Consider the following 71,565-nt stretch of genomic DNA (forward strand, 5'->3'; position numbering starts at 1 on the left):
AACCAACATATGCATCCTTACCAAGCCAGAGAAACCTTAAATTTGGTAGCTTATTCTTGTTGAAGTGTGGCAATTTTGCCACTTGATGGTGCATGTCACCGAGTAGCATGCACACCTTGGTATCAAATCATTTCCTTTTATGAGTTTATATTTTTTTGTATGTTTTAATTTATGCAAGGTATATTTTGATAATGTTTTGTGCCTAAGTTATGTATGCAAAAGTATAGGCAAAATTATGCACAAAAGAGTAGGAATGTTATGCTTGAAATGCCTATGGTGCTGGATTCATAATTTCCAGCAACATAGTTCTACTATTTATCTTATATCTCAGGTTGCAAATGGAGTTTTGGGCTGAAATTTTGAGGGATATCTACAGACATATATAGAAGACTATGGTTCAAATTTCAGATCCAAATGACATGGGAAAGTCCATTTTCTATTCCAAACAGATTGCTGTATCTGATGGGCCCAGTATGCAGAGTATGGGTCAGTTTTGGAGCTGTTTGGCCCATGATCCGGTTCCAGAACTTTCCTAGCTCTTGGAACAATATTTATTGATGACCAAGGATGCTTCAAACCAAGTTTCATAAGCAGATACAAAGGGGAACTAAGTAGGTGAAGCTAGTTTGGTTGTTTACCCAAACTAGTTAAACAATAGGAACTTAGTTCAAAACCATGTGCCACTTTTTACTATATTTGGAATAGACATGTTGCAGCTGGTTTTTGACTCTTTTGTGTATGAAAAGTTAGGTGTTGACCATTTTATTTTTTAAATTTCAAATACTTTACTCATTTTGTAAGCTCACATGCTTGGCATGTGTGAACTAGTTGTAATTTCAAGCTTATATAGTAAAATGAATGAAATGGCTACACATCTAAGCCTCATTTTTCAAAAGCAACGTGGTCCCCTTCTTTTTATCTCTTCTTCAACACCTTAGAACACTCTAGGAACCCTAAAAACCAAAAAACACCATAACCAAAACCTAAAAACACAACTCACATACAACCATTCCCAAGAGCATCACCAAAAGCTTGCTTGTTGCTAACACTTCAAGCTAGCTTGCTCTTGGTCATAACCTTCTCACCCCAACAAAGTGGTATCAGAGCAAGGCACATTTTTGTGAGATTTGTGAGGTTTTTGGGCTGGTTCGTTCCTTGAGAGTGAAGAGATACTTGAAAGCACAAATATATTTTCATATTCCTTCATACTAGAAAGCACCATTCACATGGCTTCTTCAAGTTTTTCAACTCCTTCTCCTCCTATCTTCAATGGGGAGAACTACAACATTTGGAGTATCAAGATGCAAGCCTACTTGAAGGCTTATGGTCTTTGGGAGGTCACCATAAATCCCCAAGAACCCGAGCCTTTGAGACAAGGGGCAACGGTCAACCAAATCAAGCACCATGAGGGGAATTGGCTAAAGGTTTCAAGGCTCTCACCGCCATTCATTCTTGTATTAGTGATACCATTTTCACAAGGATAATGGCATGTGAGAGTGCCAAAGAAGCTTGGGACAAACTTCAAGATGAGTTCCAAGGGAGTGCAAGGACAAGGCAAATGCAAATCCTTAACCTAAGGAGGGAGTTTGAGACTATCAAGATGAAAGACAAAGAAACGGTTAAGGAGTTCACCACAAGGCTTCTTAATGTGGTGAATCAAATTAGGGTGCTAGGTGAAAGATTAAGTGACCAAAGGATTGTGGAGAAGGTGTTGGTCTCCTTGCCCGAGAGGTTTGAAGCTAAGATATCTTCATTGGAGGAGTCAAGGAACCTAAATGAAATTTCCTTGACCGAGTTGGTGAATGCCTTGCAAGCTACGGAGCAAAGGAGGAGGATTAGACATGAAGAATCAATAGAGGCTGCATTTGTGTCTAAACAACATCAAAAGACACAAAATCAAAAGAAGAACAAGCTTAAGGTCATAAAGGAGAAAGGTGAAACTAGCAAACCCGAGAGGAAGTCCTATGAACCTTGTCACCATTGCAAGAAGAAAGGTCATCATCCAAGAAGGTGTTGGTGGAGGCCGGATGCATTTTGCCATAAATGCCAACAAAAAGGTCATGTGGAGAGAGTATGCAAGACAAACAAGAAAGATAAGCAACAAGCAAATGTTGCTAAAGATAATGCAAGTGATAGTGAATCCGAAGAGTTGTTTGTTGCTACTTGTTTTAGTAGCATCAAGAATGATGAAGGATGGATCATTGATAGTGGAGCAACACACCATATGTCTCACAAGCATGAGTGGTTCACAAACTTGGATAGGAGCAGCCACAACAAAGTCAAAATTGGAAATGGAGCCTTGATGGAAGTGAAAGGCAAAGGAGATGTGGTGATACACACCACCAAAGGTATCAAAATTATCCATGATGTTCTCTATGTACCTTTTTTATGTGAGAACTTACTTAGTGTAGGTCAAATGCTTGAGAACAAATATGCATTACACTTCTCAAACATGACATGCACTATAGTTGATCCACATGGAAATGAATTAATGTGTGTTGGAATGAAGAACAAGAATTTTAGGTTGAATATGGATGAAAATGGTGCATCGGTTGCATTGAACACCAAAGTTGAGAACACCTCTCAACTTTGGCATAAAAGACTAGGCCATGCTAGCTTTAAGTCATTGGTAGGCACACATGAACTTGTTAGAGACATGCCATTGGTGGAGAAGCAAGAACATGTGTGTGAAGTGTGTCAAAAAGGAAAGCATACTAGGCTAGCATTTCAATCTTGTTCTTGGAGATCAAAGGAGAAGTTAGGACTTATACATTCGGATATTTGTGGTCCTATGAGTGTTCCATCCTTAAATGGCAGCAAGTATTTCATAACTTTCATTGATGATTACTCAAGAATGTGTTGGATGTATTTCCTTGAAAGAAAATCACAAGCTTTGGAGAAGTTTGTAGAATTTATGAAGTTAGTGCAAAATCAATCCGGTTGCACTATAAAGGTGTTAAGGACGGACAATGGTGGGGAATACACAAGTGAGGCTTTCAAACAACTTTGTAAGGATCATGGTATAGTTCATCAATTCACTACACCATACACACCACAACAAAATGGTGTATGTGAAAGGAAGAACCGTACCATCATGGAGATGGCTAGATGTTTGTTGTTTGAAAGTGGCTTGCCAAAGAAGTTTTGGGCCGAAGGAGTTAATACATCCATCTACATCCAAAATAGGCTTTACTCCAAGTCTTTGAGGAGTAAAACCCCATTTGAGCTTTGGTTTGGATATAAGCCTTCTCTTGATCATCTAAGGGTATTTGGAAGCATTTGTTACATCCTAGTACCACAAGAGAAGAGAGGAAAGCTTGATGAAAGGTCACAAGTTGGTGTTTTGGTTGGCTATAGTGATGTGACCAAGGGATATAGAGTGTATAACTTGGAAACCAAGAAACTTGTGATAAGTAGAGATGTGAAAGTTGATGAGGAAGCTAAATGGGTTTGTAGTAAGGAGGAGTTGGCTAGTATGGATGAAGACAATCGGCTTGAAGCTCATGATAATGATGAGGAACAAGGAAATGATGAAGGTGCTGCCCATGATGATGAATATGATGAGAATGAGCTAGAAATCTCCATAGGGGCGGATTTGGAGATTGGTGATGGTGTGAGAGGCACAAGACCTCTTAATGAGATTTATGAAAGGTGTAATGTGGCATTGAGTGATCCAATCAATGTCCATGAGGCTATGGCAAGAAAAGAGTGGAGACAAGCCATGCAAGATGAAATCGATGTGATAAACAAGAATGACACTTGGAGCTTGGTAACAAAACCGAAGGGAAAGAATGCTATTGGGGTGAAGTGGATCTTTAGGACCAAGTACAATCCGGATGGGTCCATAAATAAGCACAAGGCAAGGCTTGTTGTCAAAGGATATGCACAACAAGCCGGTGTGGATTATGGAGAGACTTTTGCACCGGTTGCAAGGATGGAAACCATAAGACTTCTTCTTGCAATTTCGGCACAAACGTCTTGGAAAGTATATCACCTTGATGTGAAGTCAGCCTTCTTGAATGGAATATTGAAGGAGGAGGTCTATGTTGTGCAACCCGAAGGTTTTGTGAAGAAAGGAAGTGAAGAGAAGGTATACAAGCTACACAAGGCCTTGTATGGTCTTAAACAAGCTCCTAGGGCATGGTATGCCAAGATAGATGGTTTTTTGACAAAGCATGGATTTAGGAGGAGTCCTAATGAGCCTACATTGTATATTAGGACTCATGGTTGCATGGTGTTGGTGTCTCTTTATGTTGATGACCTCCTAGTGACCGGTGGTAATGAGAAAGAAGTGAGCAACTTCAAAGGTGAGCTAGAATTGAACTTTGAGATGTCTAGCCTTGGAGAGATGAAATACTTTCTTGGAATTGAAGTTGTCCAATCATCCAAGGGCATCTTCATATCTCAAGAAAGCTATGTGAAGGAGTTGCTCAAGAAGTTTGACATGGAGGATTGTAATAGCGTTGCCACACCTATGAATGAAGGCACCAAGTTGGTGAAGGATGATAATTCTCCAAAGGTAAATCCTTCCATCTATAGAAGTTTAATTGGTAGCCTTTTATATGTATGCTCTACTAGACCGGATATCATGTTTAGTGTGGCTGTTTTGTCAAGATTTATGCATAGTCCATCACAAAATCATCTTAGTTGTGCAAAAAGAATCCTAAGGTATTTGAAAGGTACTAGTGATTTTGGTATATGGTACAAGGATGGCATGAATGAAGCTTTGCTTGGTTATAGTGATAGTGATTGGGCTGGTTCTTTGGATGATAGCAAGAGCACATCGGGCTACATTTACACTCTTGGAAATGGTCCTTTCTCATGGAATTCCAAGAAGCAACAAACCGTTGCACAAAGCACCGCGGAAGCCGAGTATATTGCTTGCTCAAGTTGTGCTAATCAAGGTGTTTGGCTTAGGAAATTATTGGAGGACTTGAGCTTGAAGCAAGAGGAAGCCACGGTAATATTGTGTGACAATACTTCAGCAATATCAATTGCACAAAATCCAGTCCAACATGGGAGGACCAAGCATATACCAGTCAAGTATCATTCCTTAAGGGAATTTGAAGCACGTGGTGAAGTGAAGTTGGAGTATGTGACTTCCGAGGAGAACTTGGCGGATATCTTCACCAAGCCATTGGGAAAGAAGAGATTTGAGATATTGAGAGGACTTCTCAATGTCTCATACAAAATTGCCAAGGAGGAGTGTTGAAGTGTGGCAATTTTGCCACTTGATGGTGCATGTCACCGAGTAGCATGCACACCTTGGTATCAAATCATTTCCTTTTATGAGTTTATATTTTTTTGTATGTTTTAATTTATGCAAGGTATATTTTGATAATGTTTTGTGCCTAAGTTATGTATGCAAAAGTATAGGCAAAATTATGCACAAAAGAGTAGGAATGTTATGCTTGAAATGCCTATGGTGCTGGATTCATAATTTCCAGCAACATAGTTCTACTATTTATCTTATATCTCAGGTTGCAAATGGAGTTTTGGGCTGCAATTTTGAGGGATATCTACAGACATATATAGAAGACTATGGTTCAAATTTCAGATCCAAATGACATGGGAAAGTCCATTTTCTATTCCAAACAGATTGTTGTATCTGATGGGCCCAGTATGCAGAGTATGGGTCAGTTTTGGAGCTGTTTGGCCCATGATCCGGTTCCAGAACTTTCCTAGCTCTTGGAACAATATTTATTGATGACCAAGGATGCTTCAAACCAAGTTTCATAAGCAGATACAAAGGGGAACTAAGTAGGTGAAGCTAGTTTGGTTGTTTACCCAAACTAGTTAAACAATAGGAACTTAGTTCAAAACCATGTGCCACTTTTTACTATATTTGGAATAGACATGTTGCAGCTGGTTTTTGACTCTTTTGTGTATGAAAAGTTAGGTGTTGACCATTTTATTTTTTAAATTTCAAATACTTTACTCATTTTGTAAGCTCACATGCTTGGCATGTGTGAACTAGTTGTAATTTCAAGCTTATATAGTAAAATGAATGAAATGGCTACACATCTAAGCCTCATTTTTCAAAAGCAACGTGGTCCCCTTCTTCTTATCTCTTCTTCAACACCTTAGAATACTCTAGGAACCCTAAAAACCAGAAAACACCATAACCAAAATCTAAAAACACAACCATTCCCAAGAGCATCACCAAAAGCTTGCTTGTTGCTAACACTTCAAGCTAGCTTGCTCTTGGTCATAACCTTCTCACCCCAACAATTCTCCAACACTAGCATTGGGTCCTACTCCATCTTAGACCAAGATAGAATCAATTTGGTAAGGCTTTGTGGAAGATGTATTAATCCTTGTTGTGGTAATTTCATCTGCCCTTGCAAACCTAATTTAGAGAGACTATGACATGAGGAAAGTGATTCCAGACTTGGAAATTCAGCTTCGATGCCGTATGATATAGGCATTTGCCACGTCCAAGCAAATACAACCTAATATTCAAGTTAATTACATCAAACCGTCTAAGCAATTATGTACTAACTAATCAAATTAATTTGATTTTTCAAGATAAGCCTGAGTATGTATTGTTAAAATATATATATATATATATATATATATATATATATGTATATATTATATAACTCATTATTGGTCCTCGGCTTCATATAAGTTCGAACTTTGCTGAAACTAAAATCATGTTAATTTTAGCAAGTATCAAAGCAGCAGGTCCTAGTTTCAATCCTTGCAATTTTTAAATCCTAATAAATTTTCACTTTCACATTTTGGATCCGCAAAACGGAATTTGTGATAGGAACAACGTAGATTATTAACCTATTATTAGGCCATCTCATATAAACTTGACCTTAGATCAGAGAGAGAGAGAGAGAGAGAGAGAGAGAGAGAGAGAGAGAGAGAAGGAAGGAAAAAAAAGGTCATTACTATCAACAATATTAACATGCACTGTGTTAATCTAATTGGAAATTAAAGTACAAATGTTGAAAAAATGAAGGGCAATGATAGAGCTTTTCAATACGCGTGAAATGATGATTAACATTAATAATTTAGTTATAAATTCTGTAACATACATATAACCATCTTTTTAGAATTGTCATATCTTCAATTAGATTTTTAATTTTAATTGGTTAATTAATTAAAATATCACTCATATAAATTGCCACTATCATATCATCTATTATATATTTTTCGATATAAAATTTTAAAAAATAATTTTATATATGTACGCGCAAATATATATAAAATGACATGTGAAACATCAATAAATTAATTTTATTAGTAATTAGGTGGCTTCAATAAAGATATAAATTGGAAAGAAGCTGAACCAAAATCTACATCAAATTGCCAAAAAATTAAACACGATGGAATCTTCTGTGGATTCGTGGATAAATGATTGGATTTATAGACTATTCAAACGATCACGTGAATACCAACAAAGTTTTAATTTGCTTATTCCAAAGTCCTCAAAATATCAATTAATTATAAGAATTATTGACAATTAATCCAATTGCTTTACCCACCCACTAAAAATAATAATAATACTAATCATAATATCCAAATAGATTAATTAAGAAAGTAAAAAGGTGCATTCCAACTTAGGTTGATCCACTAAAAATAAAAATTATAATAATATTATATGGAACAGGAACCTAGTGAATATATATTTGCTACTAATTAAGAGGCTGAAAAGGCGTGAGAGAGAATTGCACCTCTCGCATCATGTTGGAGATACAAGTTGATTTATACACACTTTTTCACGACCTCAAAAGACAAATAGGGGTCAACTCCCGTGAGTCTCCGGCAGTGTTTTTTCTAAATTTAGCTTTTGGAAAATTGAACATAAAGAAAAAGTTATTCAAGAATTTTCTTTTTAATGCTATTTTTCTTTTCCTTCCTTTTCACCTTTGCATAAATAAACAGAAAGCAATCCAAGCACTCATAATATATCTTCTACTTGTCCTGAATCCCGATCTCATGAGGGTAAGAATTGAGATCTCAGTCGATGCGTTTACACCTTGAAACGAGGACAAATTTAGAAAATAAATAACATTTTATAACCACACATGCCTCTTCTAATTGATTTAATGAATCAAGCTGTCAAAAATTTCAAAACCAGGAATATTTATAAAAAGTACAAAGTTGAAGTTCAAGTTGGGGAACTGTAAATGTTAAAACAGTTCAGATTTGTAGGGTATTTAAATTCTTGGCTTTGGAATTAGTCACTTGAGTTTTATTTGTTTTTACAATTCTCATAGAAAATCGTTCAGATCAAGAATTTATTTTTTTATTATTTAATGATCATCCAAGATAAGAGGATTTAACCGAAAAACGAACCATTTCCTAGAATAGGATTATGATACAATTTTCCCTCATATACTATTAAAAAAAAAAGATATGTGTGGGATACGCCGTAAGTTCAATTAAATTTATATTACAAGGGAAAAAACAAATAAAAGAGAGATGAGGGCTTCATGATCATTTTTTGCTTTTTAAACTCAAATTGGGGCAACGATGCTCCTATGTGAATACTGAATATACACCATTTATAACAATTAAAATAATGTTAATATGGTATTCAAGACATTGAAGCCCGAAAGGAGCACTCAACTGAAGCCATTCATCAAATTCATCCATGATCAACCACAATCCCTCTGAAGGTCATCATCACCCATGATCCACCACAATCACAAACCCTCTGAAACTGAAGTTTTCCTACTTCTCTGTAAACTTAGTTGAGCAAAAACATCAACAGTTTCCGTACCACTGACTAAGCACTACTTGCTATAACATTCCGGTAGCCTGAGAATTCAACGGAGTCAAAATGTCAATCCTAGTTCCCTCCTGTTGCTGCATTTGCTAGTCAACCAGGCAGACAAAGGCGGTGTTGGCATTACGAAGCATTAATATGATTAACCTCTCAAGCATGAACAAGGACCAGAGAATAGAACAGGCAAATTCTAGATTCCAAATGCCTCAAGTCAATCCTGCGACTACATTGCCATTTCAGCGTCCTACAAATAAACAAAACCATAGACCTAACATAACGTTTGCAGCTTCAATATCCATGCAAACAAGCATTTAACAATATTTTAGTAGCGATCAAAGGAAGACGGTCGCCCTGCCCGATTTGGACGATCATAAGGACCTGCCCTGTTCCTGTAGCTTTTTCCCTCATTCCTTCCTGGCCCTCGACTTCCATATCTGTCACTGCCACCTCGTCCACCAGCATCTCTATCATAGCCTCTATCTTTGTCATAACCATGTTGAGCGTACCGATCAGCACCACCATACCTATCACTTGCAAAACTCTCAGCTGGTGGGTACCTGTACAGTAACAGTCCAAATCAGATCATTGAAATAATTTTTGAGTCTGCAAATGCCCAATAGTCTAACAACCGATTCAAAACCAAAACAAATAATTAAAAATATTAAAACTACTTCCACTATGTACACAATGGCAGGAAATGGAACAAGCATTGCACTAAATAATGTGCCAATGTCATATTCAAATCCTTAAAATACCTGTCACCTATATATCTTTCACGACTCCCATATTTGTTCTCTGCTATCAAACCTATCTCTCTCTCCATAGAGCCCTCCATCATAAAGATCATCAATGTACCGATCACGATCTCCTCCAAAACGATCACCACGCCCACCAGCACCTCCATACCTAGAATGTGATGAGAATGAACCACCACCACCACCACCTTGGCCACCACCTGACGAAGGGCAATCTCGAGCCCAATGTCCTGGGCGTCCACACTTGAAGCAGTCATCTTGTCCTACAGACCTATCTCCTCCCCCATTGCTTCTTCTGCTACCAGACAAGTAGCCTTCCCTGTACCCATGGTCCACATCCTCACCGCCCATTTTTGGTGGGGCCTTGTTTACTGAGATTGTCCGATCACCAAACTCCCGTCCATGCATTTCCCTAATCGCATTTTCCATTCCCCGACGATCTGAAAACGTAATTTCAACCCTAATCCACGTGGACGGCCAGTATCTCTTTCCATCATGATCTACATATATATCACATTAAGGTAACTCAAGCAGGCAATAGCAGGTTGGATAGTAAGCAAGCACTAAATTTGTTGCAACATTATGCCAATACCAAGCATTAGCATAAATAGTAAGCAAGCACTTGCCGCAATGGTGATCAAACCAGCAAGTACATTTAATAAATGAATGACGGACACAAAAGGAAACAAGCAAAATTTCGCATGGAAAAATTAGATTTTTCATCACATGCATCAAGGGAAAATAGAAACCTTAGAACACCTAAATCCTGAGCTAGTTCTTCCCAAATTAAGTAAGTGAACATGTCAAAAAGATAATGTGCTCAGTCAGCACCATGAAAAAAAAAAAAAACAAACAAACAAACAAATTGACTAAGCAAATTTTGCATTAAGAGATGGCACTTCCTAAAATCTTCAAAAATAGAAGAAATTCCTATGATGGCATATTCATATAATGACTGTGAACGATGCAACAATGCAACAGTGCAGCTACCATTTTATAATTAAAGTTCAAAATAAAGGCAATGACCCTGAAAAAGTTGAATAATAACTTTCATCTATGGATGAAAAAGCTACATTACATATATACTAGTCACAGTCACAGAAACTAGCAAACAATAAGGTCTTGAACTGGAGCAACAAGAGCATAAACGAAGCAAAAATAATAATATTAATAATAAAATAAAATAATTAAATCCAAAATCCATTTTCAACAGAATGATGTATTGGCAGCTTGAGTCCACAGTTGATATTCATATAAAATTTTAGAGGTAATCTAAATCAAATAAACAGATAACTTACTTTCCGTGTCGGAATTTCAAGATGGAAAGATTCTAAGAAAAATCAGACAGTTCAGCAACACAGGTTAACTATCACCAGACAATATATAAGGCCTTTGATCTTATTTTTTAACAGAATCCATGATAAAAATCCAGCATAAACTGAAAACTAAACCACCAATTCGTTAAAAAGCTCCTAATCCTCAATCAATGATGTTCAACTTGAATTTGCCATTAGCAGTACATTCCACTGGGGTATAGTTATCTATCACAAAAGAACTTAAAACAAACGTCAATCATGGGTCCTTTTCCTAGTTGCATAATCAATCATCTTCAACAGAATCAGCAGAGTAAAGACATTTATTGCAATTATTGAGTCTTCTAATAATCAATTTAAATCGTATAGGAGGAAAAACATAATCAGGCATCGTTACAAATTGATTTTACTATAGTGGTTTATCATTATGCTCCAACTTTGTTCATAATTCTGCTGCCTTCATCAAATTTTTATCAACCAAAGGTAACCAAAGTGACTGCAATTATCAATCCATGTGGTCAAGAGAGTCTAGTATCCGCTCACAACCCCATAACTAATTAATTATGTTGGAAGATTCTATACATATGTGTTTGATTATGTGTTATTTTAGGTAGTTATGAGCTGTACAGATATTTAGGAATCAGTTTTATTTTATTTTATTTTTATTTTTAATTAAGGAGATTTATTACTTATTATGTATCCTAAAAAAGGCCATAAAACCTAATGTACAGAAATATAATAATATATCCCATTATTCACATTCTTCTATTTCTATTTTATATGGTATCAGAGCAGGCTAAACCTCTCTGTGAAAAAGTGCGGCGGTGTAAACAGTACCCATGTAAACAATAGTCTTACATGAACAGTAACCCATGTGAATAGTATCTTCGCATAAACAGTACTTTCCGCGTTTCTGCATTAAAAATGTCCGAAATCACATCCAATTTTCAGCCCCAGTCTTCTCAATCCGATTGCCCAGAATTTAGCTAAAATCCACCCTTTTCAGATCACTACAATCCGACTAAATGGTGACAATTTTCTCCAGTGGTCACAATCTGTTCGCATGTATCTCAGAGGAAGAGGGGAAATTGGCTATATCACAGGAGACACAAAGAAGCCCGATGTGAATGATCCAGCCTATGCTATTTGGGATGCTGAAAACTCCATGGTAATGACATGGTTGGTTAATTCTATGGCTGAAGAGACAAGGGCAAATTATCTTTGCTATTCTACAGCCAAGGAATTGTGGGATAATGTCTCACAGATGTACTCAAATTTAGAGAATCAATCCCAAGTTTATGAGTTAACTGTACAACTTGGAGATATTCGCCAAGGTGAGGACTTTGTGACTAAATATTTTAATTCTCTTAAGAGAATTTGGCAGGACCTGGATTTATTCAACAATTATGAGTGGAAGTCACCCGATGACTGCAATTACTACAAGAAAATGGTGAATGTTGGCCGAGTATTGAAGTTTCTTGTAGGTTTAAATGTTGAATTTGATGAGGTTCATGTCCGGATTATTAGGAGGAACCCGTTGCCCCCAATTGGTGAGGTATTTGCAGAAGTATGTAGAGAAGAGAGCAGGAGACAAGTGATGCTCGTGAAGAAGACTCTAAGTACAATCAGACCTGTGGAAGGATCAGCCCTAATTACATCCGAAGCCCAAATCAGTCAAAAGTCATTCCTAAATCAACGGGTTGGAGACAAGAATAACCTATGCTATGATTACTGTGGGAAACCTCGCCATACTCAAGAGAATTGCTACAAGTTGCACGGTAGACCACCCACTGGAAGGATGAGGAAATCTTGTGAATAGCGTTTACCCTTAGCAAACGAGGCAGAATCATCTCCGTTCAATAAAGAACAACTAGATCATCTTCTTAAACTTCTAAAATCCTATTCATCACCTAATACTCCTGTCAGATCTATGGCACAAACAGGTAGCAATTCTTTGGCACTCTCAGTTCTAGGAAAATCATATCCTTGGATCATAGATTCAGGGGCCTCTAATCATATGACAAGTTACTCTAACCTGTTCAGTTCCTATTATCCTTGTTCTGGTATTGAAAAAGTGAGAATAGCCGATGGTAGTTTGTCATCTATTGCAGGAAAGGGAAACATTAAAATTTATGAAAAAATTACTCTAAAATCTGTTTTACATGTTCCAAAACTTGCCTGCAATCTTCTTTCTATCAACAAACTATCTAAAGATACTAATTGCTCCATTCTCTTCCTTCCTTCCATTTGTATTTTTCAGGATCAAAACTCGGGGAAGATGATTGGAACTGCTAGAGAGATAAATGGGCTCTACTACTTTGATGAAACCGCTACTGGTAATAAAAAAGTTCATAGCCTAAGTAGTACTAGTTCAAACCTTGTCTATGATCAAGTTATATTATGGCATAAAAGATTAGGACATCCTAGTTTTCCATACCTTAAACATTTGTTTCCAAAATTATTTAAAGGAATTGATTGTTCGAAACTTCATTGTGAATCTTGTCATTTGGCTAAAGATCATCGAGTTTCATTTCCAATAAAATCTTATCTTGCTTCAAAACCATTTTATTTGTTTTATAGTGATGTTTGGGGTCCTTCTAAGGTTACTACACTTTCTAGCAAAAAATGGTTTGTAAATTTTATTGATGACCATACAAGGGTGTGTTGGGTTTACTTGTTGGAAAGGAAATCAGAGGTTGAACAAAGATTTAAAGAATTTTTTCTAATGATTGAAAACCAATTTCAAAACCAAGATTGGTATTTTAAGATTAGATAATGGGACTGAATACTTTAATAAATATTTAGGAGCATTTCTGACTGAAAAAGGTATTATTCATCAATCAACTTGTCATGACACACCACAACAGAATGGAATTGTTGAAAAAAAAAATAGACATCTTCTTGAGGTAGCTAGAGCCATCATGTTTTCTATGAATGTACCTAAATATCTATGGGGAAATGCACTCCTAACTGCTTGTTATCTAATAAATAGAATGCCATCTAAAGTTTTAAAATATGGAACGCCTTTACAGATTCTGAAAACCTTTTTTCCCATTTCTCAGATAACTATAGATCTTCCTTTAAAAGTGTTTGGTTGTATTTGTTATGTGTATATACCAAATGTTTTTCGATCCAAACTAGATCCTAAAGCTAAAAAATGTGTTTTCCTTCGTTATGCATCTAATAAAAAAGGATACAAATGCTTTAATCCAGTTACACAAAAGTTTTTCAGAGTATGGATGTACACTTTGTTGAGGACCAACCTTTCTTTCAAAAAAAAATTCTTTTCAGGGGGAGAACATAACAAAGGAAGATAATTTTTGGGAAACTTTACCTATTCAAAAAAAATTTGTACCTTTAATTATTTCTGATAAGCAAATACTGGAAACAATTGTTCAAAGAATGGAATCGAGTGATAGTACCCTTAATCTAAATACATTATCAAAAATAGAGGGAGAAGTACTACAAACAGATAACAATTCTCATCCTGAACTTTAGTTTTATACCAGGAAGAGGTTTCATAAATGTACTATTGTTCCAATTGTTCCTTCAGTAGAAGTCCAATCCAAATTTGCCGAGTGAAAGTCCTATAACTCAAAGTAAGTCTTCTTCTACTCATATTCCATCTCTTTCTAATAATGTGCCTAATCCATCCTCCTTAGATCTTGATCTCCTAATTGCATTAAGAAAAGATACCCAAGCTTGCACAAAACATCCAATTGCAAAATACTTGTCATATGAAAGATTATCACAAACTCATAAAGAATTTGTGTCTAGAATTTCTAATTTGTATGTGCCAAAAACTGTTCAGGAAGGGTTAGATGATCTGAAGTGGAGATTAGCTGTGATGGAAGAGATGAATGCTCTCGAGAAAAATAATACGTGGAGTATTACTAACCTACCTCATGATTAGAAGACAATTGGGTACAAATGGGTGTTTACAGTGAAGTGCAAAGCTAATGGGAGTGTGGAAAGATACAAAGCAAGACTCGTAGCAAAAAGATTTACCCAAACTCATGGTATAGACTACCAAGAAACTTTTGCTCCTGTTGCTAAAATTAATTCCATCAGAATACTTCTTTCTCTTGCAGTAAATTTCAATTCGCCACTTCGTCAATTCGATGTCAAAAATGCTTTCTTGAACGGAGACCTAAAGGAAGAAGTATACATGGACCTACCACCCAGATTTGAAGAAAGTCTTGGAAGAGGAAAAGTTTGTAGTTTAAAAAAATCCTTATGTGGGCTGAAACAATCACCAAGAGCTTGGTTTGAACGATTTGGGGATGTAGTAAGGAGGCACGGATTCTCACAAAGCCAAGCTAATCATACTTTATTTTTCAAGCACTCTACCAAAGGTAAAATAGCGGTTCTGATAGTGTATGTAGATGATATTATAATAATTGGAGATGATCTGTTCGAGATTAACAAGCTAAAGAATAAGCTTGAGGTTGAATTTGACATTAAAGACCTGGGAAAGCTTAGGTATTTTCTAAGGATGAAGTTTGCAAGTCCAAGAAGGGAATTTTCATCAACCAATGAAAATACATTCTTGATTTGGTCAAAAAAACAGGGATGACAGGTTGTAAAGCTATAGAAACTCCAATAAACCCAAATGTGAAGCTAAAAGCAGCAACAACAATTGAGGTGGTTGATCGAGAATGTTATCAAAGATTAGTGGGAAGGCTAATCTATCTACCACACACAAGACTTGATATAGCTTTTGCAGTAAGTGGCCAGTTTATACATTCACCTGGATCTACTCATTTTGAAGCTGTGTTCAAGATTTTGAGATATCTAAAAGGAACTCCGGGAAAAGAACTTTTGTTCAAAAATAGGAGCCATCTCCAAGTTGAAGCCTACACAGATGCAGATTGGGCAGGTGATATAAATGATAGAAGATCTACCTCAGGCTACTGCACTTTGATAGGAGGGAATTTGGTCACTTGGAGAAGAAAAAAACAAAATGTTGTAGCAAGGAGTAGTGCAGAGGTAGAATTTCGCTCTGTTGCACATAGCTTTTGTGAAGTGTTATAGATCAAAAGACTCCTAGAAGAGTTGAAGATTCCTACACCAGCACCTATTAAAGTCTATTGTAATAACAAGACAGCTATTTTCGTAGCTCATAATCTAGTTCTACATGATAGAACAAAGCATGTAGAAGTGGATAAACATTTCATCAAGGAGAAGATAGACAACGGTGTGATATGTATATCCTACAATACCCACCACGAGCCAAGTAGCGGATGTTCTTACCAAAGGACTTCCTAGAGGGCAGTATGAGAACTTAGTTAGTAAGCCTGTCATGAGTGATATATTCATGCCAGCTTGAGGGGGAGTGTTGGAAGATTCTATACATATGTGTTTGATTATGTGTTATTTTAGGTAGTTATGAGCTGTACAGATATTTAGGAATCTGTTTTATTTATTTTATCTTTATTTTTAATTAAGGAGATTTATTACCTATTATGTATCCTAGAAAATGCTATAAAACCTAATGTACAGAAGCATAATAATATATCCCATTATTCACATTCTTCTGTCCCAATTTTATAAATTAAAATTACGAGACCTTTGCAATAAATAATTCAAGACCAAGTACAACTGTATCCCCTGAAAGCATAGCCTAGAATCACATAGAATGAAGATTCTACCAGTGTAAATTTCTGTTAATCAACATTCCAGGTGATTCCTATTTTGCTCTTATGTGTAATAATCAAAGAATAGGACGAAAAACATCAAAAACACCTTGTGCCAATATCACATGGCCAGAAGTTTAGTGAACCTGATAAAGCATCATCACTAAATAATAGAATTGTAACCACCACAATACTAGAAAGCCAAAACATATATAGCATTGCACTGATAGTGCTAAAACTGGACTCTCTCATGTGCAATAGTAAACAACAGCATCAAATCCCACAGCAAACACAATTTCGGACTACTGGGGATAGACTAGTGTTCTAAATGAAAAAGATAATATAATTTGGTGAATGAGTCGACTAGAAATGGCAAAAAATTGGAGACATGATTGAGATGGAAAAACTGAAAATGAAGCTTTTAGGCTTCTTGATTAAATGAACAATAACTCTATCCAGTTTGTCCATAAAAATAGAAAATCCATCTTCACAACCCTAATCCACACACCAAGATCGACAATGACATTGAACCCAAACACAACCAACTACTAAACTCACACTCCAAAATAATATTAGCCCAATTGATTCTTGTTACAAGAAAGTAATAAATAAGTTCAATTAGCCAAAACCAAAGCTTTCATAACAAGGCAGAAAAGCAGGAATCTCAGCAATCATCCGGCCTCGAAATTAGTAGATGAGAGATTCTCAGTACCACCATGAAGGCGATCACTAACTCAGGCTAACTGCACCATAAGTATGCACCTAAACTTGACTCGGAGTCGTAGACCATTATACATGTAATACACAATTAAAAGGTTGATAATCTTGCACACCACTAGAACAACAAGAACAGTAATAAAGCGTGTGACATTAATATAAGGGGAAACAAGGAATACCACCAAAGCTAGCCATGTCTAGCTCTAATAAGAACACTCTACAAACTACCTAGTAATAAATGAGGTTTAGACAATATGTCACCCTCGTATCCTCTGAGAATTTAAACGAAATTCAAATAAACAGCTTCCCGATTTCCCCCGTGTCTATGATCTGATTCTCCAATATCATTCCCTCCCACTGTGAGTGAGAGAGCTCGACCAATATCGAGGAAGATGAAGTAGAAGAAGCATCAGAAGGACGATATTCAAACTGTTTCAGAGCATCTTCTGCTAAGCGACGTAGCATGTTGCCAAGAGCGCGATTTGATAACGCCATGACGAACGGACGCTCTCACCGAAAAATAAGTTTGCTACATTAAGATATGAATCCATGGTCTTCTTGCAAGGTAAAATGGTGGGTCATTTTAAGAGAGGGGGGGGGGGGGGGGGGGGGGAACGGACGCTCTCACTGAAAAATAAGTTTGCTACATTAAGATATGAATCCATGGTCTTCTTGCAAGGTAAAATGGTGGGTCATTTTAAGAGGGGGGGGGGGGGGGGGGGAAGGGGTCAACCACTATGTCAGGACCCGTCCAGAATTCCTTCCCCGGAACCCTAGACAGCCCTGATCCCAGGGAAACCCTACCGAACCCTCCAACGGAAAATCCGACAGAGCCTCCCCTAAGGGATTTAATTACCACAAACTACCTGCACTGAAAACACACTTCTAAAAACATCTCCTTATTCCTCCCACAAACTACAAGTTGGTTCCACAAATTGCATCACTTCAAAATAAAACAACAGTAGCAACCCAGTGCATAAGAACAACAATACAGTATACAGAGCATTATACAACAAATGTGGAATCTATAAAATGACGGATAAGAATGTAATACAAAATAGAGAGGAAAAAGGGAAGAAAAACTTCTTGAACCTTCGGCAACGAACTGAGACGTCGGGCTCGCCCCGGACAATCAACGTCTCCAACCTGGACCTAGGGGAACGGAATTTAAGAGTGTGAGATGCTAATCATCTCAGTGAGTGACCCTATCTACTATACAATATAATACCACAGTAATACAGTAGATAGATAATAATTAATTGGAAAATAATAATTTCTCTCAAAACCCTTACAATTCTCTCAGTTGGAAAAGTTCCCCTTTTTAAAACCTTTTCGCAAAACCCAGTATGCATATCTCCCGAAAATCAAGGGATTAAATAATTTAACAAACAACAATTAAATAAATAAATACCCCAAATATATAATTAAACTGTAATAAATTATAATAAATAAATTTTAGAACACCTTTGGGGTTTTAAACTTTAATTGCAATTTACACCGACAATTACACCTGACGCACCACACCATATACCGGTGATGCCCTCCGATACCCAGCGTCCCGAGCACCGACTGGCGGGAGATTAAAGAGAGAAACCTGCAGTGGTCACTTCGGCGTCCCGACAGTACCGACTGCTAAAAACCATCACCCGGCCAAGGAGGGGGGCGGCTGTGCACAACAATAACCTTGCCTGCCCACGGTCCAATGGCAACTCACGGGTGAAGTAATAACCGTGCGCTAAACCAGATAATAATCGCGCACTACCACGTGTCCATACACCATACACCAGAACACCAATACTGTATGAGTGCGTCTAAAAATAACAATAATAACCAACCGTACCGTTTTACAAAATTACCGTGGGAAGTATACCAAATTTTCACAAAACACCATCCCACATATTTTTATTCAACAACCCGGTACGAAAACATCGATAACAGATAAAACCATACCTTTTCTCGTAATACGAGATTCAACAATTGAAATACCGCGGGCATAATTTATAAAATTAAACCAAATATTTTCGTAAAATATTTAACCCAATTATGCTCGGAAATTATTACTTAAAATCATGTACAATTAATACCGAAATTCACTTCGCTCATGCATAGTAATAAATTAAACCACAATAAAATAATAATCGGGAATTTCTTAATGACCCCAAAATTTCCATTTATTACCAATGGGTAAATATATATAAAATAATATTTTTCCCGATTATATTTAAAGTACACCATATAAGCAGAAATTACAAATATCAAATTAATACCACATAAATACAATTAATTATCCAAAAAATATTTTTAAAGGTGGGTCACTCACCTGGAGCACGCAATTAACCCATGATCCACCACGGGATCAATTCTACAACTCACCGGTGCTCCTAGAACAAAATTCACAGACAGTCAAATAAATTAATATTTTATTCGGGTAAATAATACCCGGTACCCGGGGCTCAAACACAAACTTTAACCAAAATGGTCGAATGATATACCGGATCGAAGCTCGTGGGACGAGGATCACAAATCCGGTCTCCATCGACCCCAATTCCGCCGGAGGTGGCCAGAATTTGGTCGGAAAGTTTCGGCCGGTGTTCACTTCCCCATATCTCGCAAACCGCTTCGAATTTCTGGGATTGGAGGCCATTTTTGGATTCAGAGGACCCAAAATAGGGGGATAGGAGGCTCAATTGGGAGTGGGCTGGCCGGAAAACACAAGAAAAGAGGAGAGAGAAAATCCGGCGGCCGGCGGCTTCTCCGGCCCGATCGGCGCGCGTCCGGCGGCGGCTGGCCGTGAAAATTGGCGGCCAAGCTCGCGAGGTGGCGGGCTTCCTTGGTGGCTGGCGCGTGAGGGCTATGGGTGGCCGGAATTTGAAACACAAGAGAGAGAGGGACGGTCGGGAGAGAAGAAAGAAAAGCTGCGTGTGTGTGTGTGTATTTCGGGGAAGAAGAAGGAAAAAAGAAAAAAAAAAGAAAAAGAAAAAGAAAAAGAAAGGATTGGTGTTTTAAAAAGAAAAGAAAAAGAAAAAGAAAAAGAAAAAGAAAAAGGAAAAGAAAAAGAAATAATTAAATAATATTAATAATATTATTATTATTCAAAAATAATAAAATAATTTGATTTTTTTCACATGGTTGACATGTGGCATTTCACCATGGTGACACATGGCCACCTTCATTGAGTCACACGTGGTACCTCGTTATGCGTGTAAAAATAATATTAAAATAATACAGTATTTGAAAAATTTTACAGGTCCATAACTTTCAAACCACATGTCCAAATCGGACGTACCGCTAGTCTACGGACTCGTATCGACGAGCACTTCACAACCATGCATAAGTCAACGCTCAACCTTGCATGAATAAAAAGTCAACTCCGGCACCCCTTGGACAGTTTGGACCTCAACTTGTTTTGCTCAAAACTTTCAAACCGTAGCTCCGTTTTCAACGTGCTACCAGTCTACGAACTCGTGCCAACGTGTACTCCGTAACGGTACCTCAGTCAACCTAGAATTCCAACCGGATCAAAAAGTCAACTTTTGACCCCTTGGTCAACGGTCAACAGTCAACCTCGGTCAACGTGCGAAAATTTTCGACATGGTTCGGGACGGGGTGTTACAACTACCAGTACTGAATCAAGTTTTCTTTAAGTAAGAAGGCATCCCAAAATGAAATCAATTGAAATATCTTCCAAAATAGTTGAAGGCATAGTATAAATTCCCGTATTTTGGGTATGATTAGCAGATTGGCACATTCCGATAGTGCTGGACAAATTGAGAGACCATCAGCTTCAAATGAGGCCAATATAATAGCGTTCTTCCACCAATGAAATAGTTTTATCTCTCCCTGTGTGGGGCAACTAAATCACCACTATGCAATTCCTTGATCAGGTTAAGCCCAAGAGATCCTTTCAGGATGCATAGTTTTGTTCCTTTGAAAGTGGGTTATCACTTATATATATATATATATATATATATATATTTGCTTTGTTTGCTTGCACATTTTTTTGTTCCCTAACTCCTATATTTGATACTGCATTCATAGAAAAAGAAGTACATCAAACAATGCTATTACTACATAAATCCTAATTTCCCTGTAAACTTACTACGTTTTGTTATTAATTTTTGTTATTTGTTTAAGTAGATATTATCAGAACTACCATTAAGATCAATTTATGTAAGACATTTAACAAATGTTTCATTTTATTTTCTAACCCTGTCCTGCGCTGTCTCAGGTTCAACTACTTTTATGTCGATATATGACGAAATTGCGCCTTTGGTTTTGGTTTTCTTTTTCTTTCTTTATGTTTTATATTCTTTTTGTGTTTGCATCATCGGTGCTGTCCTGTTAGCACTTATAAAGTAAATGTTATTCTTAGCTATAGGGAGTGCAATGGCATAGTAGATGGATTAATAAATAGAAAAACTCTTGTACATGAAGAAATATGCTTTCTGATGGACCGTTCTTTAATTTATTAACTATCTTTGTTTTTGAATAGTTTTTTTATACTAGCTCCTGCATGTAAAATGGAAGAAACATTTATGCAACTTTACACATTGTGACATAGTAGAATATTTTTGTGCCATTGGATTGGAAAAGTTAAATCCTTATGCCAACTAGCCATTTAGATTATCTTAGCTTATAGATGATTCCCAAAAAAAAGAAAAAAAAAAGAAAAAATGTAATAGGAAACTTGCATCAATTGGGTGGATATTGCAGAATATCAAATTCTTATTTCATTTAGTATAAATTGGTAATTTTTGTATTCAAAGTTATTTGCTTACCTCTGTTTGAGTAAAATAACTTTCTGAGTCCCGTAACAATCAGCTGGTTAGTATTGTTTATTATTATCTTAAATTAGTATGCTAATGTATAATTCATTTTTGGAATTTTTATGAATGTGACTATGCATGAGTGCTTGTGTCTTGATGATAAACAACTTGGGTCAATATATTAATCAAAGCATCCTTTCAGACAATGTTTTTGACATATAAAAACCCAAGCACAAGAATCAAAATCTTGTTTCACGGATACTTTCTTGGCAAGAATGGTCTTACCTAAACCGCCCACACAACCTTTGGATACAGTTCAGAGTTAATCTTCCTTCTTAATTGTGTTTTCAAAGCCATTCTTGCCTCTGAGATTATCACATCATCTTCCTTATCATACGCATGTTATTTTCTCAAATTCCGCCGCAGCAGCTCTACAATGGAGCCACTAGCCATCTCTCCATCAACAAATCAGATACCATAAATATGCGAGCTTCTATATGTGCCTTTGAGCCTTGCCCCAAAAAACCAAGCTCGACTGGTACTGCATGACATATGTTTTGGGAGAGCCTCCATGTGAATTTGTTTCTACCAATATCCATATAATTAAGACTAGGAAGAATTAATCCCCAAATTCTGCTGTTTTTGCTGCTGTGTTTTCAAGAATAATCAGATACGTACGTGTGTTGGTGTTATTGGTGCATTCTAAGTGAAGCTACACCGTTTTATAAACAGCACCTGATATATGGATGGTCTTCTTCTCCAGGGAAAAAAACGAGTGGAAGAAAGTTATTCGAGTTGCAGAGAGTGAAAAATTCCACCAAGCTGCTTCTTTTTCTTTCGTGTTTTTCATTGTTGTACTTTGTGAGTTTCTGAGTGAATCAAGTTGGGAAACACAGAAAGAGAGAGGGTGTAAAAAGGGAATTGGGTTGGTTTTGGGTATCTGTGTGATTCCATCATTGTAGCTCTGAAACTAGACTTGTAAAAGCAGCAATTCAATAAGAAGAACAGGGGCTCTCAGCGGAGCAACAAGGACATAGGCGAGTCGCCGAATCTCGATCAATGTTGTGTGGTTTTTTGTTAGAATTGTTTTAGTTTTTTGTTCTCTGATTCCATAACAAAGACAAACCAAATGATGGCAAAAAGGTCCCACGAATCCATGCAAAGAAATATATATCCAGCTTCCAAAGTTTGATAATAAAGAGCCTAATTTAGCAGGGATAATGCCGAAACGAAACCTGTTCTTTCCTAGTATAAGAGTGAGCGACTAGCTTTGTAGGCAAATCGGGGAAGTTATGCCCAAATTTCCGATTTTCCACTTCAAAAACTTGTAGGTTTGTCAAAGGGCTAAAATCAGGTACTTCACCAGAGAAGTTTGCTGATAGAGCAAGAACTCAAGGGTTATGAAAGGTCCTCAGGGAACTTGGCAGAGAACCTAAAGTCATTATTGTCCTTCAAACTTACTTCAGTCAACAATGGCAGTGAACTTAGCCAACCATAGGAAACTCACTGTGAAATTCTTATGATCAAGATTCCTCGAACGGAAAAGTGGAACTGGGATTACTCCATTGTAGTAGTTTGAGGTCATATTCAGAATCTCATGTTAAGGTAATTTCACCAATAAATAATAGTACCAGGCTGTGGACCCCATAAACCAAAAGAAGCCAAAGAGAGAACTACCAAACTTGGGAAGGTTTTGTAGAGTGGGAAAGAAAGATTCAATGGAGAAATTCTGGAGCAACGGATGAATAATGATGTGAAGCTGAGCTACTTCATAACATTCTAGAGTCAAAGACACGTAACATTTTTAGAGTCAAAGAAAGTCAAAGATACATAACATTTCACAGTATAAGAAGTACACCTAACTCAGCTCCGCCACACTTTTGAATCGTCAGATGAAAATCAAAGCAAAATACTTACTTTCCGATGTTGCCAGAGTATTGAAGCGGGTGAGCTTTCATCCTCTTGCCAACACAATTCAGACTTTTGTTGATCTAGAGCCTCACCGGCTATATATCTGGTTTCAGCTACATAACCCGGCACACAAACCTCCCCCAACATATATTGTACAACAATATTAATTCAATTGGACACTACAAATTACCAAACACTTTTTTAATACCTACTGCAAATTTAAAGCGTTATTATCAACGTGATTTCTTAATAATTCTTCTCAAACATTTCACTCCTCGTAGCTATCTTATTTGTTGTGGTAATCTGTTATTCTGTAATATCAAATTATATATAAATGTTAAATGATTTACTTTATATATTAAAAAAATTATATTTTATGGAACTCCCCTAGGGCAAATAAATTGCTTTATGCTTTGTGTAACTATACTTGTAAATACCAATTTGACAAATCACAATTAGTATCTGACCTCTAAATTCCTGTTTGGGTCGCATACTTCATGGGTGGTACTAGTGCGAATTAAGTTGGTTCCTTTTAAAAAAAAAAAAAAAGAAGTTCCTTTGCTGGCAGAAAAATGATTAATTGGAAATTTGAAATTGTGTATGCATGACACATTTAATTTCTATATATATGTGTATATATATATTAACCATTTATGACAATTTTCTTCTATTTTGATGTCTTTTTTTTTTTTTTTTGGGTGAAACTTCTATTTTAATGTCTTGATTTTAATTTTTGAATGTGAATGTGAGTGGTGAACAATTGAACCAACCTCATTTTCAATTTACATATCTCTTAATTAGCATGTCTTTTCCGCTTCTGCATCTTGTCTTCCATCTTGTCTTCCATTCCATGTAAATGAGATTTAATTTATATACTTAATTCCATAAAAAAAATTATATATATATATATATACTATGTGTTTTAAATTTTTTTTTAAGTGAGATTTTATGATTTTAATGTGAATATATGTATTGTTAACTTTTATTATTATTATTAATGTCATTAATATTACAGTTAATCTCATTTTTTATATGTTAATTTTTAATTTTTAAGTTAATTAATATTTCTTAAACTTTTCTAGGTGACATTAAATAAATTTAAACTGAGTAAAGTATCAATTGTGAATTTAAATACCATTGTCTATTTGATAGTAAAATTAAAACTGAAAACCTTTCATACTGGAAGGAAAAAAAAAAAAAAAAAAAGATATTCCAAATCCAAATTATTGAAAAATAGATTTTGAAATTGAAAGCAAAATAGATTTTTCATTATTAATAGAATTTTAATTTTTTTATTTTATTTTAGCCAAGCCATTAAAAAGAAATTCAAAAGGTAGAGAGAGTGAAGGACGAGTGAAAATTGAAAGATTCTCAGTTGGCAAGCACCCCAATGTAGTGGGCAATGTCTCTTCCAAGTTCCTCTCCACTCCTTCACATTGCATCCTCAACTCCTCCTCCAACCTCCAACGGTCACTTCCCTCCTCCACCACGCCCCGACTCTCTCGTATCCTTCTTCTTCTTCTTCGGAACGACGACGTTTAATCCCCACTGTGAATCCCTTCACTCCCTTACTTTCTCAAAGCATCCCATTTGCTGTTGCTCTCCCTCCTCCATGTCCTCCCTGGCATCCCCTTCAACCTCTCCGGTTCTCCCATTCTCTTCTCCATATTCTGTTCTCAAAAAGTAATTTCTGAATTACAGAGTTTCAATTATGTATGTGGTAATTAGTTAGCGTTTTTATTTTGTGGTAAAATGGTCTGTATCAGTTCCAGGACAGCTTGTTGTATTCAAGAGCGTACTGTGTCAGTGAATCCATTATTGTATGGGATGTGGATGTTGGAAATGATTGCTGCTGCTTATTTGCTAGTAAAGGCGCTGCTTTGTCACTTACTGATGATGGTATTCGAGGTTTGGACTTTGTCAAGAGCTTTTGTTCCAAACATAGGGGTTGAGTTCATTGGATTAATGTGGAATAAATGGGTTTCCTGGTAACAGGCCAGGATAAGAAAATTAAGCTTGAAGACAATGATTCCTCGCTGCCAGCAAAAGTAACACATATGTTTTATTTGTAGGGATTATTGCTAATTTGTTTATGTTAGTTATGGTTATTACTTATTTGGGTTTTCTTATATATGATTGACCTCTTATTGATGGGTTTACATTGAATTTTTGTTAAGTTTACTCGTTGGTTCAAATTTATGTTCCTAGATGATAGAAAAGTTTCCTCATATTAGGGGTTACTGAGCTTTCAGATTGCCTCCTTGTTTGAATGGCAAACCTCAACTCAAGTGCCAATTAGTAGTTTCGACTTTCTATTGTAAGCATATTTTGCAGCTGTTTGTTTTGTTACTCATTTTTTTATAATTCTCTGTTGTAATATATAAGGTCGTCTTTTATCACAAGTATGGTTCCTCTTTTCTCATGACAACCTTATCCAGGTGTCCTGGATGAACTTTTTGTGTCTTGGCTTTAGCAGGTAATGATTTCTTCCTCTTTGTGTTACAGCAGATAGGTCTGCAGTCGGGGTGTATTGGATGAATTGTTCTCGTATAGTGGCCCCATTGGTGCACTTTACTCAAACAAAGCTGTGTCACTTGTCCTCTGGGGCGCCTACTGTGCAAGTATAGCATATCTTTTAATAACGTTTATTATTTACACATTGTAACTTGATCTTTCTTTCCTTACTTTAACAGTTTATAACGTTTATTATTTACACATTGTAACTTGATCTTTCTTTCCTTACTTTAACAGTTTATCTGTTTTCACCATGGCCCCTGCGGGTGCACTTTACTCAGACAAGGCTGTGTCACTTTTTCTTTGGGCGCCTACTGCTGTAGTATATCATATCTTTTTATAACATTTATTATTTATATATTGTGACTTGATCTTTCTTTTCTTACTTTAACAGTTTATCTGTCCTTGATAATGCTGTGCATTTGTTTATCAACTTATTTCTGCATTCAACAGGAAGTACGGGCTTGCATTTATAAAGATGTATCAGCAGATAATCCCCAAGAAATTGTCTGGGTAGAGGAGGATAATGGTGTTTGGAAAACTAAAGGACCAAAGGGTGAGGAAGGCTGCTATTATGTTTATGAAGTATCTGTCTACCATTCTAGCATCCAGAAAATCGAAAAATGCTACGCAGAGGATCCATATGCTAGAGAGTATACTGGTTGTATACTAGAGAGTATACTGTAGGGAATTTGATGCAGTTGATTAAAGATTTCTACAGCCTTGGACTAGAAAGAGTCGAGCATACATTTTCATATGTCATCGCTATTAAACCTGCTTAATTACATTCTATTTTATTTTTATTTTTATTTCTGTTCTTTCTTTTCTTTCTCGTGTTATTTATGTTCTCCTATTGCTGCATTAAGACTGACGGAAAGGATTGATATCAGTATCCAAGGAGATACAAAATGCCTCTTTTATACAAAATTGTCTTGGAGTCTACTTCAGCCTATATTCTGACAAATGAAGACAAGTTTCAATTATTATTTTGGCTTTCTTGATTTGATTATTAGTTTTGGTGCTATGTTGATTTCTACATGTGTTTTTCTTCTCTTACATGCTACATTGATCTACAGTGCCAGTGACCACATTATAAATTTCGTGGTGGTTATCTGACCTTCACTACGCTGGTATTTTTGTTTTTCTTGATCTGAGTGATAAATTTGTACTCTACAGAATATGAACATGTTTTGTTCTTCCTATTTTATGAATCTTCTTTGCATAGTTCTAGATGGATATAGAATTTTTATCAAGTACCATTTCTCATTGTTTCTCTGTTCAATGGTTAGCTTATTTTGCACATTAGTATGTGTTCTAAAGCTTGGTATACAGTAAGGTGGCAATATCCTAACTTAACTTCTGGGATAATTTGTGGCATGGTGCCAAAGCTTAATTATCTGGATGGTATCTTGGCAGATCTGACAATAAATATGAATCACTTAAAAACTAATACAGATCAAGAAAAGCTTCTCTAATAATTGTGCTTTAGTTTAGTATTTTAAGTTAATTCTGAGTTTATATATTTTATGAAATGCAGTTTTATTACCTTAGGGATTTTTATTAGGTTTTGCTTCTTTAGGGTTTTATAGTTGGTTAGCTTCCATATTGGTTTAGAGCTGACTATTATACAGGTAATCCTAATAATTGCCTCAAGGAAGAAAACTTGATCATCTATTACATAAAACAAAATTTCGGTTTTTGGTTTTCTTCCCACTTCTCCCACTTGTCTCTTTCTCTTCTCGTTCTTTCCTGCTCCGGCATCATATGCACTAACAGACATGAATTTTCCCCTTATGGATTGACTCAGAAGTTGATCTTGCTTGCGCACTTTAAAACAGAACCAGAAAAATAGATTTCTAAGATTCAAGCACATGATAACTTTGACAATCAAGCTTCAATATGGACTCATTTTAACAATCATTCTAAAAGCTTAAGCTGATAGAAAACAAGTGTAACAATGCATATAGCAAGCTTTAGAACACATCTCAACAAGGTAGGTAGTGGATGTATGGTTGGTAATGCCAAGCCATTCGAATTTGGTTTATCATGATTGAATGGTTGCAATCCTTGTTATTTATTTTGAGTATTATTTGCTTCTTGACTTGAATGCTGATAAATATTCCAAATGAATAATATACATGATATGAGTTAAATCGATAGAATTGCATTCCTAAAATTGAACAAGTAAGATGTTGATAGAATTGCATGTTAGATCATCACTTTGCATCAACATGTTAAATCGATAAAAATTCTAAAACATGTTGATGCAAAGTGAAAATTTTTCAATTTATTTAAGATGTGGAAATTGTGGGAATTTGCAGATAATGAGACACTTAAAAAGTTTCCTCCACATTCAGCTCAGCAACAAGCTCTAATTACAGCTGTCGAAAATGATGATGGTACAACTGGGGGTACTAAACTTTACTGCCATTGGTTAATATTTCTGTTTAATCTGTCTCTTATGATCTTTTTATCACTCTTATGAAGGAACAATCCTGTTCTGTAGGGTATCCCAAAGGCAGCAATACAAGTAACCCAACTGGTTCCTGCCATATAATTTAGAAAGATGGTCCAGGTTTGATAATTTGTCATTGTTTAGTTATCATTTTTCCTAAAAGGTTAAACTAATTGGAATTAAATTTAAACATGTTTATGTATATCGAGTTAACAAGAGTAATAGAAGTTTAAGTAGATGTGTTATCGCTTGATTGAGACATGTTAACACTTGATGTAAGGCCCTGCTGTTACTATTAAATTACCACTTCTCCCAAAAGCTTAAGCTATTGGGAGGAGGGTCATCTATATGTTCTCTTAAAACTCCTCTTCAATTAGCACTACAAAAAATGGCTCTTACATGTGCAGAACAATTAATTATTAGAAATGGGGTTAGTAGGACTGATGACAAGACTAGAAAGTAGACTTTCCTTTGGTCACGAAACAAGAAGATTGGGTTACCATGTTAACTTACTATTATTTCCAAAAGCTTAATCTTTCAGGAAGTGAATCGAACTATGTATATCCAGTTAAGGTTTAGCAGTGTTGACAGTTTAATAGCCTTTATTGCTAAGGCAGCACTAAAGATCTTGTGTTTAATCATATGTTTTTTTCGTTAGTATGTTTAGCTTAGACAGTTAAATGTTACTTGTGACACCTTAACTTTTTCTTTCTCTTACCAATAGAAAGATGTACTCTAGATATGGAATAACGAAATATTAGTTCTGGTATGTTTGCACCAAAAAAAAAAAATTAGTTCTCGTATTTTTATTAAGTGTTGCATTGGATTTTTTAAAATCATTGTTATCCAATTAAGTGTTGCTTTCAATGTTTTACTGTCCTTTAAGAGATAATTTCCCATTTACTCATTTCCTGTTTTTATGTTTACTGTTTTTAGTCGTCTCCTTATAGTTTTATTTAATATTAAGAAAATATATGTATTTGGTTCAGGCACTTAATCGTATTGGTCTCACGTTGTTGGATGTTGTCTACGACCATTTGCATGGAAGCGGGGGTCCTTTGATGAAAATTCAGTTCTTGACAAGGTCGTGATTTCTTTATTATTAATTTTGTGTGTCTACCATTGCTTAACTCATAATTTGTTATTCCTGCAAAGTTTGCCTGCTCTTCTCTTGTCCTTGGCAGATTGTTCCAGGTTACTATTTGAGAAGAAACACTGCTGGTTTCATAGAGAATAGCAGATGTGTCAATAACACTGAGTGAGCATTTATGGTTTAGCGTTTAATTATTGATGATCTTTTGCACTGGACAGTTGACTATAAGGTGATTATTTAGACTGTAAGATGGTTAAAAACAGTTTTGCATACTAGCGCACAAGCTTTTTTTGTTCCTATTCAAGATAGGGTTTATGATTTTGATGTATCAGTATAGCTATAATTCTTGATTTTAAACCATTTTCAATCAGTTTTATGGCCTTTTGTTTAGGTTGATGGGTTCCGTTTTGATCTTCTGGGTCACATAATGAAAAGAACAATGGTTAGGAAGTCTGACCAACTTGGCATGGTGTGACCATAAACACAAAATGGCTAAGCAACTAACAGTAATAATAATATGTCTATCGATGATAGCAAAAGATGTGCTGTGCAGCCTAAAAACAGAGAGGGATGGAGTTGATGGTTCTAGTGTCTACAGGTAAGTTGGCGTCATTGTGTGATATTCAGTTTTATCAAGTGACAGTCTGGGTCTTTCATTTTCTTTCTCTCCACATTATATGTTAATAATGCTTAAATATATATAATTTTCTAGAGATATGGTGAAGGTGGGATTTTGGTGTAGTTGCCTAGAATGGATGCGGAGTTAATGCATCACGGTTCCATCTTCCTCGGACTGGAATTCGGAGGTACTTCATTATTTCCATGATTGTTCTGGAAAGCAAGTTTATGCCAATGATATATAAATTGCATATATTTTATCAAATTCAAGTTGTTAATTGAAAAAACATTATCGTTATCTGTTTAGAGTTATGCAAAGGAAAGGTTAGGCTATCTCACCCTATAAAATAGACAGAAACAGTGATGTACCTTGTAAGTTGTAAATGGATACTTTTATTTGTATAGCTTTCTTATGCAAGCTTCAAAACTTACTTTGTTGTTTTACAATTTTCATCAGTTTTTTTTTTTTTAAATTAAATTGGCTTATGCAGTTCTTCCAACAGAATGGTAAGTACTCTATCTGGAGGGGGGAGAGGGGGGGGGGGGGGGGGAGGAGAAATCAAACAGTCATTATAACTTTAGAAAACATCTTCCTACTTTGACTAATTGAAAATAAAAGTAAATCCCTTAGCTCTTCTGGAGTTGATGCCCATATGGCACCAAGGAGTGCAGATGATCCCAAAATATTTTGCATCATCTTATAAATGTATCATCAGTGCCTACAATCATGTCATGTTGTCTTGATATATAATTATCTCGTCAGTTCAGTTGTAGGTGTTTCTTTATCTTTGTGGAACATTTATTTTCATAAACAATTTGAAATTTTAATTCAGTTTCAACGATCGAATCTGGGTTGCAATACTTGGTGGATCTTCATTTGGCCATCCACTTCAGCAAGGATTTGCGACTGCTCTATTTTTGCAGATATATAATGATTTAACATTTTTAAGGTTTGTTTTAGATTTTGGTTGATTCAGTCTCTGCAGGGAAATTTTCCTACAGAACCTGTTAAATGTTGTTTTCCTATGTTCAAATCTTAGTAAAACAAGACTTCCAATTCTATTAATGACCTAATGACTAGAGTATACACAAATTAACTTTTTGATGATGAAGTTGTAATTAAGTTTACTGCTAGAACTGGTGCTATTGGAGGTAATGTTCTCTTTGATGTTAGGTAATTGCTAATGCAATCATGGGCTAATGAATAGTGCATCCATAAATTAGAATTGATGTTGCAATGAGGTTCTTTACCGGATTTGAGGGTGATCAGCAGAAAATTTTGCCTTCTTATGCACATTTTTTCTTTAATATATGGTTATTTTACTTCTATTAGAATGTTTATTGATTATCTTTCTGCAGCCTAATGGTCACAACCAGGACACAGCTGCTGAAAAACTTGTGCTTGCTGTGTCAAAGGATCACATCCAGGCTAAATGTCTTGTTCAATTGATGTATTTATGGTCCATACATGCATACTAATGGTGAAATTAGAAGATCTCTTAATATTCATGGCATAAAGCTGCACAGCAGACTGAATCAATGAACATCTTTTGGTGCTTAGAACTTTAGGTCTTTAATCATCTGGTTGCATGATGTAATTTCGAGGTAAACGAGATCTTTCACTTTGCAATAAGTTAATAGAGGCCAACTTTTTGTGCTACTTGTGAGTGATGAGTTCCCAACTTAGAGAACTGATATGAAGAAGGATCATGCAGACCAAGTTAATTAGTTCTTGTTCTATTTCTTTGTCAATAAGTAGAAATTTGCAGTGCCTAAAATTCTAGTCATTAAGTCTTTTGCTTTCTAGGTACATCTATTCCCATGTGCACTACATCTATTCTTAATTTCTTATCCAAGATTTTGCATATTATTATGAATGAATTTATGTGTTTCTTTTTTTCTTTTTTTCTTTTTTTTTACTTTTTTTTTTTTTTTTTAAATTCCCTATTTGTGCATGCTAGCATGCTTGTACTATTGACCGCTTCCACAAATGTTTCATATCAACATAAACAATTTTCATGTTCATGCTCCTCTATTAGAACTATATCTGTCTCCTAATCTAACCATTCTTCGATTTATATAAGAACCAGGATCCTATATCTTCTCTCACACGAGACAAATGTTCCCTAATGATGTCTTTTATTGTTATATATTTGCTACTTATCAAGCAAGTTACTCTTTATTCGGGTAGGGCTGGCTGCCAATTTGAGGGAGTTTGTGCTAACTGTGCTAACTGATTATGAAGGGAAAGAGGTATACAATAATACCTGACAATAAAGTCAGATTCAGTTGATATAAAACTGAAAATAGATTGCCTTTAACATTTGCATTATGATTTACTCAGGTAAAAGGGTTGGAAGTATCAACTCATGATGGAGTACCAGTTGCATATGCTTCATGCCACTGTAAGGATCGAATCCAAAATTGCTTGATACTCTGAATTTTGATTCTGTAAATGAGTATGGTGCATGAGGAACTTGCTTATGCAGGATCATCTTTTATGTTCTTTGGTAGATCTCTGGATATCTTGTGTGCAAGCTCATAAATCTTTTTCAATTCATGTCAATCTTTAATCCTGAATTCTTTGGAAAAATTAAGGATTCATCTTGCATTATGCTTTATGGATTCCCTTTTTTTATAGTAGATCGGAAAAGCAAAATCTTTGATTGTTAATCAAAGGACAATCTCGTTTACAAAACGCTGACAATCTTCTTTTTATGGTGAACCCAAACAAGGTTGAAGAAAGAAAAGATTTTAAAAGACATGAGTTATCTAACAACAACAGTCAATATGAATGAATATAAGAGAGAGGGAATCTCAATGGCTTTGGGATGAAGGGTATTGGTACTTTTCAAGGCAGTTGGAGGTGTATGCTCCAGATTTCCTCAAAAGCTTCTATCTTTCGATGCTAATTTCTGTTATCACTCTTAATAGATTATCAGAACCATTGATACTTGTCAGTCTTGACATTTTAAAGCTGACTCTAATGATGATATAACATTGCAAAACCATGTTATCAATATGGTAAAAACTTTCAGGTTCATTACGTTTCTGCTCATGATAATGAAACCTTTTTTGATATTTGTGACCCTGAAGGTAAGATCAATATATTGTATATGTAAGTTTAAAAATGTTTCATCTTGTTTCAAACTTATTGTCTAACTCAGTCCTTTACTCGTAGACCCCAATTGGAATTTCTGTGGATGAAAGATGCAGGATAAATCATTTGGCAACAAGTATAATAGCATTGTCAGAGGTTTAACTACATCTGTGTCAGTATATGATGGAATCACACTTTTCGTTTTCCATTTCTTTTTGCTTTGTCTTTCTTTATGTTTTATATTCTTTTGGTGTTTTGATTAAATCACTTTTTTCAGTTTTTTTAAGTAAAATTGTCTGTATTGAGTGTTTGCTTTGAGGATGGAGCGACTTGCAATTTAGTTCTAGTATGAACTTTCAGTTTACACAATTGTTGTTATCAAATCTAGTTGTCAAACGTAGAGTGTATGTTTAGTTGAGTATGAATTTTAGTTTACACAACTGTAGCTATCAAATCTAGTTGTCAAACGTAGAGTGTATATTATAAACATATTTTGCGTCCTAAGATGAATAAACACACATAAAGACATATTCATATACTTAGTTGTAGGTATTCCGAAAATATTATATTTGTAGTCCATTTATGCCATATAAATCTAAAACATAAATAAAAGTATCATGCATTTGTAACATAAATTATGAATTTCTTTGTGTAAAAATCTTTCTAAATGATCAAATCTTCCTAGGTAACAAGCCAGTTAGAAAAAACATTTCCTTGTACATTTTAGGTCATCTGATCTTAATACTGTTAAAATATTTGTTTTCCTGAATTATTCTTTTGCACATGTTTGTAGAGTATTGATGGCTTTTCTGTCTAAAAATTGGTGCATTTGATATTAACCGATCATGTGGTCAAGAGTCCTATGTTTGAGACTTTGACAGGATGCTTCAGTGTACCTGCAATGACAAAATTTGTGTTTGTCGAGCCTTGGAGAATTTGAGTGGGTTGCCCTTTATCATGACGCGCTGTAAATATGATATTGATGGATGACTTGACTTTCATGATCCCCTGTTGCATAGTAAGTTCCTGGCAAGAGATACTATGATTGACCCGTTAATGTGAAATGTAAAGCTATAATCATTGATTTTTTTTGGTGCAAATGAAAAAATATTCATAAATGTGACTGCATGAGCATAAAAACAATGTTAAATTTATACAAACGTATAGTTGTTACTTATAACCCATCCAAGAATCTTATCCGCATTAATTTTCAGCTGCTGATAAAAGGTAAAAATATGTTGTTGTTATGGGAAAGAAGAGTAGCAGGTTATGGTGCAATTAACAGATTCGAGCTGGTTGTTTTTGATTGTCTTTCTAACTAACAACGAAATTTCATCCAAGAATATCAAAGAAAAATGGAAAATATAACCTGGACCGTTTGAATTTTCAACAATGTTTCAATATGACCTAGACTTGTTTTGAAGCATTTTATCCCTTTGAATGAGAGCATATACAACGTCAAATTATTAAATTTGTGATTTTTTTCTTTTTTTCTGCTCTTAAGCTTGAAGAAATTGACTTAATATTAAAAGTAATTGTTTATATAAAACATATGTGTCAATTATATATATATATTCTGTAAAGGGTGAAAAATATTTGGTTGATTTACGTAAACAAGGTAAAAGTTTAATTTCAACAATTTTTCAAAAGCAAAATGGGAGGTTTTGATTTTCAGATCAAAAGTTAGCCAATTTTCTCTTGAAAATATATATATATATATATTTTCTAGTTGGCCAACATCGACTAATATGTAGTTTAAAGTCCCCAATTTCCATTTCCCAATGGGACGAGTTCTTCTAGTTAGAGAATGTATATTTTGAGCTATAAGTTAGACCCTTTCATATTATTAGTTTCCAAATTTATTTACTTTTAAGACAATAACCAAGAAGGAAAGAGAAAAGAAAATATTCCAGTGGAAAAGGAAATAGTCAAGAAGTTAAGAAACTAAGACGAAACCAAACAGAAAACACACACACACACACAAAAAAAGGCGACCCAAAAACGGTTGTATTTCCGATAGCGATCGATTTTATGAGAACGACCTTGTGTTTTTAACTTCAGCTTTGACATCTGTACATTATAATAACAGATGAGGGTGCTAACCTTTTCCCATTTTGTGCATCCAGTAACCAAAGAAATAAATAAATAATTAAGATTCCAAATGAATTATTAAACAAAAAATAAAATGGTCGATAATATTAATATAAATCAGTTAAAAGACATGGATTATTTTGTGATTAATGACCAGAAATAATCGGAAAATAACCAAGTAGAAAAGTGAAAAATAAAAAATAATAATAATAAAAATCGTCTAAAAATAGTGTTTATCCAGCGCCCCATAACCGCCATAACCCAAAAAAAAAAAAAAAAATCAATTTCATATTTGATTAAAATATCCTCTTCTAATTTATTATACATATGTACCATATAATATGATATAAATAAATATACAAAGAACGGGATTTTTCCAAACAAACCAGCAGAAGTCGTATTTAATAAATACTTAAAAAAATTTGGAGCATCACATAAATAAAATTTAAAAAACAAAAAAAATTCCAAATGATCTTTTAAAAAAAAAAAAAAAATACATAAAATTAATCTTGAGTACACATATTAAAAGAGATGGAGGGTATATGTCGGATTTTGTAGTAATCCTGTCCTTCAATTCCGTTTTTCATTTGAAGCTTCTCGCAGAAGGAATAGCTCATCGAAACAATTTCCAATTCTTTGAGGGAAGTCACAAATTCCAAGCCTTCTGGAATCATCTCTAATTTCTGAATATGGTCAATGGTTAATTTCTTGAGACTCGGCATCGCACCTTCCTCTACTATCCACTCTCTTAACTTAAACAATGTAGTGAGTTGAAGAGTGTCTAAGTTTGGAAATCCATGGGCAGAGCAAACCATTTCAGAACCAACATATGCATCCAAACCAAGCATAAGAAACCTTAAATTTGGTAGCTTATTCTCCAACACTGGCATTGGGTCCTGCTCCATGTAAGACATGCGCAGAGTCAATTTGGTAAGGCTTTGTGGAAGACGTATTAATCCTTGCTGTTGTTGTAATTTCATCTTCCCACACAAACCTAATTTAGAGAGACTCTTACAATAGGAAAGTGATTTCAGACTTGGAAATCCAGCTTCGGTGCCTTCTATCAACAGTCCTTTTATCAAGATTCGCAAGGATGTTAGGCGGCCTGATCGAACGATTTGGGACCTCAACACCCTTCTCACATGATCTTCATTATAATTATGATAAAACCCAGAACAGACTATCGATATTTTTCGAAGATTAGTCAATTTGTGTAGTGCATCATATGATCTAATCAACACACAAGCTGGTATATTCTTTAAGGTCACAATATCTTTTAGTTTATCTATTCGAAAACCACTTTGATTGTGCTGATAACGTGGTAGTGACAGATATCTCAAACGTACCAATCTTGATATCTTTCCCACTGATCCTCTGACATTCGCATTATTCCCAAGATCTAGAGTGTACAAATTGCGCAGATTACCTATGGAGGATGGCAGACTTATATCTTCATACTTACCACACGAGAGACTTAAATATGTCAAGCAAATTAAATTACCAATGCCTCCAGGAATTTTAGATCCCAATCTAAAATAAAGTTCCAGCACTCTCAACATTCTGAAATTGCTTGATTTTAATGTTGATAAAGAAAGAATGCCACCCAAACACAAAAGAGAACGAAGATTGGGATGTACCTGCTGTTCCACCCAATTAGACTCCACCAAAGAAGAAGACGGATTATTATTGCAACCAAGCAGCTTTCTGAAAAAGGTGCTGCATGCCCAAGGTTTTCTGAAACGACGATCAAAACCAGGATGGATGACTAGTCTTCGGGAATGACCACTACCCAAATGCTCATATGAAGAAGCCGCAGAAACATCAGTAGACAAGTTGCTCTCATGCTGCTGCTGGATAATCTGAGCAAAGCTTTCCTCTCTTGCCTTGGATATACACAAGTCTCGCATAAGATCATGCATGCGGCATGTTTTGACACCTATTCCTGTATGGTCCCTTTTCTCCACCTGAACCATGCACCTGTGGATCAGCTCTTCCAAGTGTCCTTCTGCTACAGCTTCCAATGTTTGTTTCAGCTCTTCTCTTCTCCTCGTTGTCGGTTTGGGCCTGGGTATAAATCCTTCTGCTATCCATAATCGGACCAATTTACTTTTGGGTATTTCAGTATCCTCTGGGAAGTTGCCCAAATATAGAAACAGGGGCTTCAAGTAGTAAGGCAGATCATAGTAGCTCAAGGCTAATATTTCATTCACTCCTTCATATTCTTGATGTGATTGCACTTTGTTCAAGTATGAATTTATATCTCCCAACACCTTCTCCCATTCCTTAAATGTAGTTTTTGTCCTCAACAAACCACCAAGTACGATCACTGCAAGAGGCAGTCCTCCACATTTTGTGGCCATCTGCATTCCCACCCCCTCAAATTCTTGTGGACAACCTCCTTTTGGAAATGCCTTTTTTTGTAGAAGCTCCCAACTCTCTTTGTCTGTCAAAATACGAGGTTTAATTATGGAGCTCAATGGATCAGCAGATGTTGCTACTTCCTCATTGCGAGTGGTAAACAGAAGCTTGCTTCCCTCCTTTCCTCCTAGGAAAGCACCTTTTATAGAATTCCAATCTACAGTCGTCCATATGTCATCAAGTACCACCAGACACCGCTTCTCTTTGAGCTCTCCTTGAAGCCAGTCATTTAGACCATCCTCTGTCGAATCATGTAATCTCTTCATTATCTTTTCATCTTTTCCCAAAATTTGGGTCAAGATTTCAGTGAAAACATCTTTTGGGGCAAATTTTTGAGATAAAAATACCCAAGCAGCAGAGTCAAAATGTTGTTTAACATTTTTAAACACTTTCTTGGCAAGAGTGGTCTTACCCAAACCGCCCATGCCCACTACAGAGACAATGCGGAGCTGATCTTCCACATTGGTCAGTTTAGCTGTTAAATCCCTGAAGCTATCCTCCAAGATAATAACATCCTCCTCTTCTTCATTTGGAGATCTTCTTCTCAGCTTCCGCTGCAGCTCCACCGTTGAAACACTCGCCTCGACCTCGCCAGCAGCAACAGATGCGATCCAATAAGTCTGCATACTTGTAAAGATGACTTTGATCCTCTCTCGAACAAAGCTGATCTGGGCTCGAGCTCTTTTATTATGACAAGCTTTGATGTAAGAGGAGGCTACTTTGAAGATGTAAGTCTCAATAACATCCTCAGCATCAGAAGCTACATCTTTCACTTTTAGTACCAACCATTGGAGGTGCTTGTCATGATGTTGCTTGGTATCTGCACTTTTTATGAAGCCCTGAAGGGACTGCAGTTCATCTTGCAAAAGCACCACATCATCCCTCACATTCCTCAAGGACGCAGCTTCATGGATGAGAAGCTTAGCGATTCTTTCTACTGATTGGGACAAGACGGACTCTGCTAATTTTGTTAAGACAAATTCCGCCATTTTTGTGAAAAGCTTTTGGAGAAATTTCTTTTTTCCTTTTCTTTTTTTTATAGGGAGTTGTCGATTGTTGGAGAAGATGTATCAGGAAGATGGCACTTATTATGACTTCATGAGACTAGTGCTGGTGGCACTGTCGGCCACTTGGTGGATGTGAATTTTATCAGCAATTGTGGGCGAATAATGGTTGGTCCTACTATTACAAAATTATAAAAGTTTAAGGGATACATGTGATTTATTCAGTTATTTCATTTTTTTTTAATATGGAAAAAGTAATTTAAAAATGGCTCCATTCCTATTAAACAAAATCTAAAATGGTGGGGGAACATGATTGCTAGCTAATCACCTGACATATTATTATTTTTTAGGCTAAATCTTACTAATATCCGTTTGTACTGTAATTTGTTTGCGTATATATCCTTGATTTTTGAGTTTTTACACGTTTTACCCATCAAGTTTTTAATAATTAAAGAGTGGTTTCCCAGAAATAATTAGCAAGGCCAGCTAGTACTGCAATCTTTCTTCAGTTCATAGTCATCTAAAAAAGTTGTCATCTTTCTTCAGAGCATACAACTGCTCTATCTATAAATATATATATATATATATATATATATTATATATCTTCAGTTCATATGATTTATAACCTCCAATGATATCTGAGCACTGGCTACTTATTTTTTTGCTTTGTATAATATTATAATACTGAAGTTCCAACAATCTAAGGACATTACCCATTAGATTATACTAAATTCCAATTACCCTAAAAAAAAAAAAAAAAAAAAAAGTAGAACATAAACTATAGAAAAATGAATTAATAAAAGAAATTTTATAAACATCGATCATTATTAAATCATTAATAGAAATGTTATAAAACTTTTCATCAAACAATCAAATTTTTCTAGCTTGAAAATTGGAGGCTTTTGGGATGAGGTATCAAGCCGGGCAGGAAAACTTTCATTAGACATCTTATAACTCTCAATGTCGTTAAAATATATTTATTTGCTTGATGAGTATTTAGCAAGTACTAGTGGCTTTATTTATTTATTTATTTTAATTTCAACTTGTTCAAAACTTAATTCTACATGTGAAAGTTCGACCGGGATGCTTCAGAGTTTTAAAGGTACTCTTATGTGAAAATTCTTTTCTATTACAATTTCAATCTTGATATCAATAAGCCACTGTTTATATTCTTAAAATCGAACTAAACACCTCTATATAAGTTGAAAACTCGTATTACTCCTAAAATAATAATAATAAAAAAAAATACAGCATAAATATATAAATATATATTCCTTAGCTAGGCCCACCACCACCTTTCTTAACCATTTCAAGGAAAATAAATAAATAAATAAATAAAAACCATAGAAATCTTTCTTCACTTCATAGAATTATGACCTCTAATGACCTCTGGCTACTCATTTTTTGCTTTGTGTAAGATAATAATATTAAATGCCCCTTAGACCATCGAATCCAACAATAATCTATGAACATTACCAATTACATTATACTAAATACCCATTACCAAAAAAAGAAATACCCATTATTTAGCCACAAAAAAAAAAAAGAAATACCCATTCAAAAAACCCAAACAAAGATGACCTGCGGTAAACCCAATGAAATTAATGTTAAGAAAAAATAAACAAATAAATAAACCAATGGAGTGATAGGAAATCGTTAGTCTGATAGAATATTGTCTTGCAGTTTACTTCTTTTGTCAGAATTCAATCTGGATTGGCCGACCCCATTTGAAAATTCCTCATATTTGTTACATAGGATTAGGTAGTCGTCACCGCTTTACCGCTTGAAGACAGCAAAAAATATCTCAAACATGATTTAACCATATATCGTTAAGATTTTCATACCCGTATATTTGCTGAAGTAATAATTAATATTGTCCAACAAGGAAGGAAGTGGATATTTTTAGAACATTTGCAATGATAAATATTTTGGTATTATTTTTCAAATATGGAATTGACATAAGCTACGATGTGATCACGTGAGGGATCAAAGTAATAAGAGATGAAGGAAGAGGGACTTTAAAGCAAATATATATGCAAAGATGATGAGAATGTAGATCTAATTGAACAAACAAAATAAAGCCAGAATGGACAGAAAGTGACAGTGCAGACCAAATACAACAAAAGGGAACCGTAGATGAAAATCAAGGGTGCAGATGATGAATGCATGTGGAGGAAGAGGAAAGACCAAGACTGGATACCAACTCTACGATTCTGATAACACCTGTGATGTTATTCTGATAATAAGAGATGGGTAATGTTCCAAGATTATTGGAATTGATGTTTTAACTTCTAATGGGTAAATATCCATTACCCCAAAAAAAAAAGAAAAAAAAAATTAGAACACAAATTATAGAAAAATGGATTAATATAAAATTTATAAACATCGATCATTATTTAATCATTAATATAAATGTTATAAAACTTTTCATCAATCAAAATTTCCTAGCTTGAAAATTAGAGGTTTTTGGGATGAGGTATCAAGCCGGGTAGGAAAACTTTCATTGGATATCTTACAACTTTTAACGTCGTTGAAATATATTTGTTTGCTTAAATTATTCATTTGCACATTTTACCAAGCATTAATGGCTTTTTTTTTTAATTTCAACTTTATTATGTAGTCAAAAGTTAATTTTATATATGTTTCAGAGTTTTAGATATACTCTAATGTGAAAATTCTTTCTTATTACAAGTTCATTTTTTATATCAATAAGCCACTATATATATTTTTAAAATCAAACTAAGCAGTTTTATATGCAGTTGAAAACTTGCATTACTCCTAAAATCAAGAAGAAAAAAAATAAAAAATCCGGCATATATATATATATATATGTGTGTGTGTGTATAGATATATTTATTATAATTTAAAAAAGGGAAAGTTTTCACTTAGATAAAGATTTGAACGGAAGCATATTTTCAATAATTTATTATAATTTGCGAAAAATGCTCTACCATGCTGATTAATGTTCAGTTCTTCCAACATTACAACTTTACCCTCCTTACATTATAATATTTACAACTTCCTTTCTAGTCTCTAGATTATCTTTTGTTATTTCATTTTTAAAAAAATATTATGTTGCTCTAAATCCAATTCTATGTATATCCAATGTTTATTATTTTATTTATTACATTTTCAATAAAATATTATTTCATTTTTAAAAAAATATTATTTTACTATAACTCCAATTCTATATATACCCAAAGTTTTTTTTTTTTTTGGGTAAATTATATATACCCAAAGTTTATGTACAGTAAAGAATTCAAATTATTATAAATGTCTTGCAAATTATAAGATTCTTCTTTTACTAGCTATTCTACCCTCTCGCTCATGATTTTGTAAGCAAATATTTTATTATCACACATGAAACACGATTAGTCCCCAATCCCCAAGAAGATGTCACATAAGACGCGATGTTAACGAGTAAAAGAATTATGTTTTTCTTTTCTTTTTTAACAATATATAAGTAAAAGAGTTATGTTGAACTGAAATTGCTTTTACCTTTATAATTAAATTAATTGGCACTGTGCTACACAACTTCCACTGCATAAAAAAAAAGGTGAGGTAGATAAAAATTATGCATGATTCACAAATTCATAAGCACATGCCATGTGTAAGAGTTGTACACTCTTCCGTATTTTGATTGTAAATACCAAGCCAAGTTCATCCAGGGTCATTAGTCAAGTCCATGGTCACTTGCTTGGATTTCTAGCTTTTGTTATTCGAAATAGTGCTATTATGATTCCTCGCATATTTTGATATGTATTCTTGTCGGAATGAAAATGGCCCGATAAGCTCTTTGGAGGGGGGTGGCTAGTCGGCGAGTTGTTGAACTAGACCACTAGCATAGGTGAGAACTTTTAATAGCGTGCTTGTAAACCTCTCTGATGTTCTCTCCATTGAGACCGAATAAAACGAACGCATTTCCAATTCATCGTATTGTTGCCTTGTTTACTGACCCATTTTCTAACGATTGTGTGATTACATGCTTTATTTTATTGCTTGCTTGGTGCATGCACAATACTAATATCGTGTGGGTTATTTGCTTGCGAGGGACATTAATGGTTGGCTTACTACCCGCAAGGGGCGAGTAAGCACCGCACGGCCCCGTTGTATTCTTAGAGCGGCGGGACCGTGACAGTTGGTATCAGAGCAAGGTTGGGAGTCACTCGCACAAGATGCCGAAGCTGACAAATGAAATGCGATTCGATAACATCGACTAGCAGCTCGGGGAGCTTGCTGGCGTTGTAAATGCACATATCAGAGGCCACAACTGGCAGGAGGCCTTCGAAAAGATGGAGACACTGGATGACATAGCCAGTCGAGTGAGCGCACTCGAGAGGAATCAAACCACGTGGGGCAATACCGGCCCTTCGAGCTCCACTGCGGGCGAGCGAGATGGAGCAATGGAAGAGGCCATAGAGAGATTGATGTCTACGGTCAACGAACTGACGGAGGACTTTCGAGCCACCGTGGAAGCCCTAAAGATTGAAATGGGGCAAATAAACACCAAGCTCGCCATCACCATGCGAGCGGTAGAAAATCGACCTGCTGTCCCAATGGGCGGGGACTATGGACGAATGAAAGTGCCTGAGCCCCGAGCGTATGGAGGGGCACGAGATGCGAAGGAGCTCGAAAACTTTTTGTTTGATATGGAACAATATTTTCGAGCAATAAAACCGGATTCGGAGGAAACAAAGGTGACCATGGCTACAATGTACCTAACTAATGATGCAAAACTGTGGTGGCGATCTAAATACGAAGATATCAAGAACAACAGATGCATCATTGACACATGGGACCAGCTACAGAAGGAACTCAAGAACCAATTCCTTCCCGAGAATGTGGACTACATTGCCCGACGACATTTGAGAGAATTGAGACAGACGGGTAATGTAAGGGACTACGTGAAAGCTTTCTCAGCCCTCATGCTCGATATACGCGACATGTCTGAGAAGGATAAGCTCTTCTACTTCCTGGAAGGGCTGAAACCTTGGGCTAGGACAGAACTTCAACGATAGAGAGTACAAGACCTAGCCTCAGCACTAGGGGCAGCGGAGCGCCTAATGGACTACTCAACAGAGAGCCCCATCAATAGAAGGCCCCAACCGTCTCCTTCGAATGCCAATAGTGGTAGACCCTTCAGGCTTGCCAATCTCCCAAGACCTGGGGGAAGCGACAATAGGAAACCTCCGAACACGAGAGAGCCTCCACCGCGGAACCCCAATGCATTCGGATTTAGACCCCGACCTCTAACATGTTTCCTATGTAATGGTCCCCACAGAGTGGGCGAATGCCCCCATAAGACCGCTTTTAGTGCTCTACAAGCATCTATTCGCTCCCAAGAGCACAAGGGAGGGCGAGAGGAGGTAGTAGAAGAAGGAGAAGACGGCGCACAAGTGGGAGCGCTGAGATTCTTGAATGCCCTTAATGGACAGGTCGTTCAGGCTAGGAAGACCAATGAGAAAGGTCTTATGTTCGTGGATGCGGCGATAAATGGAAAGGCCGCAAAGAGTGTGATGGTGGACACAGGTGCCACCCACAACTTTTGTTCAGAGATTGAAGCTTGAAGGCTGGGCCTACGCTTACAAAAGGATGCGGGGCAAATGAAAGCAGTAAATTCCAAAGCCTTACCTACGGTGGGCCTGGCCAAACAAGTGCCTCTCAAGTTGGGAACTTGGAAGGACCGGGTGGATTTGATTGTGGTACCAATGGATGACTTTGATGTAATCTTGGGAATGGACTTTCTAGTGAAGAAGAAGGCAATCCCTATTCCCGCCGCTAACACCCTGTTGATGACGGGGGAACAAACAGGAGTAGTTTTATAGAGGAAGCAATTGAACAACCCCAAACTTCTATCGGCCGTCCAATTTAAGAAGGGAGTAAGATGTAAAGAACCTTCTTACATAGCATTAGTGGTAGCGAAGGAGGGTGAAGATGATGAAACTACCCCTTCTATGGTGCTGAATGCCTTAAAATCATTCAATGATGTGATGCCGGCCAACTTACCAAAGAACCTACCTCCTCGACGAGATATTGACCACAACATCGAATTGATACCAGGAGCAAAACCTCCAGCAAAGGCACCTTATCGGATGGCCCCTCCTGAGCTGGCAGAGCTACGAAAGCAACTCGGGGAACTTTTGGAAGCAGGGTTCCTGAGACCCTCGAAGGCACCTTACGGCGCTCCAGTATTATTCCAAAAAAAGAAAGATGGAACTTTGCGCCTGTGCGTAGATTATCGAGCCCTGAACAAGGTCACAGTGCGAAACAAGTAGCCGATCCCTTTAATAGCTGACTTGTTCGACCAGCTAAGCGGAGCCAAATTTTTCACTAAATTGGATTTGAGATCGGGATACTACCAAGTGAGAATCGCCGAAGGAGACGAAGAGAAAACTACTTGCGTCATACGATACGGAGCCTTCGAATTCCTGGTGATGCCTTTTGGGTTGACGAATGCACCAACAACATTTTGCACCCTCATGAACCAGGTATTTCGAGACTTCCTTGACAAATTTGTGGTGGTGTATCTTGACGACATTGTACTCTTCAACCCTAACTTGGAAGAACATGTCGAACACATTCGAATGGTACTTCAGAGACTCCGAGAAAATCAATTATTTGTGAAGAAGGAAAAATGTGCTTTTGGCAGAAGACAAATCAAGTTTCTGGGACACATCATAGAGGAGGGGAAGATCCGTATGGACATGGAGAAGGTAAAAGCCATCCAAGAGTGGAAAACGCCCGCTAATGTGAAAGAACTTAGATCATTTCTGGGATTGGCAAATTACTACCGCCGATTCGTAAAAGGATACTCAAAGAAAGCAACTCCCCTAACGGAATTGCTAAAGAAGGAGGTGCCTTGGGAGTGGAGCAAGGAATGTGAGGGCTCATTCCAGGATCTAAAGGAAGCTATGATGAAAGACCCAGTATTGGCCCTGTCGGACATCACAAGACCCTTCGAAGTCCAAACCGATGCATCTGACTTCGCTTTAGGTGGAGTCCTACTCCAAGATGGTCATCCTGTCGCCTACGAAAGCAGGAAGTTATCAGCGGCAGAAAGAAACTATACGGCTCAAGAAAAGGAGATGCTTGCCGTAATTCATTGCTTAAGAACCTGGAGGCACTACTTATTGGGGTCAAACTTTGTAGTAAAGACTGATAACTCAGCTGTTAGTCACTTCCTTACTCAACCAAAACTAACCCCAAAACAAGCTCGTTGGCAGGAATTCATTGCGGAGTTTGACCTTCAATTCGAGCACAAAGCAGGGACCAAGAACCAGGCGGCGGATGCCCTAAGTCGCAAGACGGACATTGCGGCACTAAGGGTGGTGGCTAACATGGCTGCGAGTACTATCGCGAATTCAATGCGAGAGCTGATAAAGCAGCATTTAGGGGGAGATCAATGTGCCCAGAATATCCTCAAACTGTGCAAGGAGGGAAAAACTCGTCAATTTTGGGAGGAAGACGACTTACTATGGACAAAAGGAAATAGGTTATTTGTCCCGAAGGCTGGAGACTTAAGAAAAATGTTAATGAGAGAATGCCACGACACTTTGTGGGCTGGACATCCGGGGTGGCAAAGGACGTACGCCTTAATCAAACAGGGATATTATTGGCCACAGATGCGTGACGATATTATGGACTACATCCGAACCTGTCTTGTGTGCCAACAGGACAAAGTTGAGAGGCAGAAACCACCAGGGCTGTTGGAACCTCTATTCGTCCCGTCACGCCCATGGGAGAGTGTGTCAATCGATTTCATCACCAACCTTCCAAAGATCGGGGATCTTTCAAGTATTTTGGTTATTGTGGATCGATTCTCAAAATATGCAACATTCATCCCTGCTTCAAAGTTCTGTACGGCCGAGGAAACTGCCCGCTTATTCTTCAAGTATGTGGTGAAATATTGAGGTGTGCCGCGCCACATTGTAAGCGATAGAGATGCCAAGTTCACGGGATTTTTCTGGACAAAACTATTCAAGCTTCTTGGGTCCCAGCTCAACATTTCCTCCAGTTATCATCCACAAACGGACGGGCAGACGGAAAGATTCAATGGCATGTTGGAGGAGTACCTACGACACTTTGTGAGTGCCAACCAGAAGAATTGGGCGCAACTACTTGATGTAGCTCAATTCTGCTTCAACGCACAAAAGGGATCTCCCACAAGTAAGTGCCCCTTTGAAATAGTTAACGGCCAGAAGCCCTTACTTCCACACACAGTCAATGAGTACCAAGGAAAGAACCCAAGGGCTTTCAATTTCACCAAAGAGTGGAAGAACAACATGGAAATAGCCAGGGCCTACTTGGAGAAGGCAGCAAATCGGATGAAGAAATAGGCAGACAAAGACCGGCGACCCCTAGAGTTCAATGCGGGGGATATGGTGATGGTGAAGCTAACTCGAGAGCAATTTCGCTGGCTAAGGGACAGAGACCCCAGGTTGATGAGAAAATATGAGGGACAAATGCCGATCATTGCCAAAGTAGGGAGGGCATCGTATAAGGTGGTTACCCCAGGATGGATGAGAGTGCACCCGGTATTCCACGTCAGCAACCTCAAGCCATACTACGCCGACAAGGAGGATCCAGCGCGCAACAATCCAGCAAGAGCCGAAGTCAAGACCAAGCTGCCGAAGACAACCAAGGAAGTGGAGGAGATCCTTGCAGAAAGAACCAGAAGCGTGCATCGTCAGCCAGTACGAGAATACCTCATCAAGCGGAAGGGACTAGGAGAAGAAGAAACCAGCTGGGAGAAGGAAGGCAACTTGGCAGCCTACAAGCAGCAGATCGAGGAGTTCAAGGCAGCGGAGTCGTCGAGGGCATTGATAGAATGAGTGGGGGAGGATGTAAGAGTTGTACACTCCTCCGCATTTTGATTGTAAATACCAAGCCAAGTTCATCCAGGGTCATTAGTCAAGCCCATGATCACTTGCTTGGATTTCTAGCTTTTGTTATTCGAAATAGTGCCATTATGATTCCTCGCATATTTTGATATGTATTCTTGTCGGAATGAAAATGGCCCGATAAGCTCTTTGGAGGGGGGTGGCTAGTCGGCGAGTTGTTGGGCTAAACCACTAGCATAGGTGAGAACTTTTAATAGCGTGCTTGTAAACCTCTCTGCTGTTCTCTCTATCGAGACCGAATAAAACGAACGCATTTCCAATTCATCGTATTGTTGCCTTGTTTACTGACCCCTTTTCTAACGATTGTGTGATTACATGCTTTATTTTATTGCTTACTTGGTGCATGCACAATACTAATATCGTGTGGGTTATTTGCTTGCGAGGGACATTAACGGTTGGCTTACTACCCGCGATGGGCGAGTAAGCACCGCACGACCCCGTTGTACGCTTAGAGCGGCGGGACCGTGACACCATGCATGTTACTTGTATATAAAAACCTGATTGCACTTTCTTCTAGATAAAATAAAATAAGATAAAACTAGCCAAATATTAGAATAATAGCACTTTAATATCCTTAGCTTGTATTTTAAAAATTTAAAAATATTATGATTCATTCAGATCTTAAACTTACAATTTATTTACAATTTTGTCCAAATTGATTGTAGGTTATCTAAAATTAAAAATTTAATATTGAATATAGATTATGCGCCATATAATATGGTATTAACATGGGTACGAAAACAAGATATTACATATATTTATTAGTCATTACATATATTTATTTATCATATATATATATATATATATATATATATGTATATTTATCATATATCTTGGTGAAAACTTTGACATTCAACAAATATTAGATAACTTTACCCAAAAAAATTATAATAATAGAGAACCGAAAAATATATAAGTATGTTACATATCTCTTTCATTCATATGTGTTGGTACGATTAATAATATTCATCGCAAAATGGACTATATATATTACAGTTTTAAGTACATTTTCATTGCATATTCCCCATTAACGCCATCAAATACATGTAGCTGTTCACTTACATTTGCTAATGTTCCAATCATATGTGATATGTGCAAATTAATGACTAGTCCAAATAAGCCTTAAGAGTAGGATTTAATTAACTTAATTATGCATTATTCTTAAATCACTCAGATAATGACTCTGTATATATCATTGATCAATCCAACATGGCCGCCTTTAAGTCAAACCGTCCAAGCAATTATGTACTAACCAATCAAATTAATTTGATTTTTCAAGATAAGCCTGAGTACATATTGTTAAAGTAAATATTATATAACCCATTATTGGTCCACGGCTTCCTATAAGTTCGAATTTTGCTGAAGTTAAAATCATTTTAATTTCAGCATGTACCAAAGCAGCAGATTCTAGTTTCAATTCTTGCAATTTTTAAATCATATAAATTTTCACTTTCACATGCTGGATCCGCAAAACGAAATTTGTGATAGGAATAAAGTAGATTTTTAACCTATTATTAGGCCATCTCTTATAAACTTGACCTTTATATCAGAGAGAGAGAGAGAGAGAGAGAGAGAGAGAGAAAAGGATACGCGGATAAATTATTGGATTTATAGACTATTCAAACAATCACACTACTCAGAGTAAGATTCAAGCCATGGGATCTGCGGGTCAATGGGTCAATGTTCTACAAAGGCTGCCCATATATAATATAATACAAACGCGTCGATGCCACCAATTTCTACGCAACCATTCTCGATATCTGTTTCCATTAACAAAAAATTTTAAAAATAAAAAAATAAAAAAATAAAACAAAAAACCATTCTCTGTTTCTGTCCCTCTCAAATTGAACTTTGTGGAATAATATAATTTTTAAGCCAAATCCTTAAATAAATATACGGGAATTTTGGCAGATTATCATGAGGAAATATCAATAGTAGTAGTGAATTTGTGATAGCTTAGCTAAAGTATAATGCTATGAGATACTTAAAACTCTTTGCAAGCTGATTTGGATATTGCAATTTTAATTGTAAAAAAAGCATAAAAAGCATAAAATTAATTAAAAAACCCATGTTCGGATTATCATGAATATCAACAAAGATTTAATTTACTTATCCAAAGTCCTCAAATTATTAATTAATTATAAGAATTACTGACAATTAATCCAATTGCTTTACCTACCCATAAAAAATAATAATAGTAACACCAAAATAGATTACTTAAAGGTAAAAACGTGCATTCCAACTTAGGTTGATCCACTAAAAAAAAAATAACAATAATAATAATATATAGAACAGGAATCCAGTGAATATATTTTTGATACTAATTAAGAGACTGAAAAGGCGTGAGAGAGACAAATTGCACCTCTTAACGATCTCAAAAGACAAGAGGTCAACTCGCGCATGTCTCAGGCACTGTTTTTTATAAATTTAGCTTTTCGAAAATTGAACATAACGAAAAAGTTATTAAAGAATTTTCTTTTTAATGTTATTTTTCTTGTCCTTCCTTTTTCATCTTTGCATAAATGAACAGAAAGCAATCCAAGCACTCATAATATATCTTCTACTTGTCCTGAATCCTGATCACATGAGGGTGAGAATCGAGATCTCAGTCAATGCGTTTACAGGCTGCATCAAACTGGCATGACCAGTAACCCGTGTGTAGTATTTGAACTGTCTTCCTAGTTATACTGGGAATCTTTTAGATAAGCTTTAAGGCCTATTATAATATATCTATAAGGCTAATATAATATGTCTTCTACTTGTCCTGAATCCTGATCACATGAGGGTGAAAATTGAGATATCAGTCAATGCCATTACATAGGGATGTCAACAGTGCGGGACGGGACCGGTTTACATAGGGATGTCAACGGGACAGGGCGGGATCGATGTTTAAAATCCCACTCCTGTTTCCGTGGGAAATTTTACATCCCATCTCTGTGATTTCTCCGTTTCTTTAGGTGCGGGGCGGGATCGGAGATTTTGTGGGGTAGGGACAGGATGGGACGGTTTTTCCCATTTTGTTTTTTAATTAATATTTTTTTAAAAAATTTATATAAAAAAATTATTTTATGATTAAAATATAAAAAAAATGACTACCAATAAAAATATAATAAAATATATCAAGGAACAAATTTACAATTATAATTAAATACATATTTAGAAAAATAAATAATAAAAAAAATGATTTTACATAAATAAAATTTTATAAAAAAATAATTAATAAATAAATAAATAAATATATATATATATATATATCGGGGCGGGTTCGGGGCGGGGTTATTATTCCCCGTTCCCAGCCCGTCCCCGACTCGGTTTTTAGGCATTTGCTCCGAGCCCTCCTCGCATCCCGGAATTTTTGGGGAAAAACCGTCCCGTTAGGGGCGGTGCACCGCGATTTTGGGGATGGACGGGGCAAATTGACATCCCTACGATTACACGTTGAAAGTAAGCCAAATGACGTGCCTCTTCTTATTAATTTGATGAATCAAGCTGTCAAAATTTTCAAAACCAGGAATGTTCATAAAAATACAGAGTTGAAGCTGGGGAAGTGTATTGTTAAAACAGCTCAGGTTCGTAGGGTATTTAAATTCTAAGCTTTGGAATTAGTCAATTGACTTTTATTTGTTTTTGCAATTCTAGAAGAAAATCGTTCAGATCAATAATTCATTTTTTTAATTATTTAATGATCATCCATGATAAGAGGATTCAACGAAAAAACGAACCATTTGCTAAAATAGGATTATGATACAATTTTCCCTTATTTACTATTGAAAAAAAAAATGTGTGGAATAGGTTGTAATTTCAATTAAATTTATACTAGGGAAGAAAACAAATAAAAGAGAGATGAAGGCTTCATGATCTTTTTTTGCTTTTTAATTTGCACTAAAAACTCAAATTTGGGCAACCATCCTCCTGTGTGAATACTGAACATACACCATTTATAACAATCAAAATAATGTTGATATGTTATCCATGACATTGAAGCTCTAAAGGAGCACTCAACTGAAGCCGTTCATCAAAGTCATCCATGATCCACCACAATCACAAACCCTCTGAAACTGAAGTTTTCCTACTTCTCTGTAAACCTAGTTGAGCAAAAATATCAACAGCTCCCATACCACTGACTAAGCACTACTTGGTATAACATTCCGGTAGCCTGAGAATTCAACGGGGTCAAAATGTCAATCCTAATTCTCTCCTGTTGCTGCATTTGTTCGTCAACCAGGCAGACAAAGGAAAAGGCAGTGACGGCGTTATGAAGTGTTAATATGATTAACCTCTCAAGCATAAACAAGGACCAGAGAACAGAACAGGCAAATTCTAGATTCCAAATGCCTCAGTCAATCCAGCAACTACATTGCCATTTCATCATCCTACAAATAAACAAAACCATAGACCTAACATGCGTTTGCAGCTTCAAGATCCGTGCAAACAAGTATTTAACAAATATTTAGTAGCGATCAAAGGAAGACGGTCGCCCTGCCCGATTTGGGCGATCATAAGGACCTGCCCTGTTCCTGTAGCTTTTTCCCTCATTCCTTCCTGGCCCCCCACTTCCATATCTGTCACCGCCACCTCGTCCACCAGCATCTCTATCATAGCCTCTATCTTTATCATAACCATTTTGAGGGTGCCGATCAGCACCACCATACCTATCACTTGCAAAACGCTCAGCTGGTGCATACCTGTACAGTTTAACAAGTCCAAATCAGATCACCAAAATAATTTTGAGTCTGCAAATGCCCACTAGTTTAACAACTGATTCAAAACCAAAACAAATAATTAAAAATATTAAAACTGCTTCCACTATGTACACAATGGCAGGAAATGGAACAAGCATTGCACTAGATAATGTGCCAACGTCATATTTATATCCTTAAAATACCTGTCACCCATATAGCGTTCACGACTCCCATACTTGTTTTCTCTGCTATCAAACCGATCTCTCTCTCCATAGCGCCCTCCATCGTAACGATCATCAATGTACCGATCACGATCTCGTCCAAAACGATCCCCACGCCCACCAGCACCTCCATACCTAGAATGTGATGAGAATGAACCACCACCACCACCTCGGCCACCGCCTGACGAGGGGCAATCTCGAGCCCAATGTCCTGGGCGTCCACACTTGAAGCAGTCATCTTGTCCTACAGACCTATCTCCTCCCACATAGCTTCTCCTGCTACCAGACGAGTAGCCTCCCCTGTACCCATGATCCACATCCTCACCACCCATTTTTGGTTGGGCCTTGTTTACTGAGATTGTTCGATCACCAAACTCCCGTCCATGCATTTCCCTAATCGCATCTTCCATTCCCCGACGATCAGAAAATGTAATAAACCCAAATCCACGTGGACGGCCAGTATCTCTTTCCATCATGATCTACATATATACCACATTAAGGTAACTCAAGCAGGCAATAGCAGGGTGGATAGTAAGCAAGCACTAAATTTGCTGCAACATTATGCCAATACCAAGCATTAGCATAAATAGTAAGCAAGCATTTGCTGCAATGGTGATCAAACCAAGAAGTGCATTTAAGAAATGAATGATGGACACAAAAGAAAACAAGCAAAATTTTACATGAAAAGAGTAGAGTTTTCATCACAAACAAGGACAAATAGCAACCTTAGATCATCTAAATCCTGAGCTAGTACTTCCCAACTTAAGCAAGTGAACATGTCAAAAAGAAAATGTGTTCATTAAGCACAATTTTTTTTTTTTTTTTTTTTTTGCCCCGCCGAGGGGGGGGGGGGGGGGGTAAAGCAAATTAAGCATTAAGAGACGACACTTCCTGAAATCTTCAAAGGTAGAAGAAAAAATTAATAAAGAAAGAGCAAAAAAAATTCCTTCTTCCCCCCCGCAATGTCAAAGAAATTCCTATAATAGCATATTCATATAATGAAACTGAACATGCAACAATGCAACAGTGCAACTAAAATTTTACAATTAAATTTCAAAATAAAGGCAATGACCCAAAAGAAGTTGAATAATAACTTTCATCTAATGGATGAAAAAACTACATTACATATATAGTAGTCAAAGTCACAGAAAATAGCAACACTAAGGTCTTGAAATGGAGCAACAAGAGCAGAAAAGAAGCAAAAAAATAATTAAATCCAAAATCCATTTTCTACAGAATGATGCATTGACAGCTTAAGTCCACAGTTGATATTTATATAAAATTTTATAGGTAATCTAAATCAAATAAACAGATAACTTACTTTTTGTATCAGAATTTCAAAACGGAAATATTCTTAGAAAAATCAGACAGTTCAGCAACACTGTTTAACTATCATCGGACAATATATAAAACCTCTGATCTTGTTTTCCAACAGAATCCGTGATAACAATCCAGCATAAACTGATAACTAAACCACCAATTAGTTAAAAAGCTCCTAATCCTCAAGCAATGATGTCCATCTTGAATTTGCCATTAGCAGTACATTCTGCTGGGGATATAGTTACCTATCCGAAAGAACTTAAAACAAACATCAAACATGGGTCCTTTTCCATAGGTCCTTTTCCTAGTTGCATAATCAATCATCTTCAACAGAAACAGTGCACATCAGCAGATAAAAGACATTTGTTGCAATTATTGAGCCCTCCACTAATCAATTCAAACCATATAGGAGGAAAAACATAATCAGGCATCGTTACAAACTGATTTTACTCTAGTGGTTTATCGTTATGCTCCAACTTTGTTCATCATTCTGCTGCCTTCATCAAATATTTATCAACCAAGTAACCAAAGTGAGTGCACTTATCAATCACATGTGGTCAAGAGAGTCTGGTATCTGCTCACAATACCATAACTAATTAAAATCACAAGACCCTCTGCAATAAATAATTCAAGACCAAGTACAGCTGTATCCCATGAAAGCATAGCCTAGAATCACATAGAATGAAGATTCTACCAGTGTAAAGTTTTGTAATCAGCATTCCAGGTGATTCAAATTTTTCTCTTGGGTGTAATAATCAAGAATAGGAAGAAAAACATCGAAAACAATTTGTGCCAATATCACATGGCCAAAAGTTTAGTGGACCTGATAAAAGCATCATCACCAAATATTGAAATTGTAAACCACTAAACTAGAAAGCAAAAACATATAGCATTGCACTGATGGTGCTAAAACTGGACTCTCTCATGTGCAATGGTAAACTACAGCATCAAATCTCACAGCAAACACAATTTCTGACTACGGGGGACAGACTAGTGTTCTGAATGAAAAAGATAATATAATTTGCTGGATGAGAAGACTAAAAGTGGCCCAAAAATTGGAGACATAAGTTGAGGTGGAAAAACTGAAAATGATCGTTTTAGGCTTCTTGATTAAATGTACAGTAACTCTATCCAGTTTAGACTGTCCATGAAAATAGAAAATCCATCTTCACAACCCTAAAATCCACACACCAAGATCGATAATGACATTGATCCCAAACACAACCAACTGATAAACCCACACTCCAAACTAGTGTTCTGAATGAAAAAAGATAATATAATTTGCTGGATGAGACGACTAAAAGTGGCCCAAAAATTGGAGACATAAGTTGAGGTGGAAAAACTGAAAATGATCGTTTTAGGCTTCTTGATTAAATGTGCAGTAACTCTATCCAGTTTAGACTGTCCATGAAAATAGAAAATCCATCTTCACAACCCTAATCCACACACCAAGATCGATAATGACATTGATCCCAAACACAACCAACTGATAAACCCACACTCCAAACTAACATTAGCCCAGTTCATTCTTGTTACAAGAAAGTAACAAATAAGTTCAGTCAGCCAAAACCAAATCTTTAATAACAAGGCAGAAAAGCAGGAACCTCAACAATCATCCGGCCTCGGAATTAACAGATGAGAGATTCTCAGTACCACCAAGAAGGCAATCAGTAAGTCAGGCTAACAGCACCATAAGTATGCGCCTAAACTTGACTCAAGAGTCTTAGACCATTATACATGTAATATCGCAATTAAACTCATGGTTGATAATCTTGCACACCACTAGGACAACAAGATCAGGAATAAAGCATGTGACATTAATCTAAGGGGAAACGAGGAATACCAACAAAGCTGGCAATGTTTAACTCTGATAAGAACACTCCACAAACTACATAGTAATAAACGGTGTTTAGACAGTATATCACCCTCATCTCCTCTGAGAACAGAAACATATTGGCATGGATCAATGTTGAAGATTACCATCAGCCAAGAATCATTTCAACACATCCCAAACAAAACCTTCACCAGCATGTTTAAACTGACCTGAATAGAAGCTCAGATGCCAATTGCTAAACAAGGAGAGTGTCTTCTAAGAATATAAAACTTTTCCAACAAATAAATAAAACTACCAGTCATATAAAACTCATTTCAAGTTCTCCAGCTTCTCAGCCACAAAACCCAAATAAAAATTAGTTATCTTCTGGATCAGTGAAAAACTTCTTCACATTTCCCACATCCTGAGTTTTCTCAATATGCATCACCATTCATAACTAATTTTTCTTGTAAATCCCAACCACAGCCCATTTCATGACAGTAACCTACTCTGCCAAATAAAGATGAAACAGAATCAGTTAATTAACTGCTGCTGTTTTCCATTATCATATTCCACAGATCCAAAAACCAACTGTGCATGTGACTACCTCTTCTCTTGAGAATTTAAAATACCCAACTGTAATAATCTATTCACACAAACCATATTATGCTTCAGCAACTTGCTGCAGTCATTCCCACATAAAAATGTTTTTAAACTAGCCATCAACGCCATCTCAGAAGATCATAACCACCATTCCAGGAAATCAAAAATCCAAAAAAAAAAAATAGTAGTATCAGGAACAGAAAATAAAATTAAAAATAAAAGATATATTGTAAAAAAATACCTTATATCAAGACCAAGATAATGAATTAAAGTTATGCAAATAATTAAACCAACACACTGGTGAGCTCACAGTTGTAGAAATGAGTAACAATTTTCAAAACAGAGCTTTATCAAGCTCCACTCGTCTTAATGGAGGAAGGACACTCAACAAGTACAACCGTGAGATAAATCAAATACATGATGCACAGAAAGATCATTACTTGAATCTGCAGAACGAGTCAAAAGCCTATTAAGATTTCTGCAATAATTAAATAAAATCACGAAACCTTTTACTTATATTATACCCTGTATATTCCTTGTTCTACTACTTTATTCTTCCAGTTCCAAGTAGCATAAGAGAACAGTTTTTTAATTAAAAATTAATATATATATATATATATATATACAAGGCAAGGATAAAGAGGCCTGTCCAACATATTGTGAACCCTGAAAATGCAAACTAGTATGACCATAACAAAAAATTTTGCAAGAAACGAGAAAACCAAAAAAATAAAAAAAATAAAAAAAAATTACAAAGAAAAACAAAACGAACTGTAAACAATAAGAGGAGCAGAACAGAAACATACTAATATAAGAATATTACATGCCAATTGACAATAAGGAATAAGCACCAAGAGTAGGGCAACAACAATCACAAGATTCTTAACTTGAGAACACACCAGATATCATTATGCAACAGTATAGGGAGTCAGTAGTCGAGCCACTAAGTCAATAAAATCAAGCAAACATATCAACCTCAAGCCCATGCAACTATTGCTTCATGGATGAGAAACAAGTAAGCAAACAGAGAGGGAAAATCTAGGGAAACTGAATTAAGTACACTCGAAACCCAATAAAATATCACTATCAAATTTAATGTACGCATGAAAATGAAGTTTTACAATTAAATTTTCTAAGACTGCAACGGATAAAAATTCCCACATCAACATTTCATGAAAAACTTCGAATACAAATTACCGACTATGAAAATACTAAACTTTTCCATTAATTATGAGCAACTACTTAGGGAAATTTCTGGATATATAAAATTCGCTTCTTTTTTTTTTTTTAATGGAAAACGGGAACCAAACAGGCAGACAAAAAAAAATTTTAAAAAAAAATCTAAATAAGCAGAAATGAAGAAACCAAAAAACCCAAAGTACCTGGGCTTCGACAACTTTTCCGAAACGAGCGAAAGCGTTTTCAAGCTGACGCTCCGTGACGTTCCACGACAACCCTCCTACAAAGATTCGGTAGTCTTCCTTTGCAGCCATCGCTCACCCACTTACTCTCTCTCTCTCACTGCTTTCAAACAGACTCTGCTTCACTGCTTCACGCACGCAAAAATAAAAAAAATAAATAAAAAAAAGGGAAATTCTCAGCGACACATACACACAAATCAGAAGAATCCTAAAAGCTAACACTGAATACAGTGACACAAACAGAAGTATAAATAATTAAAAATTAAATAGAAAAGCTACAAAACAACCACCAAGAAAATTGAAAGGAAATGGTTACCCTACCCTACCCTGAGGCGTTTTGCTGATGTAGCCGAATTTAGGGTTTTTGAGGGAAACCCTAACAAACTGTTAGGGAAAGTCACAGAGCGCTAGGGGTCGGAGTTTTTTAATACTACTCATTGGGAATTACGATTTACGCTCTAACTTTTTAATTTTAATTTTAATTTTTTTTATTTTTGGAATTGTTTTTTGGCAAATAATTTTTTTTTAATAGCTGGCATATTTCCTTTTTTGCATGAATTTTTGTTCTCTTTTTTTTTTTTTTTTGTATTATGTGTATTTTCAATTATACAATTAAGTGAACCCAAAAAAAAAAGAATTATAAAAATTAAAAGTTATGCCAAAATATATATATATATATATATATATATATATCCCGAATGTCCATATTTATGTCAATAAAAATATAGATTATATTCTAGATAATTTGTAATGTTAAAAAAAATATATACCCACATATCCCAAAAAAAAAATTCTTTTGAAAATATCTACCAAAAAAATAAATTTTTATAAAAAATAAAGGTCTTTTTTTTAATAAAAAATAAAGATCTTCAAAATAGATGATTTAAAATGTATTAGATAACGTGACAAACTCAATTTATGAGCATTAACTTAACTTAAGTGACCATTTTTTATTTTGAAATTAATTTTACTTTGGTTATATACATTTTATAAAAAATAAAATTTAAAATCGTTAGAGATAACTTAAATTTATTGTTTTAGATTATCGCCTACAATTTTGTAAAAGTATGAAATAAAACATCTCGTTCAGGATTGAAACTGCATACACATGGTAATTTAGAAAATTATTATTTTTAGTTTTATTTTTAAAATAATATAGATAATTTTAACTTTTTATCATATTTTTCATCCAATTTCATAATAAGCCATTGATGTGACTATTATGGAGTTACGTCACCTTGTTTCTATTATTATGCATTAAATTAAAATAAATTTATAATTAGAAAACATTGCCTTAAAAAACTTAGGAGAAAAAAAAAAAAAAAAGCTATGACCTATTCTGGAATTGAATTTCCAAAGTTTTGAACCTGTTAAATTAAAAGGTCAAGAAAATTTAATGCGGGATGAATTTCCAGCTACATTTTTTTCTTCCACAACCCAAGTATCAATTTCAAGCCTTGTTCAGCTGTGGAACTCAAAAAACTGTTTTCTGTTTTTAAAAACAGCATTTTTGTTAAATGTTTTTTGTTCTCTGTTTTTTGTTATATTATTATCACAATTACTTTATAAATAAATTCACAAAAAGATTACCCTTGAAAAATCTGTCCATAAAGGTTTTGTTACATGGCATATTAGAATTCACACTTTAAATGGTCACTGAATGGGATTTGGGGAACAAAAGCAGAAAATAGCTTTGATAGTATTTTTTTTTTTTTCCTTTTCTTTTTTCTCCACCTCCTTGTATATTGAATATCCATTTTCATTACAATTTTTTTTTTGCAATTACATATTTTTCAGAATGAAATAATTACATTAAATGAGATTACAGTTAATTTACAAGGCTGTACATGGAAGGGTACATACATTTATTTCAATCAATGGTTGAAACATGTCACAGAATGGAAACTATTTTCTTCTTATTCAGGCAAAAGAGGCAGCCTAGTTACACTAGTTCCACCACCATCACTAGTTAGTGATTTAGAGTCAGTCGTTTTCTGTAAACTTGAACTTGATTTAACAGATTTAGAACAAGTCTTCTTGTTTAATCTCGTGGGAAGTATTTGCAATCTGGGATTCAGCTCAGTACCTGAATTTTCAGCTGCCAACTGATAACTCCGCACTAGCTCAAGCTGTCGGGCTACTATTTCCGAGGGTCTTGGGAGAAGCTCTACTGGCTCTCCGCCAGGAATCACGATATACTCAATTGCAAGGCGAACCTCCTATCAGAAGAACAAAAAAGAATATTTATAAATTAGTTAACATATGTATTTGTGTATGCAAGTAATGTATTTCACCCTCTGAAAATTGCGGTGTTTAAAATTTGAACTTTCTTTTTTTTGGTAAAACCAAGATCCTAATCGGAATGACTTTTAAGTTGGACTCAGAAGAGTTAAAATCCAGCACAAATTAAATTCCTATTTTTGATATCAAATGAATATCGGAATATAAAACAGTTAACTCGAATATTGACATATTATCACAGATGGAGCCAAAGAATTACAAGAGTTCTCAAGCCTAGATCCAAAGTAATAGAATAAGCTAAAAGTGGACACAATAATGACATATCATAAACAAGAATAAATTAGGGTATAACTCTTCAAATAGAACAAGGCTCTTATTTCAAATCATCTTTTAGAACAACTGGCTTGATTGTGACTTGTGTTGGACATGACAGCCATTAATGTGCATCCTTCTTTCAATGCACATGCAAAGTGTAGGATTTTCATTGATTTAGAAGTTCAAAACAGTACTCAACACAGACCATAAACTGGTAACTTTTTCTTGCTAGGTGAGACAACTTATTGCAGGGCATTCACTAACGACCATTTAATTGCATGACCGTCTCCACAAATAATGGATTAATAATGAACTGGTCACCGACAGTTCACTATCATGGGGTACTAATTCAAAGACAACAAAAATCATGACCAACTACCACTCGTTAACATTAAAGCAATCACCACTGGTTTATGGGTTAAAAAGGAAAAGTATAAAATAATGGAATGGGAAAGATATTGCACCTCCAAGGCATCAATCTCTTCAAGAGATGGTTTTCTTTTTGGCGCATCATCTTCAATTTCAATGTCAACAGATCTTTTGAAGGGCCGTTTTGACAAAGAGCCAAATGATTCCCTTCCAAGTATCAGGCGAAGTGCCTTCACCATTTGTGCCATAGTGTTTGACTGCAAAACAGACACCACATTTCCAAATGAGACAACCACTTACATGTACTGATACAGTTTTATATACTGAAATAATAGCATAGGACGATACCTTCATGACAAATATAGGCAACTGGTGGAATCTTGCTACACCACGGATCCACGGGCTCTTCTTCATTTCAGAACCGCATGCTAGAATTGCATCTGCTGCTCCAATGTCATCAGTTACATCTACTTCGTCTTCAAGGCCCATTACCTTTGCTACTTGCTGTAAATCAGCCTCGTGAACCTATAAGAGCTCATATCAATGAAGCATTAGTAAAATTTATATGCTTGTACAAAAGTTTGTACTCTAACACAGCATCCTGACAAAATCTGTCTATTCAAAACTGAAATCTTAGTAAGCTAATGGAACCTTCAATATTTTATATAATCTTACTTCTTTCGAAATACAAATGATTTTCAAAGTATGTCTTCTTCAGATCTAATAATTCCTCTGCGAAACACAATAAAGAAAAGTAAACCCAAGAAATTTACCTTGTATGTATAGATGCGCACTGGTGAAATCTTCTTGTTCACAAATCCAACACTGCTCCGTTTCTTGGACCAGCTGGAAGAATCGTCTATACCTTCCGCATCAGACTCTTCCTCAGAAACCATGCCTCTATTAGTAATCAAATCAGATTTTCCTATATACAATTTTTCCAATACTGGAGTTGTCTCTGGAGGATCATTAGCATCAGCAACCATGTGACGGATTTCAAACAGAGGAGATTTTCCTATAAACCCAGAGATTTCTAGTTAGATTCTTTGCAGGCCTAAAAATTTAAGTTTTTGAGACAATAATTAAACAGTATTGCTTAAGCTATTAATATTTTAAGACATTCTAAAGTCAAAAAAATTTAAGCAAGAAAAGATTCACATACAGTTTACAGGTGGCCTAGAAACTTTAAATTTCACACTACATCACTTAAGAAATTAATTTAGGCCTTAAAATAAGCAGAGACTACCTGCCAATATTGCATCTACTGTAGCATCTAATCTGTGATGTACACGACACTCTGTTTTAGATATCATCTCAACAGCACATGTAAATGTTGGAGGACTTTTTCTTTCAAGAATTGTCTTCTGCACTTTCCTTTTCCTTGCTTCCTCATCACCAAGTGTAACACTCTGTTTTAAGAGGGACAATTATCGAGATTAATTTGTTATCCCTCACTGGAAATGGCTTAAGCCATAGGCTCCCATACAATTTCAATTGTACTGGAGATGATCCAATTCAAATCGAACACCAATAATCCAAATGAAAATGCCACTTTGTATGAATAATCTAATGGCACATTTGACAGAGCACAATCTAAATGGATATTCAAGTCTTATGAGTATACAAAAGAAAGCAATCGCACTGCACCTCGATGCCACCAACAAGGATTTGCAAAGAGGGATTCTTTATTATATTGTCTATCGTCATTCCATGTGCTGTTCCAACCAATTGAACTCCTCTTTGAGCAATAGTACTGGCAGCTAAAGCTTCAAGCTCCGTTCCAATTTCATCAATAATAATGGTTTCAGGCATATGATTTTCAACTGCTTCAATCATAACCTATATAAAAGTCAGAAAAACAGAGAGAAAAAATATTAATACAAAAAATTTTATAACAATTTCTTGGAGCTTTACCATTTGGGAAATAGAGCAATAATCACATTAAAAGCCATAGATTGACTGCAACACTCACATTATGCTGCAGGTTCACATTTGGAACTTGCATCCTCCTTGCACGGCCTATTCCTGCATGGGGGACATCTCCATCACCACCAATCTCATTAGATGTGTCCACAATAATAACTCGCTTCTTGTGCTCATCTGCCAACATTCTTGCTATTTCTCTGCACAATCAAAGTTGTTTTAGACTAATATATTCACTTTTGATGCGAAGTCATAAGGGAAGAAATTGTTCAACTTTGTCTCAGTTGCTCAAGATGTTCTAATAAAGTTCAATAAATGAACTGTGACTAATTCAATATAAGAAAAAGAGAGAAGCTTTTCCTTAATGGTCCAAAGAAGAATGCAGAATATCAGAAAGCATATATGTGACAAGACGCATAGTGAAACTAGATGCCTACATGCAGTGACAATTAGAAAGACTTTTCAATTAGAGAAACAGCACCCAAAGCAACGAGACAATTCCATTAACTTCGACTAAGTTGCTTGAGCAAATGGTAATTACCTGATTAAGGTTGTCTTGCCAACTCCAGGAGGTCCAATGACCAAGATGGAACCTCCCCCCTCAACTAAGTCACGGATAATCTCAGCACTTCCAGAGACAGCTCTGCCCACCCGGCAAGTGAGGCCGATTATTTGCAGTTTGCGGTTTCGTATAGCACTTATACGATGTAAAGAATTATCAATACCCGAACGGTTGTCATCAGAAAACTCACCAACCTGAAAATGGAAAAAGTCAGCTTCCAATAAGAGTTAAAAATAAAATTTTAAATTAAATCTGAATTTCTTTACATATAAAATACTATATTTAAAGTTTCGATCTTCATAAAAAGAACACTATTTTGAATATATCTACATCAGCACAACCAATCACAAAAGACCACCCAACCTATCTACTATAAACAATCACACTACCCGAACAGTGATCAACCAATTAAATATAAAACCGACACACTAGCACAAACTTTCCAAGACAAATCCATGAAGTTAACACTCCAATTAATGATTATTAAAATAAAAACTACACGTTAAACTTGGATCACCTTAGAGATCGCATGCAGTAAGTCTTCATGCTTTATAGGCTTTTCCGAGATGATCCAATCCCCGGAAGGAAACCGAGCAATCGGCTGTCTTCCCAAATCCATCACAACCTCAATCAGCTGCCCAATCTCCTGGTGCCTGTACAACTCCCTCCTCATCCTCAAAGGCAACAGCTCAAGAAACAGCTCGAGCTCCGTAGCCACCACCGACCGCGAAGTAGAAGCCAAACTAGGGGAATTAGAAACCGACCCATTTCCAGAAAAGTACCGATCAGACGGTCTCCGAATTTCAGGGGACCGAACAGACGGGGCAGAGGAATTGGAGGAAGAGATTCTCTTAGCGGCACGACTTGTTCGACGAAATGACGAAGAGACGGTGGGAATGAAGTTAGAATTTTGAAGGTAACCCAGTGCGGATGTCGGAATTTGGTGTATGGAATGCCATGAGTTGTGAAGATCAATGAGCACGAAATGTGAATTCAAAGCTCTCATTCTCTGCGTCTCTCTACGAAGAAGAAAAAATACGAAAAAATAAAAATAAAAAACACCCACAGAGAGAAAAAGAGAGACCCTGTTGTTTGATTTGCTTTCCTGAATGCAAATATATCGTTGATTTTGCGTTTTGTAGAGAAAAAAGAAGAAGGCGTATTATGATAAGGAAGAGAAGAAGAAGAAGAAGAAGAAGATATGAAGAGTGCAGAAGGAGAAGAAGATTCGAAGGGATCTCCGCTGGGATTGGAGGGAAGGTGGGGTCCACAACAAAGCAACAAACCGTTAACCACCATTGAAGCAAAAGGAGGTTCAACCACGTGGGGCTGCTGTGCGGACCACACATCTTTTGTGCACACCTCGGTTGGTAGTACTACTCTTTCCCAAAATCCAACTTTGGCTTTTGCGTCTCTCTCTCTCTCTCTCTCTCTCTCTCTCTCTCTCTCTGTGGAACTCTTCAAAGTATTATCATATTAATTTCCTCTTCTTTGTTTCTTTGATTACTTTTTGGTACTTATTTTGAACTTTTAGTTTATAGAGCTTTGATTTTTATTTTTTATTTTTTATTTTTTTTGGTTGGGTTAGAGAAAATATGGCAGGAGTGCATTTTCCATTATAATGTTCCTTCAGCTTTTTTTTTTTTTTTTTTTTTTCCCTTGTTTCCTTCAGTGACAACTTCTATTTTATTTTGCAATTTAAATGGTTGAATCTTCTATATTTTATATATATATTTTTTTTTTATTTGTTAGCAAAATTTTACTTTCATTTGTGTACCTCACCTTCCAATTTTCTCTAAATATCTTAACTTGGCTTTTCGTTTGGGACACAACTACTTTTTATTTTTATTGGTTTAGACCATTTTAATATCCGTAACTTTCTTTTGCTTTATTTTATTTATTTATTTTATTTTTATGTAGATTAGATTCAAACTCTCTTTTTTATTTTTTTGTTGTTGTGTGAGATGCATCAATATCGTCACCACTAGGAGACCAATATAAGATTCAACCATACTAATAAATGATCGAAGACAGAGAAAAAGAATCACTTATACTAGTCGATATAACATATTACTTCTTACTTATCTTCGGGGAAAGAAAAAAAAAAAAAAAAAAAGGAAGAAAAAGAAAAGAAAAGAAAAAAGAACTTCTTACTTACTTATCTTCAAAAAATAAAAATAAAAAAGAAGAAAAATGAACTTCTAACTTCTCAACAATCATTTCAAAGTCTAAGAAATTGATAAAATTTTCTTTGGAGAAATATATATATATATATATATATATATATATATATATATATTTTGATACATGGATACAAAATCAATGGCTTGTCTCTATGATGGTAACAAAAACATTTTCCCAAATTTCAACTTTTTTTTTTTTTTCCTTTTAAAAAAAGAATCACTATTTTGTGTAAAATAATAAATTCACAAGGAAGATGTCATTTTCTTCACAAAGCTGATGTATGCAGGCAACCGTGTAGAGTCCATATGAAAAGTGTAATATTTTGAAGTTATACATAATTTTCAAGTTCAAACTTGTATTATTCACCCAAGAAAGAAAAATATATAAAACTTGTATTAGTTTGACCATGTAGACAAAACAACTTCAAAACCAAAAATTTAATACAATTTTTTTTGGCTAACGGCCTTCTTGTTGTTTATAGGAGGCAGGTGCTGGTAGGCAAGGAAGGCCGCCCGCAGCAAATGATGTCAAAACCAAAACGCCATGATCAAGTTCATAATGACCTCATTGTTTTTTCAAAGTCTTGGTTTAAAAAAAATTACAATAACATCCTTTTCGTTTCCTGCCTACCAATATAAATTGTCTCATTTTCATATGAATGTTGTTAATAAAATTAACTGTACGTCATTGGTTTAAGCATTTTTATACATTCAATTTGTATGTACAAATTTTATAAAAAAAAAAAAAAATAATGTTGAAAATACAGGTTAAATTCAAACAAAAATAAAATGTAAATGGATTTTTCTATAATTTCTGAAATACAAAGGAGTTCTGAAAAACTAACAGAAGGAGATATTGATGTAAATTTCCCTGACATTTGTCGTCTAAGAAACTATATTAAATAATAATAACAAAAAGATTCAATATATTTTTTTTTTATTTACTTTGTTAACAGTCAACAATAAGTTACACCATCAAAGTGCTAATCCTGATTCCTAGGAAAATGGCTTGCCTAAAATTCCTCACCATAAAACACCTCAACTCAAAGAAATTTAAAATATACACCCAATAACTATTTTTGGTATCCACGTTACTTGCAAGAAACCTAAGATAAAATTTGTTATTAAGCCAAAACACAAAAGCACCATGTGAAGTCCAGTAGGACCTTCTTCACATGCTTCTCTCATCACAAGCACCATGCTTTCCAAAGCAAAAACTAAACTGCAATTCCACATTCCAAATTTGTTCAAAATTGTCATCTAAGAATCAAAAAAAATATTAAAATAAGCCATAGTGAAAGTTAGAGAGAACACCAGAAAAACAAAAAGGATGATTAAGAAGAAGGTGTATAACAAAAAGCTGAACTATTTTATATCTAATTAAGCAAGAGCAGGAACTGCCAAGTTTGTATCGTGTTGGTGACATATAAGAAGATTGAGGTTACAAAACAGCTTAGCCATTTGCATAAAACATTTGATGTTTTGTAACATAAGCAGTTAGCATATAGTTGCGGTCGACCGCAAAAGGTAGGTTAAGAAATGAGGCTGTACAGTAATGGAAGTAGTGACCAAATTTATTTACTTCGAGTCCCAACCCATCAGTGTGTTTCTTACATATTCTTCAATTTTATTCCTCGGCACAGAAAAACCAACCCCTTCATCGAGTAAGATTCGATAAACCTCCCATTCACGATCTTGGATCATGTGTCTAGCTATCTCAACCTGTGAAATGAAAGCAAAATGAATGGTATCGTTAGACATTACAGTGAAGGAGCTGAAAGAAACATTAGGATATCATAGAGGCAAAGAAACTAAAAAAGTTGATCAAGAGTTGGTACCGAAAAGATTCGAGTGTCGAGAACTTTGAGGGCAAGAGTAATATCATAGAAAACAAGAGGACGACCCCTGCCTGACAACTCCACAGGGTTAGCTACCAGCAGCTCAGTATCAGGACCACGACTTACCACAGCTACTCTAAGAGGACGCAAAAGCTCCATTCTTAGGCGAGAGCATAATGCATCTTGCTTGTTGGGATCAACAATTTTCTTGCTGTCAGATTGCATTATAAACAAATCCATCTCACAGTTTCTTTTTGTATTTGCAAAGAACCGTCCATATGAAATCTGATACCAACCATAAGTTGCATGTTTTGATCAGTTCTAAAAGGTATCACCTAAAGGAGACATAGATTTTCAAATACTTCACAATCAGCAAAGCTTGCAACTGAATCTATATATAATTTTCCACTACTTTTTCTGACATATCCCAGTAAGGTACCATAGCACCAAGACTTATAAATTTGAATTCTAAGATTTCCAGAATTTCATATAAACCAAATTAGATTCAAATTAGAGGTAGATAAAAATTTCTATTTTTGACAGAGAAAAAAAAAAAAAAAAGCATTTTCATGACAAAATGCCCATGCTCATCCCACAGAAAGGTTCAACATGCAAAAAAAGAATGTAGTAAAATACTTAAAATAAAGTTTGAGAAGTTTTTCAGAATTCAAATGATGTACCTGGATATTGTAATCCTTCAAGGTTCTCATTATATCATAGATGAGACCTTTGTGATCCTGACATTGCATTTTAACTAGTGTATGAGATGGGCTGAATGTATTGTCCACTGCAACTGAAATTGGGTTAGAGGTGAAACCACTTAGGTGTCTATTGGAGAGCTCTAAACTGAACATTTCTTCACTGATTGCAGATGGAAGATATGGAGAACCCTGTGAGCATGTGGTGACTTCTGGACCAGCGATATCAATTTCACAACTTATCATGACATCTCCTAAAACAGCTTTTAGACAATGGATGGTTTCATCCTTTCTTGCCTTGGTATGAAGAAGTTCTCTGTTTCAAAAATGAACAAAACTAGATTAATTGTAATCCAAAGAGGAAGCCATAATGATCTTACTAGCAACTCCAATCTCTCTCTCTCTCTCTCTCTCTCTCAACTAAAAGAAGATTTAAATATCCATGTACAAAACTAGATCCTGTTCCTTTCTCACTCTTTTCGTTTTCTTTTTTGGAAATTAATGAGAGAGGAAAAAAAAAAAAAAAAGAAGAAGAAGAAGAAGAAGTTATCAACTGGAAAGCAGAAAGAAGCCACAACGCAGCAGCATCACTAAAGATGCAAAAGAAGATCATGAATGACAAACCTGGTATCTGTAACAAAAAAAAGGTCCATCACTCTCCCATCAGGGGCAGTAGATATCTTCACTCTTTTTATTGTTAGCTCTAACTCACAAAGAACCTCGGTGACATCTATTGAATCCCCAAAAACAGAAAAGGAAAAAAGAAGTCATGGTCAAATAAAAAATATAGCTCCATACGCCATTTTCTTTGTTCAAATATCAAGATGCTTTCATGAAAGTGATCATTATTGGGGAACAGAAGACACAAACAAAAGTAATGTAACAGAGACAACAAAATGCATACATGAAAATTCTTCATTAAGAGGAATGTTTTTTATGTCAAAAAGAAAAATGAAAGAGAAAAGAAGAGAGAGAGAGAGAGACTGATTGTTGTCCCTTGCAATGGAAAAGAAGTTACTAAAACTAGGGAAGGAAGCATATAAGGATAGATTTCCTATCCATTTCAAAGAACAAGTGACATCTTTAGTAAGTTTCATTGGAATACCAATCCATTATAAAAAAGAAAAATGGTAAATACTACTTGAGTTATTCTCCTTTCCTCTAGCAGACCAATTTCTACAGTTATATTTGTTAAATGCATAAACCATCCCAAGATCTAAACAATATTTGTAATTAAACAAAGAAAAAAAAAAAATCAACCATAAAAAGTAGTGGTGGTGTCTTCGATTGACTTTAGAAGTGCTGTCATAAAATTACATCTCTTGGATAACAACACATTCCATCTTAATTTAGTATTTAAAGGGAAAAAATCCATCTGCAGGAAAGGCATGTTACCTCCTATACACACACAACTTAATTCCATTGAGCTTACATTTGGAAGACCAGATAAAGAATGCTTAAAACTACAAATAAAGAACCAATTTCAAAGTTCTAACGAATATATATATATATATATATATACATATACAAAATTTCATTCAAGAGAGCTAATATTTGGAACTCAAAGCGAAAAAGCTTAACCTATAAAGAAAGAAGCAATCTCAAAGAAAGCACACAATTTTCTTATGTAAATCACATTTCAGGAAATTTAAGGATTACCATGCAATAAGCCTTCCCGATCATTAGAGCACCAGAATTTCAAAAGGAACACATCTGATGGCTTTGGCTGCTGGTTTTCCAGCCGATAATAAGATATTCCTGATGTGGAAAAATAAGATGGACATACTTCCAACAGCCTATTCTTCAATAAGCTCCATCTTGTGTTTGGTTTACCCACTACCCCAAAAACGACGTAGCACCATTTCCCATCCGTCGAAAAATCTTCTCCGCACAAATAACATAAAAACATAATCACCAACAAATTCATAGAATTCTTTATCCCAAAAAAAAAAAAAACTCATAGAATTTAAATGACAATAGGGATTATTAATTATACGCTATATTACGATAAATATAACAGAATAAATGATGCTATCAGAAAAACCCATTTAGACTTCGCTCCTGAATTTTTTTAGAAAATTTTGCAGACAGAAAAACAAAAATAACAGAACGATCCATTATCCATTATCCATTTCTCTTTACACCTTTAATCCCATCAAAATTTTCCATAAAATTCAAGCACCAAAAAAAAAAAAAAAAAAAAAAAAAAAAAAAAAAAACAGAAAACTACAATTACCCCTTCTTCTTAACCTCTATTACCAAGAGCTCCAGATCCCAACAGTGAACATTTTCTTCCTCCAATTTGTTATATATAAATCCCGAATTCCACTTACTAAAAAGCTCAAAATGATTCGATAAAATTGAAAAGAAAAGCAACCCCAAACCAAAAAAAAAATTTTAAAAAAATAAAAAATAAAAAATAAGAGCCAAAAATTGTTACCTGCTCTGCAAATGCTCAACCCAAACCGCAATATAATCCTGCACAAATCACAACCCAGACCAGTTTTGTCAGGGCAATTCACAGTAATCACAGTGGGATCTCCTGGTTTTTCTGCTTGGCTAATGAGAACCAAATCCTCATGCAAAACGCCCATCCTTTCTTTCTTTCTTTCTCTTCAGATATACTCTGCTCTGCCTCTCACTCTTTTTTTTTTTTTTTTTTTTTTTTAGCTTTATTCTTTCTCCAAAAACTCAGAAACCCAGTGGATAAAAAATGACAAAGACCCAGATGGGTACTCTCCAAGACACTCTCTAATTTGCTGTTTACTTAGCTTCAAGATTGTAGATTCCGCCAAATGCAGACAGAAAACGAAAAAGTGAAATGGGGGATCAGAAATTCTCTCTCCTCTTCTTTTTTTTCTCTTACTCGTTTTCTACGGCCATTTTCTTGTCCCTTTTTTTTTTTTTTTTTTTTTTCCTCCCCTGCAAAGTTTCCCAAATTCTCCTATTTAATGATGGGAAAGTGACAGCTTTCAGATTTTCCAGAGAAGAAAAAAAAAATTGTTTGTTTGAAAACGTGGTGATTTGGTGGTATAGTCATGTGTCCACGTCTGTGAAAAAAGGTTTAAGGGTTTCCAAATTCCGAGTAAACAAAAGAAGGCCGGGTTTTTCTATCTATTCTCCCAAATCAAGGAAACTTCAAGTTTGGTAAGAAAATGCTTTATCAAAACATTTTTGTTAATTTTGTGTATTATTTAACCCTTTAATACCATGTGCTATCAAAATAAATTATACTATGGAAAAATTAAATCAATATTAACCCATAAAATATAAGTGTGGGAATCTTTTTCTTTTTTTTTCCTTTTTTTCTATCTTTAAATTTTGTCCAAGCAATATATTTTA

At 35.6% G+C, this 71,565-nt stretch overlaps 6 protein-coding genes, 1 long non-coding RNA gene and 1 pseudogene across 23 annotated transcripts; 2 read left to right on the forward strand and 6 right to left on the reverse strand.

Annotated features, from left to right (window-relative positions):
* Positions 1-9,065: 9,065 nt before the first annotated feature.
* On the reverse strand, positions 9,066-10,189 carry LOC125421663 (glycine-rich RNA-binding protein RZ1C-like; annotated as a pseudogene).
* A 5,194-nt stretch (positions 10,190-15,383) lies between these two features.
* Positions 15,384-15,845, forward strand: LOC132805058 (secreted RxLR effector protein 161-like). The gene has a single exon (XM_060819815.1). It carries the CDS (start codon positions 15,384-15,386, stop codon positions 15,843-15,845), a length of 462 nt encoding a protein of 153 aa, XP_060675798.1.
* Positions 15,846-18,092: 2,247 nt separating this feature from the next.
* On the reverse strand, positions 18,093-20,098 carry LOC132804941 (uncharacterized). Its single transcript, XR_009640245.1, has 3 exons — positions 19,657-20,098; positions 19,485-19,545; positions 18,093-18,316 (listed from the first exon to the last, which is right to left on the reverse strand). It is a non-coding gene; the product is annotated as an uncharacterized LOC132804941 (long non-coding RNA).
* Positions 20,099-25,174: 5,076 nt separating this feature from the next.
* On the forward strand, positions 25,175-34,828 carry LOC132804940 (uncharacterized). 7 transcript variants are annotated; one of them, XR_009640215.1, is made up of 9 exons: positions 25,175-25,749; positions 26,347-26,462; positions 26,593-26,674; positions 26,809-27,485; positions 28,677-28,766; positions 28,862-28,930; positions 29,800-30,501; positions 30,616-30,709; positions 31,355-34,828. XR_009640215.1 is itself a non-coding variant. In XM_060819385.1 (3 exons), the coding sequence occupies exons 1-3, from the start codon at positions 25,244-25,246 to the stop codon at positions 25,891-25,893; spliced, it is 480 nt and encodes a 159-aa protein (XP_060675368.1). In that variant the 5' UTR covers positions 25,175-25,243; the 3' UTR covers positions 25,894-25,972. The 7 variants fall into 7 exon arrangements, 3 of the variants coding, with proteins under 3 accessions (XP_060675368.1, XP_060675366.1, XP_060675367.1); XR_009640214.1 differs by having other exon boundaries at positions 26,350-26,462; XR_009640217.1 differs by having other exon boundaries at positions 25,175-25,524.
* Positions 34,829-36,067: 1,239 nt separating this feature from the next.
* On the reverse strand, positions 36,068-39,300 carry LOC125421252 (disease resistance RPP8-like protein 3). Its single transcript, XM_048469547.2, has 2 exons — positions 38,543-39,300; positions 36,068-38,371 (listed from the first exon to the last, which is right to left on the reverse strand). Exons 1-2 carry the CDS (start codon positions 39,117-39,119, stop codon positions 36,216-36,218), a joined length of 2,733 nt encoding a protein of 910 aa, XP_048325504.2. The 5' UTR covers positions 39,120-39,300; the 3' UTR covers positions 36,068-36,215.
* A 12,651-nt stretch (positions 39,301-51,951) lies between these two features.
* LOC107413375 (glycine-rich RNA-binding protein RZ1C) lies at positions 51,952-58,571 on the reverse strand. Of its 11 annotated transcripts, none has more exons than XM_016021315.4 (4): positions 58,421-58,571; positions 58,056-58,211; positions 52,920-53,416; positions 51,952-52,719 (listed from the first exon to the last, which is right to left on the reverse strand). In XM_016021315.4, the coding sequence occupies exons 2-4, from the start codon at positions 58,164-58,166 to the stop codon at positions 52,485-52,487; spliced, it is 843 nt and encodes a 280-aa protein (XP_015876801.3). In that variant the 5' UTR covers positions 58,167-58,211; positions 58,421-58,571; the 3' UTR covers positions 51,952-52,484. The 11 variants fall into 11 exon arrangements, with proteins under 11 accessions (XP_015876801.3, XP_015876799.3, XP_060675360.1 ...); XM_016021313.4 differs by having other exon boundaries at positions 58,416-58,569; XM_060819377.1 differs by having other exon boundaries at positions 58,056-58,219; positions 58,416-58,563.
* Positions 58,572-59,744: 1,173 nt separating this feature from the next.
* On the reverse strand, positions 59,745-64,655 carry LOC107413377 (protein SEEDLING PLASTID DEVELOPMENT 1). The gene is made up of 9 exons (XM_016021320.4): positions 64,022-64,655; positions 63,484-63,698; positions 62,992-63,142; positions 62,667-62,858; positions 62,266-62,428; positions 61,793-62,034; positions 61,368-61,544; positions 61,115-61,276; positions 59,745-60,313 (listed from the first exon to the last, which is right to left on the reverse strand). Exons 1-9 carry the CDS (start codon positions 64,508-64,510, stop codon positions 60,011-60,013), a joined length of 2,094 nt encoding a protein of 697 aa, XP_015876806.3. The 5' UTR covers positions 64,511-64,655; the 3' UTR covers positions 59,745-60,010.
* A 2,380-nt stretch (positions 64,656-67,035) lies between these two features.
* Positions 67,036-71,325, reverse strand: LOC107413366 (ACT domain-containing protein ACR10). Its single transcript, XM_048470541.2, has 6 exons — positions 70,664-71,325; positions 69,883-70,104; positions 68,848-68,953; positions 68,206-68,539; positions 67,526-67,810; positions 67,036-67,409 (listed from the first exon to the last, which is right to left on the reverse strand). Exons 1-6 carry the CDS (start codon positions 70,815-70,817, stop codon positions 67,266-67,268), a joined length of 1,245 nt encoding a protein of 414 aa, XP_048326498.1. The 5' UTR covers positions 70,818-71,325; the 3' UTR covers positions 67,036-67,265.
* Between the last annotated feature and the right edge of the window lie 240 nt (positions 71,326-71,565).

The sequence above is a fragment of the Ziziphus jujuba genome, chromosome 8 (genome assembly GCF_031755915.1).
Source record: "Ziziphus jujuba cultivar Dongzao chromosome 8, ASM3175591v1".
NCBI lineage: Eukaryota > Viridiplantae > Streptophyta > Magnoliopsida > Rosales > Rhamnaceae > Ziziphus > Ziziphus jujuba.

Bases quoted from the DNA above. Each gene is read 5' to 3' on its own strand.
- LOC107413366 (XM_048470541.2), bottom strand. From the start codon at position 70,817: ATGGGCGTTTTGCATGAGGATTTGGTTCTCATTAGCCAAGCAGAAAAA. The intron at 68,954-69,882 runs GTAATCCTTAAA...GGGATTCAATAG, and splicing joins TCGGGAAGGCTTATTGCATG to ATGTCACCGAGGTTCTTTGT. The intron at 68,540-68,847 runs GTTTGTCATTCA...TTTTTGAAACAG, and splicing joins TTTTTTGTTACAGATACCAG to AGAACTTCTTCATACCAAGG.
- LOC107413377 (XM_016021320.4), bottom strand. From the start codon at position 64,510: ATGAGAGCTTTGAATTCACATTTCGTGCTCATTGATCTTCACAACTCA. The intron at 62,429-62,666 runs GTGCAGTGCGAT...CTCTTAAAACAG, and splicing joins TCCTTGTTGGTGGCATCGAG to AGTGTTACACTTGGTGATGA. The intron at 60,314-61,114 runs GTGCAATATCTT...TTCTTCTGATAG, and splicing joins AAGAGATTGATGCCTTGGAG to GAGGTTCGCCTTGCAATTGA.
- LOC125421252 (XM_048469547.2), bottom strand. From the start codon at position 39,119: ATGGCGGAATTTGTCTTAACAAAATTAGCAGAGTCCGTCTTGTCCCAA. The intron at 38,372-38,542 runs GTAAGACCACTC...ATGATTCGACAG, and splicing joins AGTGGGCATGGGCGGTTTGG to AGGATGGTCTAAATGACTGG.
- LOC107413375 (XM_016021315.4), bottom strand. From the start codon at position 58,166: ATGGCTGCAAAGGAAGACTACCGAATCTTTGTAGGAGGGTTGTCGTGG. The intron at 53,417-58,055 runs GTACTTTGGGTT...GTATATATGTAG, and splicing joins GAAAAGTTGTCGAAGCCCAG to ATCATGATGGAAAGAGATAC. The intron at 52,720-52,919 runs GTATTTTAAGGA...TAAACTGTACAG, and splicing joins GAACGCTATATGGGTGACAG to GTATGCACCAGCTGAGCGTT.
- LOC132805058 (XM_060819815.1), top strand. From the start codon at position 15,384: ATGACAGGTTGTAAAGCTATAGAAACTCCAATAAACCCAAATGTGAAG.
- LOC132804940 (XM_060819383.1), top strand. From the start codon at position 25,244: ATGTCTCTTCCAAGTTCCTCTCCACTCCTTCACATTGCATCCTCAACT. The intron at 25,525-25,607 runs GTAATTTCTGAA...GGTCTGTATCAG, and splicing joins CCATATTCTGTTCTCAAAAA to TTCCAGGACAGCTTGTTGTA.